The sequence below is a fragment of the Electrophorus electricus genome, chromosome 4 (genome assembly GCF_041902795.1).
Source record: "Electrophorus electricus isolate QZ-2024a chromosome 4, ASM4190279v1, whole genome shotgun sequence".
Taxonomy (NCBI): Eukaryota; Metazoa; Chordata; class Actinopteri; order Gymnotiformes; family Gymnotidae; genus Electrophorus; species Electrophorus electricus.
In genome coordinates this window covers 22,659,677-22,731,765 of record NC_137500.1, presented here as the reverse complement: position 1 = coordinate 22,731,765, position 72,089 = coordinate 22,659,677, and the positions used below count along the sequence as shown (strand labels likewise).

The window sequence follows — 72,089 nt, the reverse complement described above, 5'->3', positions numbered from 1 at the left end:
TTCATCAAAATATATACGTTATCAAAAACGTGTCTAAACAGCATTTTGCTATCCACCCAAAACGTCTAGTGCAGAAAATATCAATCTTATCAATGTCTGCTTAAAGGGGAGATTTCTTTTTATTTCATATGTCTTTGATCTGAGACTCAGCAGTAGACAAGTGTAAGATTTCCTGGATATGTATTTCGTGAGTCATGGTGTCAACATAATAAAACTGCATTAGTCTGCTTGAAACTTGGCCTTCTTCACAGCTAATTGGACAAGAACATACGTGTGGTTAGAGCCTGTTCGGGAGGTTTTGGAAAACTAGCCAACCCAGCCTTTAAATTGGGCAGCAGAGAAAAAAATCGTAGCCAAGAATGAAAAAAACAAACAAAAAAAAACCACATACGTCTCTCCCGTCGCGACCGTCCTCTCCTGGAGGGCCCTGAGGACCAGGAGCACCCTGAGGGCCCACTGGCCCCGGGATGGGTTTGGGGTCCGGCTAAGAATGAAAGATGCAGCAGAAAAATGAATATGAGAAAGACAGGAGTGTCAGGAGAGCGCAGTGATCTATGTTTCAAAGGACGACAAAGTAGACAGATAATGCTGAACTGTCTGCACTACAGGGATATGCTGGAGCTAATACACACCAACACTATCCTATACCTAAAACATTATCATATACCTAAAACATTATCCTATACCTAAAACACTATCCTATACCTAAAACATTATCCTATACCTAAAACACTATCCTATACCTAAAACATTATCCTATACGTAAAACATTATCATATACCTAAAACACTATCCTATACCTAAAACATTATCCTATACCTAAAACACTATCCTATACCTAAAACATTATCCTATACCTAAAACATTATCATATACCTAAAACATTATCCTATACCTAAAACACTATCCTATACCTAAAACATTATCCTATACCTAAAACATTATCCTATACCTAAAACACTATCCTATACGTAAAACACTATCCTATACCTAAAACACTATCCTATACCTAAAACATTATCCTATACGTAAAACATTATCATATACCTAAAACACTATCCTATACCTAAAACACTATCCTATACCTAAAACATTATCCTATACCTAAAACACTATCCTATACCTAAAACATTATCCTATACCTAAAACACTATCCTATACCTAAAACATTATCCTATACCTAAAACACTATCCTATACCTAAAACATTATCCTATACCTAAAACACTATCCTATACGTAAAACATTATCCTATACCTAAAACACTATCCTATACCTAAAACATTATCCTATACCTACAACACTATCCTATACCTAAAACATTATCCTATACCTAAAACACTATCCTATACCTAAAACATTATCCTATACCTAAAACACTATCCTATACGTAAAACATTATCCTATACCTAAATCACTATCCTATACCTAAAACATTATGCTATACCTAAAACACTATCCTATACCTAAAACATTATCCTGTACCTGAAACATTATCCTATACCTAAAACACTATCCTATACCAAAACACTATCCCATACCTAAAAGACTATCCTATACCTAAAACATTATCCTATACCTAAAACACTATCCTATACCTAAAGCAGGCTTTTCTCATTACTGTCACCAAGAGGAGGACCTAAAAGCCCATAGATCACTGTGCTGAATATAGTTTTTATATTTAAAACGTCAGTCTTTCGAAGCTAATATGCCCCACATACCCCCACATGCAATTACATGCTCCTGTCACGTTGTCCTGCACTAAGAGCTCAGGCAGCTTTACGGGACTCTAAATTTAATTCCCGTGTCATAAATATATAATTATCATCTCTGAAGCTGAAATTTGTACAATTATATATGCTAAAGAACAATGTTGTCTGTGTCCCAACGAAGCCAGGGGCTTTTCACCTACTTGGAAATGGTCTCCAAATCAATAAATAACTCCAAATCAATACAATTTGCTCAACCTAAGGGGTAGTACGAATGGAATGACCCATGACTTATTGAGGAATAAACCTCAAACTCTCCCCTGGAAAGTGTGGCCTTTTTTTTTTTTTGCTTGTTAGTGAATTTTCTATAAAAACATGCACTGCAAGAGAATATATCAGCCTTTAAACAAAAACAAATCAGTCTTAAATGATTAACGATCCCTCTAGAATAGCCCTTGCCTTTTTACTATCAGCCTGCTACTGAAGGCTAAAAGTGCTTGCTAATGCGAATAAATCATTTTGAGAATAAATCATTTTGAAAAAGAGGGTGGTAATGGGTGTTGAAACCTTCCTGGATTAGATCATCATCATTACCTGCCACACTCTGCTGATCGGAGTACACAGCGTGCACAGCAGAAAGCAACAAGGTCAATTAAGCAACAAAGCGCTGGAGTAGATTATTTGCTTAAAAATGAAAACATAAATGGAAAAAAAATTAAATACCTCAGCATTGGCATACATCTGAAGAAGCAAGGAGAGAGAATGAGAAATCATTTATAGAGTTAGTAAAAAACGCCACCTGCACCTCAACAGAAGAATCAGGGGAAAAAATGAACATACTTTCAAAATGAGAGCAGTGATTGGCCAGCAACAAAAGCGGAAACATAAACATGGTTACCAAGGCTAGGAAAGCCTCTAAAGAAACTAGCACAGCTAGCAGTAGCTAACGTTAAAGCTTGGAACGAGCAGTAATTATGGTGATGATTTGCAAAAATCCTAAGAGATTACTTTGATCATACATTGCATGTTAATAAAGGAAATTATTCACTTATGAATAATAGTAATAATTAGTTAATCATTACTGGCAGTCCTAATTTTTGTTCGGGAAGACCTCTTTAGTGTTTAGTCTAACACATCAGTTTTCACTAACTAATTGTAACTAATTTTTACATTTTAACTAATAACTAATTTTCAATCCGACTGTCAAAACCTATTTACTTAATTGAGCGTGTTAGGCAGAGAAAACAATAAATTATGCAAGAACCCCTGCACCATACAAGCCATTATATAACTATTAAAGAAATTAATCAGATAATATAACAAATCTCACATTTTTATCATTGCTATAGATACAGCGGACAACTGTGCTATGGTTTTCAGGACCAATCTATTGATTACGATGTAGAAATGATTAGTCTGTCAGTCTACGAATAAACTACAAATATACTTCTTCTGTTACTTCTGTTAATTTGATGTACATCATCTTGAGCCAGTAGAAATGGAGAAGCTGGCGTGATTACCTCGGCCTGGGGAAGCTCAGTGCAGCTCTCTCTCTGCGCTCTCTTTGGATCACAGTGAATCAGCATCCACTGCAGTTCAAACTGGGGTGAAAAAGACAAAGCCAGAGATAGACAGCCAAAACATTACATTTGAGCTAATCTGTAACCTCTAACCATATCACTGAAATCCGACACTGGGCATAATTCATTTTTGTTTTGCGATTATGCCTGCATCTGTGAATTTGGTACATGTATGTGTTAATGGCAAATACAATAAGCTAAAGCTATTAAAATATGAAATGTCACATCCTGTACGACTGATTACAACTGGTAATGCACTGAAGATCAGGCTCACTAGCAATACTTGACATCTCTGGTAGAACTGGCCAATTAGCTTTACGCTACGGATGCTAACTTTGCCTTATCGATTTTCATCTTAACCAGATAAGCGTTCTCGGCGCGAAGTGCTTGAGCTAAAACGTGGATCAGAGGCATTGGTTCATACCACCACGGAGGTGTTCGGGTCCGCATCCAGTCTACCGATCAGAGTGTCTCCATCTGTGCTGACGTAACCTTTGCTTTTGATGGGCTTCTGGTCGACGGGCTGGCAATCAACGTAGAGTGTGACCAGCTCGCTTTCCACACCGATCATCACTTTGTGCCACTTGGTATTGAAGAGCAGGGAGAGGCCCTGGAAGGTGACAGTCTGCAGGTCCCCGTCCATGGTGGTGAGGAAGAACTCCAGGGCCTGCTGATCTCCGTTCAGACGCATGCCAGCCTGCTTGACGCTGTCCTCGTCCACCACCTGCCACAGGTTCCACACCTTGTTCACCGTGTTCTTGATCATGCGGAATGTGGTCATGAAGGAGTACTCCTCCGGGAAGCCCCTCGGGAAGTTCAGCCTTGGGAGATGACACCATGGAAAAATGGAATGACACCATCATTTCTAACTGGGGTATGGGAATTATCAATGTAGACAGCTAATTTGGCTAAGGAACTCATTTACATTTAATGTCATTTAGCTGACAAAATCAACTTAGAATTATGTCTGAGTACAACTTGAGCAACTGAGGGTTAATGGCATTGCTCATGGGCCCAGTAGTTGAAATCTAGCAGTGGTGGGACTTGAACTGACAACCTTCTGATTACTACTCAAGTAACTTAAGCAGCTGCCACTACTAACTGGGGGAGGGGGCAATTCTGTTTAAATGTATTCACTGCAATTTCAGTTCTGCCTGGCCCGCCATTGAGTATAAATTCATCTTGCAGCAGGCACTGACAATCTATTTGTTATCAGAATGTTTATGCACGTGGCTTTGTAACTCAAACTCACGTGTTTGCTAAGTCGCACATTCTCCACAAGGGGGAGACCTCAAGCAAAGGGCATGATGAGTGGCGCTTCACATCACTGAATCTGTGTGTCCTTGTTGAATAATTAAGTTGATATTATGCGATGAATTTATCACTTAAGTGCCAGGATAAGTGATCTTGACACGAAAGAACTAAGCCCACTGTGGAACTGACCACAACCTTGCAGATGAAAATTTACAAAATAAAGCTCTAACATATGTCATCTTCTAGAATCAGAATCAGAACCACTATCAGGATTTATAGGCCATATATGCTCACACACACAATGAATTTGTCTATGGCTACAAAGCAGACCTTGCAATCACTAAATCACACCTGTTCCTAAATGTTCCATGCATACGCACACTCACACAGACATGAATAGCCACAGACATACAGGTATGCATACTCGCACAGGCAGGAATACACAAGAAACATGTTTATACATACACACACGCATGGACCATAAATACACATGGATACACAAGTACACACACACACTCTCATATGGATGTGCATAAAAACACTCATCAAGGCCTGAATCCACACATACAGACATGCATACACACAACTTTAGAAGCTCCTCACATACACAGCTGATAAAAGTCTTCTGAAGCTTCTAAATCCACATGTGCAAATGTAAGAAGAAGTGTTTTCTGTGTTAACATTTAACTGTGGTTACTGTGGCCATTCAAACTACTTCAGGGAACTACAACTTTTAATAATGGTGATACAGTGAATACACAATACACTGAAAACACACACACACACACACGCAAAGGCTGGTAATTTCATCACAGACACTGGCTTATTCCAAGAAAATGGACGATTACAGAGAATGAAGAACTGTCCCCTGATTACAAAGTGCTTCTTCCCTGCACCAACCCCGGTACGTGAAGCGATGGCAAACCCTACTTTCTCCATCCTCCTGGAACAAACTCACCAGGGGGAGATAAAACAGAACCAACGGGGCTTTAATCTTCAAAGCCTCACATCTCTGTATTTAGAAGATCAAATTGCCCACCTCTCGCTAGGCATCATTTCAAAGGACTGCGCTGCGAGCTTATCGGATGGTGGGTCAGGGGGTGGGGGAGGTCAGCTGATCGGAGAGTCCATTGCGCTCCGTCAGGACAGGGGCCCTAAGCACCGCTGTGTCAGAGATTTAGTCTGTCTCACGTGTATTTATAGACAGGGCTGGAGCCAGCTTCTTTTTTAGAGGCTCAGCTTGTAAATGGATCAAGGCGAAGCAATAAAAAGGGAGTTTCCTGTTGGCTAATAAAATAAACGAAGGCCATTTTCAAGAGCCTCATCACAAACCCACTTCCACTGACGCCAACTGGTGCGTGCTCTCTCTCTCTCTCTCTCTCTCTCTCTCTCTCTCTCTCTCTCTCTCTCTCTCTCTCTCTCTCTCTATCTCTTACTCTCTCCCAGAGGTGATGTAAATGGAAGAACCGGAGCAGTCACACTTCAAAGTTTAGGAAGCCTCGCAGGGTTTCTGTCCTTTAATGGCTTGACAGAGGTTTTGGTAACTCTCTTCTCAGTATGTCACATCATATGAACGGCTGCTGATGGAACGCTGGTCAGCTGTGGATTCAGAGGTTTCTTGACCTTATGTCATGAGTGCATTTACACTGGCGAAGTATTTTTACTTTGCAGAGGTCTCCAAACAGGCCAGCATGCAACAGCGAGTCCACCATAGCGATACAGCATTACATATTCAAATACACTTAATTATGCATGCACTAAAGTAGGAACATGCACCATCAGCAACACTACAGGGTTTAGTTTCCTGCTCCAGTATGACTGCTTGTTCAGTAACTAAGGGGAAGTTGGAGTTTTTAGATGAGGACATTAGCTTTACAGTAGGGTACACCAAGGTTGACCCTAGTTCCTTAAGAGCTTGAGTCTTGAGTAATTTCAGCATAGCCTTAATGTTGGCTTTTGGGATGTGTCCAAGAGTTAATTTGAGCATTAGTGAGGGATTAAAGGTTTAGCAGTAGTAACTAACCAAACCAGAGAGCAGAAAGGGCTCAACTTCAAACAGAAGATCGAAACATGTTTTCTGAAACAATACCCAACTATGTTGAGATAAATAACATAAATAACATAACATAAATAAAAATAGTTAGCCAGCCAGCCTATATATATATATATATATATATATATATATATATATATATATTTTTTTTTTTTGGTTTTGGTTTTTTTCTTGAATAAATATACATCTTGGGCTCCAGATGTTATGTTTTACTGTTTACTTGTTATGTGAGGAACTTTAAGGCATATGATATGTAGGCACACCTTAAGAAACACCTTAAATCCTGTTTTTTTAGGATGTAAATCCCTATCAGATTATCACACAGATTAAACCACAAATTTGAAAAAAATGGATTTTAAGATGCAAGTCCATTACATTCAGTGCATTTAAGACCAGCATTTGGCATAATCCAGGTCCTCTGCTGGGTCTGCCTTGTGTGAAATAAGTTTACATTATTTTGTGTGTGTTTTAATTTGCAGTAAGATGCATGGGGTGGCAGTAACACCTGTGTGTAAACTGTAATCATGCAACACCTGTAACAAAGCAATGGCTGGCTTTTCTTTGATGTCAGAATATATTAAAGAGTGCACTTCCTCACAAAAGTACTGCCACAGGGCTAAGTGCTTTAGTGTGTGTGTATATATATATATATATTTCACTCTTTCTCAATGTGGAAAGGTGGGCTCCACATTGACAGAAATGTAATGTCATTTTCATCATTCATTACTGCTGCTAACCCATTTCAATGTTCTGACTTCATCAGTTTAGAGAAGGATAGTAGTAACTAATAAGATAATTAAAGTAATCAGAATGGTAAAAATTAGGCTTCATTCTTAATCTTAAAACCTGGAGCGTCACACCTATCCTTCACAACATATGAGACTATGAATGAAGAAATATGTATTTGTAGCTTCCTGGGAGTGTTACTGAGACTAGGTCTCTCACCTGGTTGGGATCTGGAAGTTGGCGTCTCTGTCCAGCCGGTAGGCCACCTGGGTGTAAGTGGAGCCATCTACTTTTCTGACTCCTTTACGGGGAATCACATCCAACTGGAATTGTGTGATCAGGTCAAACCCTGTGACACACATGCACATATGGGTGTGTTTACACACACACACACACACACACATACACACACACGAAAACTTGTGAATGTGCTACACGTACATATTTGTATAAATGTGACTAAAAGACACACAATATAAATCACACATGCACAGAAAGAAATATACACACGACAGTATTTTCACAAAAAAAACACTGCTTTATGAGGCCTTTCATTAGCTTTAACGAACGCTAGCTCTAGAGACTTTTGCACTTAATGAGAAGCAGAGTTTTTGGAACTTTGGTTCCCAGATGGATCTGACAAAATTCCGCTTACACTTTTTCCACCTAACACGCTGCTGAACTAGAGCGATTTGTGGTCACGTGCGTTCGGTAAAACCAGGCTAGCAGCAAATAATTAAGCTCTCGCTGAGAACACGGCGTTCCCACTGCAGACACTAGCCAGCCGAAGGGGAAGGTTTCATTAGACTAACACCAGGGTGGCAGGTTTCATTAGACTCCCATTAGGGCTGAAGATAAAGACAGACTTTAAACAGACCCAATCACCATTTCTATGAAATAAAATATTTAATGCTGGAACACTTAGACAGCACACAGCAAAAGATATGACTTATCACTGTCAAAATGTCTTAGTTGATTATTAGTTTTGAATAATTTTACTAATATAAGATTAATGGTTCTTGTTAAAAATGGCTTTTTAGATAACATTTCAGCCAAAAGCCCATTAAAGCCAACCCCGATGAAATGTGACATACAGGAATCAGGGGCTGCAAGCCTGGACCATTAGCGCGCACAAATGTGTCACGTGTTTACTTTTACCTGGGAGGTCGTCTTGTCCATTTCTCATGGTGGGGCAGACAGTGTCGCCGTCTAATCTGTTGAGGTCCAGTTCTGGAAAAAGGAACAGACAGCTGAAGAAGAAGCGTGCTCTGTAGGATCACATCACTCTGGATGATTGTCAGATCATTTAGAAATGCAGTTTAAGCAGGAGGCATCGGGGGCAAGTTTCCATGGGGCATAATTCTGTAGAAGGACGAATCTACGAATCTCAAATAGAAAACGGCATGTTTAGCATCGTAGTACCAAACGACATTAATGCCAAGACGCTTTTCTTTAATTAAACATGTCGTTCTGTGAACACGTGAACATACCTAGCAATATACTGATTATATTCCTCAGTATTAGGGGAAGGTCAGAGGTCAGCACAGTTTGGTGATTTCTCTACTCTAACTCATCTGTTTCAATTCATCAGTTCATTATCAGGTGGATTATTGCAGGTAGATGACAAAACTGCATCTAGAACTCGGCACATCGCTGTTCCCCGCACAAGCCATCCAACATGAAATCTTGTGAGCAGATGTCACTCACAGGCCAGTGTGCAGATGCAGTTGTTACTGGCTGCTGGGAGATGTGTTTTGAGGAAGCGTGACTTGCAGCACATCCACGTGGAAAAGCTCTGAGAAGGTCAGCCAGAGCAGATGAGCTGTGAGGCTCTTTCCTCCGCATTACCCTGTCAGCTCACAGAAGGAAGTAAAGTGACACAGCGACTGGAGGTCAGACAGGGTGAGCTACTCCCTCAGAGCCAGCGGTGCCCACACTGATGAACATCGCTACCACGTGTGTGTGTAGCTCCTGTGTCTGTGCATTTCCAAACTGCTGAGAGTGAAATTACGACCAGATTGTTTTCTGCAATCCTGTGGCAGGCCCACACAGTGCTGTCAGACCACAGAAATCACACATGCACACACACACACACACACACACACACACACACACACACACACACACACACACACACATATATGCATTCACACATAAACACAAACACCAGGTCCATAGCTTCATGTGTGACAGCTCCCTGCCCCCAATGCTTTTAGGCTCATCATGCTGATGGATAATCAGGAGACGGGAGATTATCTGTTATGATAATCAGGAGACGGGAGATTATCTGTTGTGATAATCAGGAGACGGGAGATTATCTGTTGTGGTCCTACAGTAGGATGCAGGGTTATTTCTGTCCTGCTGGGCCATAACCATTACAGCCAATCAGGATCATCCACATGGCAATGTGCTGATTTAGAAGCTTGGAAACACAGTTTGTGTTTGTTCATTTGTTGAGGTTGAAAATGACTGTGAGCTCATGGCTTCTCAGTTCCTTCCACTTAAAAATGCTTTCCAGCGAAGCACTGGTCAGGAACGTGGTCCTTCTGGCCAGCAGGACTCCCGATCATGTTGTCACCATGCACTGACCAGCTGCTGGGAAGGACATCGTGCTGTAGCTCTGTAGAAGGTCCCCGCAGCAGGTGTGGCGAGTCGTGAGGAAAGAAAAGACAGAGTGCCGCTGCTTCTTCGGCGATAAGTTCCTCAGTGATTTGATCAGAGAGGCACCAACCTGATCCAGGGTCTGTGGGTTTGATTCCGTTATAGGTTGCAGTGGAAAGGACCGAGCTGCAGGAGTCGACCTCATGGATTCTACGTGCTTATGGTGCATTGTGGGTGATTTGTGCAGTGACTTATGGTGCATTGTGGGCAGTTTGGGCGGTGGCTTACGTGCGAGTGCAGGAGCATACATCGCCATGGTGACAGCCAGAAGGGTCACACACCTCGCCACTATCTGCTTCCAGGCCCACCTTCTGTGGAAAGGAGAGAAACAGAGAGAAAGACAGAGAAATGTGGGATAGAGAGAGAGAGAGTCAGAGAGAGAGAGAAAGAAAACCTAGGATTAATTAAATCTCATGACATCTTCTTAGGTGGCAGAGTGTTGAAAGATGCTTCAGCACATCTGAGAATAGATTACAGGTGATGAAGAGATTACTTCTTCAGGTGATGAAGAGATTACACCTTCAGGTGATGAAGAGATTATTTCTTCAGGTGATGAAGAGATTACACCTTCAGGTGATGAAGAGATTATACCTTCAGGTGATGAAGAGATTACACCTTCAGGTGATGAAGAGATTACCTCTTCAGGTGTCGATGGCTACATGCCAACATAAAAATTACATTCGCTTACCTGTTAAAAAGGCCCTGGCCCTAACCCTAATCCTAACCCTAACCCTAACCCTAACCCTAACCCTAATAGAGTTATTATTGGTAATGAAAACAAGAACAAAAAAGAGAGAGTTCACTTGACAGGTGTGATAAAAAGAAAAACCAGAGCGCATCTTATACAGGGAGGAGTGAACGGTCGCTTTTGAGCTATCTCACTGATCTCCTGAAAGATTCCTGTTGTTGACTGTGCACAGTTTGAGACAGCTTGTGCTTTCTCAGCACTGCTTCCAGAGAGCTGGCGCAGTGGGTCAGGGGCCCGGTGTGAACCAGACACACCCTCCCCTCACGCAGATGCCCCCTCGGGCATGCACCAGTCCATCCATCCACCCATCCATATGGCTTATGGTGCCCTCTTTCCATCTTCCTTATCCAGCATTTCATTCTCTCATCACTCCATTCACTCATTTTCCTCAATTTCTCGTCACTTCATTCCCTCATCATTAAATTTACTCCTCACGCCATTCACTCATCACTTTATTCACACAATTGTCTATTCATTCTTTTATCTCCTGTCAGTGTCAGGCTTCGTAGTACCTGGCAGCAGGCAGGTACTCCCGAGAGGTAAATGAATGTGTGTTTGGATGTGTGTGTAGGGCAAAGGCAGTATTTCAGAATTCATTTATTCAGATGATCCTTGGATAATTCAGATACTTAATCAGATATCTATTCGGATGCTTCATTCATCGTAGCTGTGGTGTCCTAAAGGGTGTTCAAGTGAATTATATATTTGAGTGATTCTTACACCTAGTATTATCTTCCTGTTACAGCTTGTTACGGAAAAGTTCAATATTTCTGGAGTGGCTGTTTCCATTATATAGGGTGTGTATGTGAGAAAGAGAGAGAGACAGAGAGAGAGAGAGAGAGAGAGAGAGAGAGGTGTGCATGCATGTAAGAGAGAGAGCGGGTGTGTGTCTGTGTGTTTCCAAAAGTCTGTTGAGGGTGTGCGCATGTGTGTGTGAGTATATGTGAGTGTGTGTGTGTGTGGACGAGAGAGAGATAGAGAAAGACTGGGTCTGTGTGTGTCACAGTGTTAGAATAAAAAAGAAAGTGTGTTCGCTCATTTATGTGCATATATATGTGTGTTTGTGTGTATGCATCTGTGTGTATATGCATGTGTGAGACATATGGCCTTTGTGAGCATGCGTCTGTGTGTGTGTTTGTGTTTATGCATCTGTGTGTATGTGTGTGTGTGAGACATATGGCCTTTGTGAGCATGCGTCTGTGTGTGTGTTTGTGTTTATGCATCTGTGTGTATGTGTGTGTGTGAGACATATGGCCTTTGTGTGCATGCGTCTGTGTGTGTGCATCTGAGTGTACATACTTGTGTGAGAAATACGTGTGTGTGTGTGTGTGTGCGTGTGTGTGTATGTATATGTGTCTCTATGAGTGTGCGCGTGTATTTGTGTGTATGCCTGTTTGTGTGTATGCATCTGTGTGTGTGTGTGTATATGTGTGTGTGTGAGAGACATATGGCCTTTGGCAGCAGATTCACTGGCAATTCTTCATCCTCCTCATTTGTCTTAATTACATGAATGAGAGCTGTGTTCTGCCTCCCCCACCCCCTCACACACACACACACACACACACACACACACACACACACACACACACACACACACACACACACACACACATACATATGGCCCCTTGTCTACTGTAATATTATTTCACTCAAGCATCAGTGTCACTTGTTGGTTGTACAGGCCTACAAAGGACACACAGGGAGCATCTCCTTTAAATCTGTGACTGTGTGTGTGTGTGTGTGTGTGTGTGTGTGTTTAGAAAATAGAAACATTGCATTCTTGGTGTAGTAGTAGTCATACCTTTTGTACAAGCCTATTTTAGAAGGCACAGGTCTCAATTAGACTGCACAGGTTGGATAAAATAACAGCTAAAATAAGACAACTAATTCAGAGCACTATTGGAGGCTTCTGAAGAACAGCAACAGCTTTTCAAACCCTCCCATACACAACAATCACACTCATTTCCTCTGTCACAAACTCACTTTTTTCTCTCATCTTTGTGATTCACACACCCTCTCTCTCTCTCTCTCTCTCTCTCTCTCTCTCTCTCTCTCTCTTGCTCTCTCTCTTAGTCTATTCAGGGAGGGAAAGGCCAGATTATCACTCCTTTGCTCTTGAAATGTTTAATGTAACAGTAATCCATGACGTGCACTATGGGCCTGCTCTTGCCCAATCAGAGAGCAGCACGCCCTCGACACCATAACCCAGACCAGAGCAGTACAGACCTGAGTATCATCAGCCATAGTGCTGAAGATGCAGGCCATTCAACCATTCTGTGACATTTGACATCACACACACACACACACACACACACAGAACATGCTATTATGCAAATAAATCCATACACTATAACATATTTTTTAAATGTGAATGAATATTAAAATAAATAAAGAAATAAAAATGAAATAATATAGGAGAATATTGTAGTAAATCAGTAAATGAATGATTACATCTGATTATATGGTTTATATGTATGAATATATACAACTACTGAGAGAACTTTATGCCTATAGTTGCAAAAAAGTAACCACATCAGAAAACAGACAATATATTTGAGTCAGGACCCTTAATTACGTTGGAGATTACATAAGAAAACAAGTTAATCTTACAAGAGTCGTTCTTAGACACAATCTGCCATCACAGAACTTCAAAGGTGCCCTGACTTTGGACATCAAGACTATAAACACTTGCAATTACTGTAACCAGTACAGTATACTACATAACTATACTATTCAGTATACCATACAACTATACTATACAACTTGTGTGCGTTTGTGTGTGTGCGTGTGTGTGTGTGTGTGTGTGTGGGTGTTATTGATCAATATCATTACTCTTGCATCATGTAACCTAATCAAAGATTCTCTTTTAAGACAGAGGAAAAAGCTAATTGTACAGATCTAAGTCATGCAGTATTAGAACCAAAGATTAAATGGATAGCTTGGGTGGGATATTATGCAGCTGTATTTGAGTGATTATAGACTTGTTTGTCCTTGTAAAACACATACGTGCACACACACACACACACACACACACACACACACACACACACACACACACACACACACACACACACACACACACACAGACCAACTGCTTCCATCAGTCCAGGTGTTATGACTGAGGGGGGGCTTTCATGTGCAGTAACACATACTTCAGATATAATTACAGAGCTGGATACAGAAAAAATGATAAGTGTATGTTCGACATGGGAGAGGTGTACTTCAGCTGGGCCCCGACGCAGGTCATGAGCCAACCTGAGCACCTAATTCTAGACAATCTCACTACTAAAGGTACTTATGAAAGGATGGAGGTTGGTTGGGCAAACATAAAACACACATACATACATACATACATACATACATACATACATACATATATATATATATATATATATATATATATATATATATAGTACTAAAATGACTAATTAACAAGTTTTCTTCAATTTCCTCAAGGTGCAAAATATATAGTAGAGATCCTATTCAGGCCTCAGAGAGACAAGCACAATCCAATCAAAGAAAGCAAGTTAAAGCTGGCAGCAGACATGGCTCTCTTTGTCGCGCCAGCTGGGGACAGGAGCTTCAGTGAGCAGCTCTTACCGTGGGGTGGTGAAGCAGTGCAGAGACATGACCTTTGTCCTCCCCAGCAAAACGCGGGTGCCGTCTGGTTTGTCAGAGCGAGACCGGTACCTTCTCGAGTAACAGGTGGAACCAAAGACGTGCCACTTCCTCCGCGTGTGTCTCCGGTGCCTGCTGTCCCCCTCACTGGCTCTGGTAGCCCGTGCGCAGGGCCTCGAACGCACGGCTCACGTTAAAGTGCCTCCGCCGGGAACGACCGGCCCGCTTTCCTGGGTTGCCATTGGCTGGGAGGGTGCCGAGGGGTGGTGGCACGCGTTTATGAGTGGTACTTAAAGGAGCTGCTGCCCTGGGGTGCTGTTCTTCACGGCCACACTCTCATTGGTTCCCCGGTGTGCTAGGTAATAACACATGCCCAACAGCAGTAACTCTGCTAATGGTTAGCTGCTCTGTGGGGAGGCCTTGAAACAGACGTGAGGGAGTTAGCACACACGTTCAGATCTGCGCGCATAATTTCCTATTAAAGAGTGCTGAAGAATTGCTGAATGTGCACTGAACGAGGACGTGAAGTCTGTTTTAGAGCTGCAGAAATCAGTTATTGTTGATGATTTGTTCACGCTAAACCTCAGTAAGATTTGGATAGCCCTTGTGTGCATTTAGATCTGAAGCTGAGTGAACATATCCATACACTGCTGCGAAAACCACATTTCACCTGGTTTCCTTCCTGCACTGTTTAGTTGCATTTCTGGAAAAAGGATACATCAACAATAGCATCAATATCAATGAATTTTGGTTGTGACCATAAACTAACAATGTTAGAACTGCACCCGTATAGTCAGTAGGAATTTAGTCTGGGGTCTTGAGCAAAGTCCCACTCCCTCTCCTGTCTGCTTGCCTCTCCTCTACATCTTTCTACCCCACCACCCCTTACACTGTTTCATATACCTTGGTGCTTTTATCCTGAAGCTGTGCTTCAAAAAAACAAAACAAAAGAAAACAAAAGAAAACTAAAGAAAACAAAACAAAAAGAAAGGTTCATAGCTGGAGAAAAACGGGCTTCTTGATGCTTGGAAGCTCAGGACATTTACCAGGAGATTTATGGCCAAACTCCAGCAGTCCCCCTGCCTGCCCTGGAGCCTTGTCTTCTCTTAGATATCCTCTTGGAGCCATGTCTTCTTTCATATAATATAATTGATGTCTTATGACAGGATTTAGGACACACCTGTATTAAGACTTGTAAAAACACAGTCAGTTGCATTTTCATTTGCATAAATATGCAATTCCAGACATCTTTAATACAGGAAAGATATCTCAATAGACATCTTTAATCCAGGAATGATATCTCAACAGAGATCTTTAATCCAGGGACGATATCTCAACAGACATCTTTAATCCAGGGATGATATCTCAACAGACATCTTTAATCCAGGAATTATATCTCAACAGAGATCTTTAATCCAGGAATTATATCTCAACAGAGTTCTTTAATCCAGGGATGATGTCTCAACAGATATCTTTAATCCAGGGATGATGTCTCAACAGAGAGCTTTAATCCAGGGACGATATCTCAACAGATTTATTTAATCCAGGGATGATATCTCAACAGACATCTTTAATCCAGGGATGATATCTCAACAGACAACTCTGGAACACTTTACCTCAATCTCTCCTCTCTGCTCCTCACTTTCCTCCTTCAAATCTCATTTTAAAACACATGTCTTCCCAACACTATTCATAATTTATCTGTGTTTGTTAATTATTGTGATGTTTGTGTCAATTGTTTTTTTTCTCCTCCATCTCTGTAGTTGTAAAGTGACCTTGTGTCTTTGAAAGGTGCTATATAAATTGAAATTACTACTATTATTATTATTATTATTATTATTATTATATTTAATCCTGGAACGATATCTCAACAGACATCTTTAATCCAGGAAAGATATCTCAACAGTCAAATTTTTTGACATTCTGTTAACCCATGATAATGAAACCTAGTCCTCTACTGTCAACATGAAAGTGAAAAACATCCGAGCACATCACATATAAAATCTTTATAACAAACCTTAGAACACACCACACACTTTACATACTTTAAATGCTTATTAAACCTTCAAACCAACTTAAAATTTAGATTCACCCATGAGATCTGCTGATGAAGCTAAAATTACATGACTCAGAAACATTAAAATCTCAGTATGTCCTGACAATCACCTTGTTATTGGATGAGTTCAATACTGGCAAGCGATAACGTTAAGTGAAAATTGAAACAGCTATTAACCCAACTATTTGAACAATTTAAGGTGGAGGAGGGGGGTGTTGATGTGTGAGAAAACAACTCGTGATTGTAGGTCCCATGATTTCAGTACTCAAGACTTGTGAGGGGTGGGTGAGTGGTAAGAAAACACCTCATTTATTGTAGGTCTCATGATTTCAATGCTCAAGACATATTCTCTCCTCCCTTCCCTAAACACACGTATGAACACACACACACACACACACACACACACACACACTCACGCACTAATTAAAATGTGTGGATGTGATACTTATGAACAAGACCAGGCATGAGCTACAGACAATACTGAAGTCTTACTTTAAAAAAAATAGCTTTATAGGCGAAACACGTGATAATCTTTCCACTCTAAATTATTATTGTTATTTAGTTGTTAAAAAACTGTCTTTCAGTAACTACTATGAATAACAACAACAACAACAACAACAATAATAATAATCATCATCCTCATCATCATCATCCTCCTCCTCCTCATCATCATCATCCTCATCATCATTTCAAGTTAATTTTGACTATTTCTATTGATACATTTGACATGCCAAAAATTAACTTCGTGAGCTGGTGGTATCAAAATGTGTTAAAATAAATAAATAACAAAAACGAACAAAAATTGAGCTGCAAGTTATTTTTAGGACAACAATATTTTCTTGAAATTTTGTAGAATTTGTCTTTGCCGGATAAATATGTTCAAACTTCTTTTACATATCCATTAAAATTGTAAATAAGAACACACAAAAACACAGAGAAACAGACTGAGAGAGAGAGAGAGAGAGAGAGAGAGAGAGAGAGAGAGAGAGAGAGAGAGAGAGAGAGAGAGAGAGAGAGAGAGAGAGAGAGAGAGAGAGAGATCTGAACAGTATTGCGGGTTTTGATTCGCCTGCAGTGGATCTCTGTGATTATAACGGGCAATTCCAAAAAATTAAGAGGACACCGTGACCAGCTACAGCAAGACGCACGCGCTTTGATGGGCTCAGCAGAGGGTATAGCGAGATCATGCGCGCGGTGCGGAAATTTGCACGAGTTAAAGATCTTCGACAAATTAAAGAATCACGTCAGCCTTAAACACCCCCCCCCCCCCCCCCAAAAAAAATACTACGTTCATAAAGATCTTCTGGATCATTAATTTTTAGATGTAGGCTACCCCTTTAACAACATTTATTTGTTAATATCATAGCACTCTTAATAACACCTTAAAAAAAAACGACTTTTACATGAAACCTTTCATCCAAGAAGTAACGGCATCAAACTTTCCTCGCGACTCTAGCGAGCCGGGTGACGTAAACACGTCATTTAGGCAGTACACTCGGTGCGACACGCAATACCAAGGACAGATTTATCCGGACCTGCAAAATGATTATTCCCTCTCACCGTCAAAGGACAGAGAGGGAGGGGGAGGACCAAGCGAGTGGTGCAGCACTTAGGAGAATTGAACATCTCTAGACATGGCACAACGTGAGCGCGTTACTGGAGCTGGCCCGTGCGCCGCAGACCGTACAAGAGCTGAATGATAACCATGGCAACAGCAGCAGTAGCAGCAGCACCTCGAGCGGTGATCCGTTCATGAGCGTATAAACGGTGAAAGAGCTCCAGTCATACCGCGGCGCGTCGTTAAATAACGCTTTCTTGGCTTGGACGGGAGTGGGATTGTGATCTTAATGACATAGGACCAAAGCGGGAGAAGGGGATTTGATCACAGGGTCGCACGGCGTCCTTGTGACAGGTAAGAAGCCCGAGATTGCCTTATCGTCACGGTTCGTCCGTGAAACGGTGAGTCGCTTGGCTGCGTCCCTCGACTATTGTGAAACACGAGACCGTTGGCGAACCCACAATGTGTTCTGCGTCCGGATCGGAAGTGGTGATGTTGTAAATTCATTAAACGATTGAAGCACCGACGCCACACAGATTTTGGAATTGTGGTTTTATTGTAGTTGTTTATTTATTTGTTTGTTTAGTGCTGCAGTACTCTTAAAGACAAGTAACACTATGTTGTGCGGCTTTCTGGCCTTTGCCAGCAGAGAGAGTAGCCTTACATATCTAATATGAACGTATGGAATGCGCATTATGTTAGTATAAAGGACGGACCATCTTTCTAGTTTAAGAGCCATGTTTTTTTCTATCTTATACAGTCATTACTGACGATTAGTAAGTCATAACTGTAGGTCGCAGTAACACTTGCGACTAACTCGGGTTTATGCGTTTTGGACAGCTTTAAGGGTTTTGTGGTGCGCACTGTTATACGCTGGGAAAGCAGCGTGAAGAAAATATTTATTGCATGTTTTAAGTCCCATTTGGTCCAGTATACACCAGACGTTCAAAACAGATATGTCATAAACTCACATAGAGGGCAACATGAACTCTGACATGGAAATCAATGAAAATTCGTTAAGGGGGAAAATTTTCTTATTTAATTATACATTGATTTGAAGTGGAGATTGTAGGTCTATGACTGTTTCGCATGTGTCCAATTGGGGCTCCTCAAAAGTGATTTCTTTTTGTTTTGTAATCATCTCCAGGCATCAGCTGCTCTTACGTAAGTGTCTGTCATCAGGGCTGATCTTCTGTCTGCTTTTATCTGTATGGAGTGAGAACTTACTGAGGTTTCTGAAGTGGGTGATACTGTGAGTTATGGACAGTCAGAAAGTTGTGTTTAAAAGATGTAAGCAGAGGGGATCTAGTCCCCTCTGCAAGGTTTCCAGCTGGAAATGCTGTATATCGATGAGTAGTGTTTCCCTAACTCAAGGCTGCAGAAGGAATCACATGTCACCTTTTCATATGGACTAAAGTGAGCTCACCTCTAATGGCCAGGACAGTTAATATGCATAGTTTAAAACATAGGGCTTAAAACATAGGACTGTTTCTTCTTCAGAGATGGGTTTAGAGTATTTAAGATGATTTTTTTTTTTTCAATATCTAAACCTTATTTTCAGTAAGCCCACCAGAGAATATAGCATGCAGAGAAATAAGGTGAAGGAGAAACCATTTGGTTAATCTTTAGATCTGCCTGAGGCTAGTGTAAAATCTGTGGTTAAGTCTTTGGTTAGCATGATTTATTTTAGGTTTAATCCTGCATGTGGTTAGTATAAAACTATGTGGTTTGGGTAAAAGAAAATGTCTGTTATGAGGGTAAAACTTGTCTGTACTTAGTCTGGAACCTGTCTGGCACAAAGATAGCTGCAAAAACACTTTATGTGAACACAGAATTGAGGGGATCACAACTTCCATGGGATGTTGCTTTAAATGAGAATGTGTGTTCTAGAATGTCCCCACACACACGCGCGCACACACACACGCACACACACACACACACACACACACACACACACACACACACACACACACACACACACACACACACACACACAAAATCACAAAACATCAAGGGGATATTGCTTTAAATGAGAATGTGTGCTGTAGAATGTCCTCTGTTTAGAACTGTTGTCCTGCTGCACTATGTAGGTTATCAAATATGTATGCACACATACATGCGTGCATACACACAAGGATGCACAGCCGCAAACACACACACACACACACACACACACACACACACACACACACACACACACATCTGCTTTCAAGTCATGTCTCAGAGAGTACCAGAAACAGCAGAAAAATTCAGCCTGTGACATTTGACTTGTGTCTGTGGCATTTAAGCCCTGGCATAACAAACCTGAACTAGTTTGGGATGCAGACAGCCACCCTGAATAATGCCATGATGGGGGGGTGTGTGACTGGATTACTACTGACATCCCCATTAAACACTGCGTATCCCAGGAGAGTGGTACACCACTGAGTTACATGCTGGCAGCATCTGCAAACAGACGCAGGTCACATGTGCTGGCAGGGCGCAGACCGCTGATGTCAGAGAGGCAGTTCTGGCATGGAGAAACTGCAGGGCTTCCGGGTGACTCAGGATTGGCTAGGCTCCAATCTTCAGACAAATCACAATCCAATGGGCTGCACACTGGGAATAACAGTAACGCGTGGTTTTAATGTTGACCCACACTGACACCCCTCTGACTGAAACCGGCGAGGGCTTCGTGGCTAGGCTGACCCAGCTGTGGGGTAGGACAGAGAAGCCTACCTTCTGGGAACCTGTGGTGCCTCAGACTCGAAGGGGAGTCAGGGAGTCAGGGGAGAAGGTGATGGAGTTCCTGTGACTTTGCTTCTCACAATAAATCTAAATTCAGACAGAGTTCTGGAATTCTCAGATCAGGTCTCAAAATGTGAAACTTTTGTGCTATATCAAGTTATTAACTCCAAACAGGTGTGACAGTTATCATATGGAGAATGTAATGATCACCCAGACTGGCAGTTAGTTGACAGTTAGTTATCTCCTGTGCAGTAGTGTTGGGCAAGACATGGCAAATGGGAGCAACACTTCTAAATAATCTTCTAATACAGAAGACAAGGCACCAGAAGCTTCTGATATGGCTATAGCAACTGCATTTATTGATTATTATAGTAGAGTCACGGAACACTTATACCTATGGTAGCTCGTAGAAGACAAACAGGACAATCATTTATTCAAATGACCTACAAGTAGGACTCATAATCTGAGCTGTTAGGGCTAGTGTGTATGAGTTGGACTCATGATCTGAGCTGTTAGGGCTAGTGTGTGTGCGTAGGACTCATAATATGAGCTGTTAAGTCTATTCTGTGTGAGTAGGACTCATAATCTGAGTTGTTAGGCTTAGTGTGTATGAGTTGGACTCATGATCTGAGCTGTTAGGGCTAGTGTGTGTGCGTAGGACTCATAATCTGAGCTGTTAGGTCTAGTCTGTGTGAATAGGACTCATAATCTGAGCTGTTAGGGTTAGTGGGTGTGAGTAGTACTCATAATCTGAGCTGTTAGGGCTAGTGGGTGTTCTTAGGAATCAAGGGGCTAGTGTGTGTGAGTAGGACTCATGATCTGAGCAGTTAGGGCTAGTGGGTGTGCGTAGGACTCATGATCTGAGCAGTTAGGGCTAGTGGGTGTGCGTAGGACTCATGATCTGAGCTGTTAGGGCTAGTGGGTGTGCGTAGGACTCATAATCTGAGCTGTTAGGGCTAGTGGGTGTGCGTAAAACTCATGATCTGAGTTGCAGTGAGATCGTGCATCTAGAGGGCCAGACCCTCTCGTGTGATCTCTATAATTGCCTCCCAAAATACACCAGTGCACTAGGGTCGAGTGCATGCCGTATGAATCAAGCAGTGGGTCTGAGTCTGGTCTAATGATGTGATGATGCTCCCTGCATGCCATTTCATTCAGTGCAGTGCATGCATACCTGTAATGAAGGCAAGATTTACACTCTGGAAACCTGGAAAATGGAAAGCAATTTTCGGGGTGAGGTGAAGTTGATAAATAGAATTTAGGGCATGGCGAGGTTTATAAATAGAATTTAGAGGTGAGGTAAGGCTGATAAGAATCCATTTATTCCAACAGGGAACTTATAAAGTGCATTAGTAATTTGAACTTTGTGTAGATGTGTGTGTGTGTGTGTGTGTGTGTGTGTGTGTGTGTGTGTGTGTGTGTGTGTGTGTGTGTTTTAGAGCAAAAGACTGCATGAAGGGGGATAAAACTACGTCCATGGCCACGTCCATGTTCCCATTGGATTAATCTCACGTACCAGACAGCTTCAACTCATGCGCCGACAGTACAAGCCAACGCCAAGATGTCTGCATACAAAGATGATCGTTTTTATGCACTGTTGTGGAGAGGCCTGTAAGAGTGACATCGGCAGGATTTTTGAGTCTCGTCTTATACTTTTGAACCCTATAAGACACAGACGCTATTCCAGTCATGCAGGACAGAGGAAAAGCATCAAACACCTCACTGGGCTCTGAATAAACAAACAGTGGTAATGAAAAAGGGTTAGAAAGGCAACAAATGATTAGATGGCAGAGATAGGAATACTTCTCAGCACAGTGCTGCAGCAGCACTATGAAGCTTTGTCTGTTGCCTGTGACATTTCACAGATTCCATGGTCCTAAACCCAAATCCTATGTTCTATAATGTAGAATTCTGGCCAGCAAGGTTAGTAACTGATGTAGAGAACCATCTCTTATGTTTTCTTCCTTTGCAATGTATGCATGTTTACAATACCACTTTATATACATAACTGAGCAATTTATTGGTGACTAAGCTACAGTACATTCTGTTTTGCCTTTCTAAGCTCAAGATGGGATGTGTCATGCAATGTTGCAGCTATGACCTCTTCATTTCCCCTGTAAAAGCATTCTGGAAGTGATCTGGGTATTCGACAGTTAACCCTTTTGGAGGTCAAGGCAGTTAACCTTTCAGGGGTCAAGATAAAAGCCTTCTGCGTTTTGGAGTGATTAGTGGTTGATGGGTTTAGCTCCATTTGAGGTGGAATAGAAATGATGTGGGCACAGACAAGCTTTCACATGTGCATTCTCACAAGCGTTCGCTTGGGCATTCTCACAAGCTTATGCACACACACACAGGGACACAGCCATAAACACCCATATGCATGTGCAAAGACATGCCAGCATGTCCACATACCCAGGTATGAAGATGAGTATATAAATGAACACTCATGCAAAACCACAGGGACATATGCACACATAGCCTGAGTATAAACACACACAAACACACACACACACACACACTCACACACACACACACACACACACTCACACACACACACACACACACACACACACACACACACACACACACACACACACACACACACACCTATACCTATTTTCAGTCTTTATAGATACTGGAAATCCCTTCATTAAAAAAGATTCACATTCATTTAGCACATGCACTCTTCTACAGTGAATATCAATTACAGCGAGGTTGCCCAAGGACTCACAGGACAAGGGCCCGGTGCCTGTGGAAACCTACACACTCTTAATCCCTGTAATAAGGACCAGTGTGTTTACTGCGTCCCATAAGTGAGGGCTCTGCATCAGATGTAACAACAGCCTTTGTTCCAATAACTGTTTACTACATTCTGAAACTATAACATGCGTTTGGATTGCTTCACTTGTTCCCTTGCTACTATTCCCCATATAGAAAAATCTATTTAGTTCTCTGCTTAGGGAACTGGCAAGCAAAACAACGCTGCAGTTTTGGACACCATGTTCCAAGATGAGTTATGTTGGCAACACCATTGAAGTTTTGGACACTATGTTTCAAAAAGCGTTTGGTTGGCAACCTAGCAACAGTTATTATCCGATTCATGGACATAGTGAGAATTCTAGCACCACATATTCTAAAAAAACCTCACTGCCTCAAATTGCCAGATGTCTAATTCCCCCCAAAACGTGTCCTGGCACTGTATTAGACAGAAGCCCCACCTCCATGCAGCAGTGGGATCAAGCCCAGGGTTCAGTCCTGGAGGACAGCAGCAGGGTCAGCAGCTTTTGAAAAGAGCCCATATATATATATATATATATATATATATATATATATATATATATATATATATATATATATCGCCTGCTCTGTCACTGTGGGAGCAAGGATATTTCTGGAGTTATGTACCGTGACTTTTCAGAATGTCAACAAAATGGAAAGGCATTCACCTCGTCTGTCGCCAACCAGTACATTTCATAAGCCATTTTGTGTTCAAGCGAATGAAGTGTGTATTTTGGTGCCAGTAATTCACTGCCAATTATAAATGAGCGTGTCAGAGTACTGGAAAGCCGAGCTCCGTAATAAATCTGACAGACATGCTTGGCGAAAAATGGAAAAAGGTTCATTTAAGAGCCGAATTTAACAAAAATATGTCATGGGTCTGCATTGTTGAGTTGTTATAGTGTTTTAGGGAAAAAACATTATCTAAGACAAAATGATGCAAGTCAATAATCGTAATATAGCAAAAAAGTCTGCGTTATGCAGTGCTGCTGATGTAGTGTGGATTCTGCACAGCTGTATCGTGCTCTTCGAGTGGAGATGGCCACGGAGTTACACACACAGACACCATCCAAGGTCGAGGGTTAAACAACAACAACAACAACAAAAATGTCACACACAATCTGAACAAAATGAAACCATGTTACTGAGTGCTACTCCATTAGCCGAGCACGTCGCTGACGGATCACGAAACCAGAACAAAGTGTTTGACATCCAAACACATTTTATTACACCATTCATCTGCACTCTCGTTCCCTCTCTGTCTCTCTTTGTCTGTCTCTCTCTTGCCTCTTTCTCTCTATGTCTCTCTTGCTCACCACTCTTTCTGTTTCCGTCTCTTTCTCAAAACACCAGAGGAGGCATGAAGACATGAAGGCCGTTGCGAATCCGAAGACGTTCAGGTCACACTGGAACATTAGTTTCCTCTCTACTGTTTTTTTTTTCTCTTTCTATCTTTCGTGGGTTAAATCAAAAGTACAACACTGAGATAAGCAGTCTGGGATTCTGACTGACCTAGACTAGGTCTGGGATGTCCTTGTACAGTACTTTGACTATTTAATAAGGAACACAATATTGTAAAATATTGTAAAATGTAAAATAGGTCCAGTGTTAGCAAACATGGTCATAAGTCTTTGTAATGATTTTGATAAATAATAGTTGCAGCAGCAAAATCACAAAATCAATAAAAATCACAAAATCTCGCTAAATACACTCGCTAACAAACTCCAGTCATAAGTTTTAGGTCTAAAGTGCTTATATAGCACCCTTTTCTCATTCATTGGATTTTGCAAGTTGACAATCTCTTCACCTCATTGGCCACATGACTTAAACACCTTTGAAGCAGAACTAAGTGCTTACTGCTAACAGCTAATGTGCTTATAGCTGTTGTACGCGATGTTGCTTTGCTATCGTCCATCGCCACTAAAGGAGTCCAACTCTGGCCTTCAGTGCCAGACCCTCCATCCAAACCTTTTTCTAAAGCCCCTTCCTTTGATGGCATGCACGCTTAGCAACTTACCTACCCTTCTCCATGCGCAGGGTAAATAACGGACAGGTAGAGAGCACCGCCACCTTATAGAAACGTTTCCTTATTGCTTATTACAGCTGGATTGTGTTGGTTACAGAGCCCAGGACAGTCCCAGAGGCTTTCTTTAGAGCAACAATTTTTCCTGATGACTCTCAGGATATAAAGACATTTTAGCGTCCTTAAAGGAGATTGCTCACATCAGCTAAAACTCAAATCTTATGTGGAAATTTTATTTTATTTTTTACCTCAGGCTAAGAAACTGGAAGGGTTATCTATGACAGATAATATTGCGAACATCCATAAAGACCAGAGGCCACCTCTTCAATAGGAGATGTCAGATTGCAATATAAATCACTGTAATCACTTTAATCTGATTATGTGTAAGCAATATAATTGCCTTACAAAAACCCATAAAGATTTAAAGACTGTTTTGTCACCTTTAATAATTTAAGCAGTACACAATGTTTTAGCACTTTAAATGTAGTTTACAGCAATTATTACAATAAGAGGCTGCTACACAGAGGAAACCACCAGATAGAACCACCCCAAACAGAATTACTTATAGCATTAAAACAAGTTCAATTACTTTAAAGGTGCAGTTACTAAAATTTTCTAAGGATCTCTATGGACCGGAAGCTCTCGTATATGGTTTAAACGTCACAACTCGTAAATAATTCAATGAGAGTCAGTAGGCTGCATTCATCACTGTAGCTCAGTAGCTTGTTCACTCTTTTGCTGCGAGACCTGTTGTGTGATCTGAATGAGTTTGGGCAAAAGAATGAGCTTTGCATTTCTCCATGTACACAGCTCCGGTTTAACCCCTGACTTGGTGCAGTGGCGCTGTCACGTGTTCCTGCTGTGTTTGTTCAGTTTGATATCCGCTCACCGGTGAGACGTCGTGATTACACAGACAGGCCAACAAACTGAATAGACATTTTAAATTCAGATCACCAAGTTTTAATGTCTTTTTCTCACTCTCCATTGCACTCAGTCTGAATCAATGTCTCTCGCTCTTAGAGGACAAAATGTCCACTCAGGTGCCAACTGCCCCCCCGGCCCCCAGACCAAATGTCCCGGTGCCTCTGGCGGATAGCAGGCTGGACTGCAGCCAACTGAGCAATATCGTGATTGCAAACAATCATAGAGAAGGGGAAGGAGACTCCTGGGGTGACCCTGGGAGTATGGGCTCAGGAAGGAGCCTTAAGAGGGAGCTGTCACACCCTGGACCACTGACCCTGTAGAGAGAGCTGTTATACACTGAACCACTGACCCTGTAGAGAGAGCTATGTCACACCCTGGACCACTGACCCTGTAGAGACAGCTATTTTACACACTGAACCACTGACCCTGTAGAGACAGCTATTTTACACACTGAACCACTGACCCTGTAGAGAGAGCTATGTGACACACTGAACCACTGACCCTGTAGAGAGAGCTGTCACACCCTGAACCACTGACCCTGTAGAGAGAGCTGTTACACACTAAACCACTGACCCTGTAGACAGAGCTATGTTACACACTGAACCACTGACCCTGTAGAGAGAGCTATTATACACTGAACCACTGACCCTGTAGAGAGAGCTGTTACACACTGAACCACTGACCCTGTAGAGAGAGCTGTCACACCCTGAACCACTGACCCTGTAGAGAGAGCTGTTATACACTGAACCACTGACCCTGTAGAGAGAGCTGTTACACACTAAACCACTGACCCTGTAGAGAGAGCTATGTTACACACTGAACCACTGACCCTGTAGAGAGAGCTATTATACACTGAACCACTGACCCTGTAGAGAGAGCTATGTGACACACTGAACCACTGACCCTGTAGAGAGAGCTGTCACACCCTGAACCACTGACCCTGTAGAGAGAGCTGTTATACACTGAACCACTGACCCTGTAGAGAGAGCTGTTACACACTAAACCACTGACCCTGTAGAGAGAGCTGTTACACACTGAACCACTGACCCTGTAGAGAGAGCTGTCACACTCTGAACCACTGACCCTGTAGAGAGAGCTGTTATACACTGAACCACTGACCCTGTAGAGAGAGCTGTTACACACTAAACCACTGACCCTGTAGAGAGAGCTGTTACACACTGAACCACTGACACTGTAGAGAGAGCTGTCACACTCTGAACCACTGACCCTGTAGAGAGAGCTATGTGACACTCTGAACCACTGACCCTGTAGAGAGAGCTGTTACACACTGAACCACTGACCCTGTAGAGAGAGCTGTTACACACTGAACCACTGACCCTGTAGAGAGAGCTGTTACACTCTGAACCACTGACCCTGTAGAGAGAGCTATGTGACACACTGAACCACTGACACTGTAGAGAGAGCTGTCACACCCTGAACCACTGACCCTGTAGAGAGAGCTGTTACACACTGAACCACTGACCCTGTAGAGAGAGCTGTTACACACTGAACCACTGACCCTGTAGAGAGAGCTGTTACACACTGAACCACTGACCCTGTAGAGAGAGCTGTTACACACTGAACCACTGACCCTGTAGAGAGAGCTATTATACACTGAACCACTGACCCTGTAGAGAGAGCTATGTGACACACTGAACCACTGACCCTGTAGACAGAGCTGTTACACACTGAACCACTGACCCTGTAGACAGAGCTGTTACACACTGAACCACTGACCCTGTAGAGAGAGCTGTTACACACTGAACCACTGACCCTGTAGAGAGAGCTGTTACACACTGAACCACTGACCCTGTAGAGAGAGCTGTTACACACTGAACCACTGACCCTGTAGAGAGAGCTGTTACACACTAAACCACTGACCCTGTAGAGAGAGCTGTTACACACTGAACCACTGACACTGTAGAGAGAGCTGTCACACTCTGAACCACTGACCCTGTAGAGAGAGCTATGTGACACTCTGAACCACTGACCCTGTAGACAGAGCTGTTACACACTGAACCACTGACCCTGTAGAGAGAGCTGTGTCATGTTATTGATTAAGTGTGAGTACAGAAATGTCACTTATGGAGAGATGGAGGTAGAGAAAAAAAGTGAGGAAGGGAATGAGAGAAAGAAATTCATGCACAAGAGCAAGAGAAAAATAGTTTTAGTGTGTGTGTGTGTGTGTGTGTGGTTATGTGATCACATATGAACACTAAACTGCCTACTTTAGCTGACAGAAATGTACATTATTTAATTACCTCCTGTGTACAACATATGCACAATATGTGTCTTCTCTCTGAAGGGTGGTGTAAAGCTTTTGCAAGCCAGAGTCCTCGCTCCAGAACCCAGGACTAGCTCTTTAATTCAAGCCTGCAATTCAAGCCTGCAGGTAGAATCAATTAATGAAAACAACTGAGAATGATATAAAATCATGATAGCGCTTTTGTGTCTCGAACCTGAATGTTTATTGTCGAGCCTGGCTTCGTTGGGCTGACCTGGAGACAGTATCTAAATGGAGTGGGCCACCCCGAGCTGCTCAATGCTACCAGCACAGTGGGTTTCGCTTTTTTGCTATGGAGTAGGGCTCCTGGGACAGGAAAACTTGGCCTTCTGGGACTCACTGTTTGAATAACTGGAGATAGAGGCTGCTCTGGCTCGAGGTTACCCACAGGGCTAGGGGGCCAGGAGCAGTCCTGCTATGGTTCACAACCAAAGTATAGATTTTTTTTTCTTTCCTTTAAAAAGCTAAATCACTGATGATGAAAGCAGAGGGGGGGCAGATGTCTGCTCTGAGGGAAAGTGCCGTGGGTTTGAGGAAACAGAATTTCCCAGTTCTCCTAGTGCCACTTTCAGGGACCCTCTTGGACTGGCCCCCTCTTTCTCATTAAAATAACACAGTGCAGGGGTGATGATACATACCTTTCTGCTTCCGCTCTGACAGAATATATTGAGATTTGTGTAAACTCTGATTCGGGAGCTGCTAAATATTTAGCCTTGTATTAACGCCAAGGAATTCATGCAGTCATTTTTCTTACTCCTCTGTGAACATTCATGAGAGCATGATCTTCTCAGTTAAGGAGCTTTTGTGCTGAGAGCTGTACAGGCCTGTACATGCACCTCACCCTCTCTGTGTCTCTCACCTTAAAAAAGTGCATCTCTAATTTGTTAGGTTCTGACTCATCTGTAACATCTAATACCACATTTTCCACCTTGAACTTGAATTACTTTAGAGGCTAGTTTTAGACAGTAGAAGTACTGTTCTAGAAGTATTTATTTCTTTCAGATGTCAGTGCTTGATTCCAAAGAGATTTTGATTCTCAACATTCAGAAATCCAATTCAGAAATCCAGTAACCCAGAGTGGGATGGCAATGCAACGTTTGAGGCACTTTGATATCTACTACTAGATATTAGGCTTGTACATGGTCATGCACCTTCTACACTCTGCACTTCTCTCCACAAACATCCCTGTGTGAAGTCTGCTATGCCCATGCATTACCAAGCCATACATTTAGTTTTTTTGCCTTTCTTTTTATCTCACTGTGTCTTTTGCCTACACTTGCTGATCCTGTCTACTCCTGTGGTGATATTTGACTGTTATTTGCCTTTTTGGCTTGTTCATCCTGTTTGCCCCTGTATGATATTGGACTGTTTGATTATTCTCCTCTCCTCTTTTTGCGGATGTTCGATAAATCTGTTTTTATACTTGCACATGGTTCTTCTCGTCCACCCGAAACATCACAGAAGACTTTGCCACCAGCATGGACACAGCAAGCCAACACCGCACACCAGAAGCCTTGATTTCGGAACTCATCCAGGACATCTCAGAACAAGGGAGATTGTTAGGAGACCTTCACAGTGAGCAGAAATCTGGCACATTATAGTAGCAATATAGTATAGTTCCAGTTGCCCAGCGGCACTGCACGCCTGCTTCCACCTCCAAATCAGCAACCACTCTCGTCTCTCCCAGCCCGGCCCAGTCCGAATTCAAGGTGGCACTGCCCGACAAGTTCAGTGGTAACTGTTCAAAGTGTAACAGTTTCCTGCCTCAGTGTTCACTGTATGTTGTACTTTCACCGTCTGGGACCGATTCATCCAAAGCAGCTAATGTTGTAGATCTGTTCATGAGCAAAGCCTTGGACTGATCCAAGGCAGTTTGGAAAGGAGAACAAATTCAGTTCATGTCTTACAAGAAACTCATTGAGCATTTTAAAGCCATCTTTGATCACCCAGCAAAGGGCAAGGATGCAGGAGAAAGACTTCTCCAGCTGACACAAGGCACGACAACAGCAGCAAAGTACGTCCTCGTTTTCCACACCTGATCTGTGGAGAGCAGATGGAATGAATCTGCACTCTGTGCTGTCTTCTTTAAGTGGCTCAATGACAAAGTACAAACAGAGCTTGTAAGCAGGGATGGTCGTTTGTCCTTAGAGAAGCTCATGAAAATATGTTTGGATATGTTGCTAAAAGAGCAGAAGAAAAAATCCAAAGCTGGATCGAGCAAAAAAAAAGAAAAGAACAGACCTTTGAACTTACCGGGCTGTACAGAGGTGTGGATTCTGGTCTGTGGCAGCCCATCTTACTTCCCTCTTAAAGCGAGGAAAACCAAGCTCAACTGGACAAGTGACGCTGACAAGGTCATGTCAATTCACCACTGCACCTTTGCTGAAACACCCTGATCCCATCCAACAGTTCGTCGTGAATGGATATTAAGACAGGTGCCATTCTTTCCTGAACATATGGGTCTCCTGCAAAAGTGTATCTTCGTGTATATTTTCACAGGACATGGCCTTGCAGAAAGAAATGATCACATCAGAGACGAGGGACTTACGCTGACGGAGAAGCAACACGGGCTAGAAGGGGCAGCAGTTTGTTGTCTGGTACTCACAGACCATCAACACCTGGAATACCTCTGAAGAGCAAAGGGACTGAACCCCTGGCAAGCAGTGTGGGGATTCCAATATCTCATATCCTCCTGGTACCAAAAACACCAAAGTTGATGCACTCTCCAGGGTTCACCCTAATGACTGCAATCTCATAGAAATAATCTCTATTTTGCTCCCCTGACTTGTCCAGCTGCATTATAGGTAAGAGAGACTCATGGCATTGGTCATTCAGGTATTAGAAGCACAGCAAATCCTGAATGACAAATACTGTCAGCAATACTCAAGCCAGATGTCGAAAGGATTGTAAAGTCATGTTCTATCTCTGCTATTTCCATCCTTGTTCACCCCTTGCAGTAGAATGTGCACCACCCTTAAGGCTAGTTTACCAGATGTATTTCATGTCAATGAACCTATTGAACTCAACTCAGGTACTTTGGCATCGTAGATGATATTGTGTGAACAGAGCACCTCAGTTTACCTGGTGTATGTGAAGAGCTTTAATGAACTGAAACTGAACGTGATGGCAAGTCTCTCGTCTGGATATCACCCCCGGTCTAACTGAAAGCTTACAAGCTCAGAGGTTTTCTCCACAGCTACCAAAAGCTTCACTCAGCCATCTACTGGTCTAACCTCTAAGGTGATCAGCCCCCAGTATTACCCTTGCCAGATGCCAGATCCACAGAAATGCCAGCAGAAAGAGTGGTTCTAAAATGCCAAAAACATATAGAACAAACAAATGTCCAAATAAACAAGGCCATTTGATGACAGAAAGAACACGTTGACCATCATCACAGCAAAAACCCCACTTAAAGACCAGGCGACAGGTAATGGTCTACCACTAGAGACAAGAGTCAGGCTCCCCCATCATAAGATGGGCCAAATGTTGTGGGAAATCATGGTGAAATCCTGGATGAAATCAACAAGGTTACTGTAACATGTGAACAGACAAGAATGAAGCAGGATACGAATGTGAGGTGGCTTTACCGAGGACCATGGTGGACAAAGAATGAACCAGGAAACAAAAACACTGAAACTAGAAACAGAAATGCATAAAAAAGAGAACCTCAAACCAAAGACACAAACTAATGCAAGACCCCAGACTAAAGCGAACTCAAGGGCCTATATACACTGAACACACACCTGGGGCAGAGTAGACATGGGCGGAGTAACAGAACAGACACAGGTGAAAGGTGTGGCTAAGGGGCGGAGCAAGGGCAGGGACAGAATCAAAACAAAATAGGCACATGGCAGGGAAACAAGGAGCACGAGGACAGGGAAACAAGGAGCACGAGGACAGGGAAACAAGGAGCACGAGGACAGAGAAACAAGCACGAGGACAGGGAAACAAGGAGCACGAGGACAGGGAAACAAGGAGCACGAGGACAGGGAAACAAGGAGCACGAGGACAGGGAAACAAGCACGAGGACAGGGAAACAAGGAGCACGAGGACAGGGAAACAAGGAGCACGAGGACAGAGAAACAAGGAGCACGAGGACAGGGAAACAAGGAGCACGAGGACAGGGAAACAAGCACGAGGACACGGAAACAAGGAGCACGAGGACAGGGAAACAAGGAGCACGAGGACAGGGAAACAAGGAGCACGAGGACAGGGAAACAAGGAGCACGAGGACAGGGAAACAAGCACGAGGACAGGGAAACAAGGAGCACGAGGACAGGGAAACAAGGAGCACGAGGACAGAGAAACAAGGAGCACGAGGACAGGGAAACAAGGAGCACGAGGACAGGGAAACAAGGAGCACGAGGACAGGGAAACAAGGAGCACGAGGACAGGGAAACAAGGAGCAGGAGGACAGAGAAACAAGGAGCACGAGGACAGGGAAACAAGGAGCACGAGGACAGGGAAACAAGGAGCACGAGGACAGGGAAACAAGGAGCACGAGGACAGAGAAACAAGGAGCACGAGGACAGGGAAACAAGGAGCACGAGGACAGGGAAACAAGGAGCACGAGGACAGGGAAACAAGGAGCAGGAGGACAGAGAAACAAGGAGCACGAGGACAGGGAAACAAGGAGCACGAGGACAGGGAAACAAGGAGCACGAGGACAGGGAAACAAGGAGCACGAGGACAGGGAAACAAGGAGCACGAGGACAGAGAAACAAGGAGCACGAGGACAGGGAAACAAGCACGAGGACAGGGAAACAAGGAGCACGAGGACAGGGAAACAAGGAGCACGAGGACAGAGAAACAAGGAGCACGAGGACAGGGAAACAAGGAGCACGAGGACAGGGAAACAAGCACGAGGACAGGGAAACAAGGAGCACGAGGACAGGGAAACAAGGAGCACGAGGACAGAGAAACAAGCACGAGGACAGGGAAACAAGGAGCACGAGGACAGGGAAACAAGGAGCACGAGGACAGGGAAACAAGCACGAGGACAGGGAAACAAGGAGCACGAGGACAGGGAAACAAGGAGCATGAGGACAGGGAAAACACATGATAAGGGAAAGTATATAAGGGAAACAGATCCTTTGAACAAGGCAGGGCAAATTGTAATTTGTAATTTGTAGATATTGTTATATACGATACCCCAGCATTCTTTGCCAGACTGAAAACAAAACAATATTTACTTAATATTGTTACTAACTTAAACTATTGCAATATTTCATACTACAATTTATTGGCCAATGGCTAGTTGATATCGCCCCCCCCCCCCCCGTGTCTCTCTGTCTCTCTCTATCTCTCTCTCTCTCTCTCTGTCTATTTCTGTGTGCCTGTCTGTCTTTCTAGGTGATGGAATAGGTGATGTCTGAAGTACAGGGCACTGTGGAGTTTTCTGTGGAACTGCATAAATTTCACAATGTGGATCTCTTCCAGAGAGGGTAAGTTTGTCTGCACACTGTTACACTATGCCTTCAGAACATCTTATACTAAACACTACCTTCAGTTAACCCTATAATAAACACTGCTTCCTGACCACACAAGACTTCACATACCACATACTGCACGCTGCATCTGGCAGATGAGTTACATATATTTATCAAAATGACAAAGTGTGTGTTTGCTCCCTGGTTATTCCACTGTATTTACTTACCCTTACCTACATCCAAGATGGAAGTAGGTGTGGGTAATGGTTTAATGTAAAACGTAATACACTTATCTGAGTTAAAATGATAACAACAACAACAACAACAATAATAATAATGCAACCCAATTATTATGCATTATACTTGTTTAGATATTGTAATGAGGCAATACATATGATATTATAAGTTGCAGAAATGCAGCATAAGAAATACTTTATTAATCAGTTACAGTTGGCCCGGCTGGCTCGTTAAGAATGCAACAAATGGGAGACAACAACAACTTAGTGAATAAATGTATACATTTTATTTTAGCAAAAGTGGTTAACAGTTCCTACAGTCTACATAGCACACTCGGTTCACACATGAGAGTACAGGTACATATGAGAGTACAGGTACACATGGGAGTACAGGTACATATGGGAGTACAGGTACACATGAGAGTACAGGTACACATGGGAGTACAGGTACACATGAGAGTACAGGTACATATGAGAGTACAGGTACATATGACTACAGGTACACATGGGAGTACAGGTACACATGAGTACAGGTACACATGAGAGTACAGGTACACATGAGAGTACAGGTACATATGAGAGTACAGGTACACATGAGAGTACAGGTACATATGAGAGTACAGGTACACATGGGAGTACAGGTACACATGAGTACAGGTACACATGAGAGTACAGGTACATATGAGAGTACAGGTACATATGACTACAGGTACACATGGGAGTACAGGTACACATGAGTACAGGTACACATGAGAGTACAGGTACATATGGGAGTACAGGTACACATGAGAGTACAGGTACACATGAGAGTACAGGTACACATGGGAGTACAGGTACATATGAGAGTACAGGTACACATGACTACAGGTACACATGGGAGTACAGGTACACATGAGTACAGGTACACATGAGAGTACAGGTACATATGGGAGTACAGGTACACATGAGAGTACAGGTACACATGAGAGTACAGGTACACATGGGAGTACAGGTACATATGAGAGTACAGGTACATATGACTACAGGTACACATGGGAGTACAGGTACACATGAGTACAGGTACACATGAGAGTACAGGTACATATGGGAGTACAGGTACATATGAGAGTACAGGTACATATGGGAGTACAGGTACACATGGGAGTACAGGTACACATGGGATTACAGGTACATATGAGAGTACAGGTAGCCTATGAAGAGAGAAAAACTCTGTCTAGAGTGCTCTTGGTCCCTTTATAAGCCATTTTACCTAAATACTCTTGGGTGTGTTTCATAAAAAGAACCCCACCCCAGTCCTGCAATACCCAAACCAGGCAGAAGAGGACATGGGGGTCATCACACAATATACAAACACACAACATACAAAAACACATTACAACTACAAAAAGAGAAAGGAAATTTAACTCACAAAATCCCAGGCCCTTACTTTTCACAGAGCACAAAACATCATTGTAACCCCAAATATTTTCAAAAGTAGTCAGCTCATACACAACAGAATAAATTCTAAAATCTAACACTTCGTCAATCTTTTAAACACAATTACAATACTGCTGCCAGTCTGACCCTCGAACAAATCCACACTTCCATCTTAGATTGCCCTAGAAAAAAATTCAAGAGTTGACATTGTGCTTTCTTCTGTGTGTAATTGTACCCAAAAATAAGGAGTGTCCTTGTAAAACAACCCAAAACTGATAAAAAATATTTGCTAAAAGACTAAACAAAGACATCAACCTCAGGGAAATACCATATTACTGTGAAAAACTGCTTCCCTCATGCCACAATGCGGTCAGTGCAAATCTCCATTTCCCTAGATGTGGTGACACAAGGCGCCAAGACTTTCCATTCAAGTGGGCAGCTACTCTGTCCACATCGCACAGCTCAGGACCCACTGGTGTTACCAAAGAGAGGCAATCTTTCAATATCCACTCAGACAAAGACAGGTTCACGTCACACCCCCCAAGTCTCTGAAGCACCACATAGGTTAAAGGTCTCCACACCAGGTTTGCAGGCCCGGTGAGAAGTCTCTGCAAAAACCGAGGATAAAAGGCTGCAACCCTGCGGGCAAACTGTACAAGCCCCCGACTGCCATCTTCTTTAGATAAAAACAACACACTCTGAGAGATCCAGTGTAGCTTGTCCCAAAAGAAGTGCACTGACGCGGCTTGGAGATCGTGTGAGAGAGTTTGCCACAACTGACCAATCAAAAGTGACTACATACTGGTATCAACACCCCCTTAGGCCAAGGTTCAGTTATCACAGCTGTAGGAAATCACAGCTGGTAGGACAGTGACCTACAGTCTTGAATCTATTGACCATTTGTGATGTGCAGGGCCAACATGACCACTGTGAGATGATCTCTGTGAGAGAACACAGCTATGCACAGCAGTGGGAGTAGATGAGAACAAGACTCTGTAGACCAGAGCTTGGCCTACAAAACTCATGACCTTGGAGTTGTTAGCACTTTGCTCTACCTGCTCTAAGACGGGAGCTGCAGGAAGAGCCAGTGCCTACCCTGTGGCTTGCGTTTCCTATCATGCTTACAAGGGCTGTTGTGGGCCAGACTATGGTACAGCCATTAAAGCATTTTATGTATTCCAGCCCTAATGTACATACATAAAAGGCCAATGTGAATTAGAATAGGGCAAACTCTTATAATTACAATGGTGCAAAAGCCCTATTTTAAGTAGCTCTAACATAGAAGGTTTGTAAGTGTAAATGAATTATTGACTGTAGTTTATCTTGTTTCTTCTGTTAATAACTCTAGTATAAATTACTCTCTAAAATATGTAGCTAAACAGATCTACAATTACCCTACAGACACTTGGTTCAGCCGTGATAGCACAAAACCAGCTGCTTTCGCCCGATCCTTAAACATCAACTACACTCATTTTCTCTTGGATCATTTCTAATTATAAATTGACCCAGTAGAGTTCTATATAAGACAGCAGCAGTGTCAGAGAAGGAGAGTAAAGTTCTAGCGCACACACCACTGTGCTCACTTCCTCCTCTGAGCTGTCAGCCTTCTCCTGAGAGAGCGGGGCCCTCCTCCTGTGCCAGTCCCATAGAATAATCACGGCACTGATGCAAAGGAAAGATCACCCATAATGCCATACAATATGTAGGATGTGTGTGTGTGTGTGTGTGTGTGTGTGTGTGTGTGTGTGTGTGTGTGCACGGATTTGTGCTTATGCGTTTCTGTTCTGATTAATAACTGACATCTGGTTATAGCTCGGCTCAAACACCCATTTGGGACAGATTAAAAATTATTTCTTTTATCTTATCTATCTCTTTCTCTTTCTCTGTCCCTCCCTCTGTTATTTGGAAAAGCTCAATTATTTTCATATTAAAATAGCCTTTATTAAAAAGACAGAGCACTATTATTTACTTGGGTATCCTGATTTGCATCTTGGTTTTTTAGGTACCGGCCGCTGTGTAGCGCTACAGAGGTGGTATAATTGTATATCATATAAGAAGATGTCAGTGGAATGCCCAGAAGCATCACATGTGAGCAGATCTTTGATGAATCAGAGTGCAGTTAGTTCTACAGAGAAGCGTGTCGCACCAGTACAGTCTGTGTGGTAGGCTGAGACTGCAGTAAATCTCTGGTTTGAGTGCTTCTAGTGTCTATCACTGTAGTCTGAATCACTGTAAGTTTAAATCACCACTGTGTCTTGTCTTGTAATTAAATGGTGGTGTAAATCCTTCGCTGGCTTTAGTGTAATCTAACATAAAAAGACGAGTCTAAATTCCAATTTGATAAATCACTAAATGGCTTTGAAATACAAAACAGAAGATTTCGTAAAAATGTTTTTAGAATTATAGACTACTAGTATAAATGTGTAAATGGCCCTAAATTAGAAGACGTGAATAATTGTAGCGTAAATTATCAGTGCCGATAAGTAATCTAAATGAATCTAATAATCATTAAATGCCCCTACGAGTGTGACTGAGTGTAATGCAAAGCACTGTGGTTTAAATGATGGTACTGGGAAATCATCGCGTTTCAGGTGTATGGTGGTGTTAACATCTTATTGTCCTTTGTTTCTGAGATGTTTATTGTCATTTATAGTATATCCTGTCCTTGTGTTCAGCACTTTGGTCAACTCTTGTTTTAAATGTGCTTTATACATAAAATTTACTTACGAAATGGCAAAATCAGTGCACTGCAGGTCCATGGCAGCATAAATGACAGCACAAGGGAATCCAGCACAATGCAAGCCCATTCACTGATGCCTAACGGGCTGTTTGTGCTCAGCCCCTGAGGTCTGTGGAGCAGTACAATGTGATGAAAGTGATGAAACAAACAAACAGAAATCAAAGCAGAGCCACCATGATGGTTGCAGGACAGTCCCAGTTAGGCTGTAGGAAGTACTTCTGGAGAGGGAGAGCGATGAACCATACCATCCAACCAGAGGAGAACGTGCCATCAGCTGTGCTGAGTTGACGTCATCTGTCTGCAAACTTCTATGGGAGAATTACTTTTTATTCTTTAAACTGATAGTTGAAAGAAAGCGAGGAAAACTGATTTATTGTCACTTAACAACAAATAAAGACCAAATGCTGGAGTGAGGGTTTCATTATCTGGATTATTTACTTACATTTGTAGCGCTGTAATTGCCAACCAGATATGACAGTAGTGCAGTTGGAGACAGAGTTCTATAAGGGGAAAAATGCATTCAAATACATGACGGAAACTGTAATATGCAGAGTCATTAATGTAATGTATGTTAGTGAATTCACATTGCTGTCTTACAGCGCTACACAGCTTAGTGTGTTTCTCCTCTGCAATGAAGTTAGTTCACTTTATGAAAGCACTGAACTGTGCAGTGGTGTGGCTCACCCAAATTCTTTTTTTGTTTTATTGGTTTGATAACCATCAGATCAGATGTCCTTTAAAACCCATCATCACGAGATGACCTTAAATCTAATCTTCATGGACCACAAGATGGTCTTTAAAACCCACCTCTGTGGACCACAAGATGGCCTTAAACTCATATTCATGGACCAGCCAGTGGTCTTTTAAGACCATCTCTATGGACTACAAATGGCCTTAAAGCCCATCTCCATAGACCACAAGATGACCTTTAAATCCCATCTACATGGACCACAAGATGGCCTTAAAGTTTCATAGACCACCAGACAGTCTTTAAAGCCCATCTCTGTGAACCACCAAATGACCTTTAAAGCCCATTTCCATGGATCTCAAGATGGCCTTTATGCACTCAGAGCAGTTCACCACAGTCCGTATACAGTGTGGGTGAGTCAGATGTTTGCAGTTGTGTACTTAAGCCAGACGAACCAGGATCGGGTTGGCGCTGACCTGTCTGGGCTTTGATACAAGCCAGTGGACATGGAAGACAAGATGGCCTTAAGGCTAATTTTCATGGACCACCAGATGGAGAACCACCTAGCTAGTACTAGGGCCATCTGTATGTGTCAGTAATGTGTCATTTATTATTCATGGCCTGTAGGCGTTAATGGTTGCTCATTTGGACAGTGCTTGGCTGTTGTGCTGTGCAGTGAAGTGGTCAGTGAGGTGTACTAAGACTGCAGACAAGGGATTTTACACTGAGCACCAGCTCAGACTCAGCCATATCTAACAAGTGAACAAGCCCTGCCACGTCTTGTTTCACAGCAGGTATGTGTCCAATTAGGGAGATGATGTAAACCAGTGCCCTGCATCCCAAAAATATAGGTATCACTTCTTCATTAAGCACACCTTCTTAATAATTAATTATTAAGCACTAATTATGGCCAGCTTTGATATACTCTAACAGCTGGAAACCAACTATGGCATCAAGAACATGTTAAAGAGATGGATTAAATTGGGAAGCTCACTGAAGATGGATGAAAACTGCTTTTCCATGCCCAACCTGGGGTGTCTTGCACTGCATGTTAATAGGCATTTATAAAGGCTTCCAGGAGCAGAACCAGGTGTCATTAGAAGCCTACACACTCGCATACACACAAAAAGAAACCCCATAAAACAGCAATGGATCTCAGGCCTGGACTTGGAAAGCCCTGCTTACGACAGTGTACAGATGTACTAACCCCTCACCTTTCTGTGATTGGCTACAGGTTCTATCAAGTGAGGGCGGGTCTCAAGGTGTCCCCACGTGTGCCACACAGGTTAATTGCAACGATACCTGGCTACACAGGTAACAGCATAATGGTCTGTCTGTCTATCTATCTATCTATCTATCTATCTATCTATCTATCTATCTATCTATCTATCTATCTATCTATCTATCTATCTATCTATCTATCTATCTATCTATCTATCTATCTATCTAACACAAAGTCTTTCTTTTACAGTATCTAACTTTATTGTTGCTTGACAATATTTGTGACCCTGATGTAAGTGAGTGTGTGAGTGTATTTCTGTTCACTGTGTCCACCGGGTGCAGTGCCAGTGCACTGCTCAGCCCTGTGGTAAAGACACAGAGCCAGGCTAGTGCATGTACCAGTCACCCACACGAGGGAGCAGGAGCCTTCAGACAGATGCCAAGCACAGTCCTTCCCACAGACCTGCACCTGTGCTGTGTCCAGGTCTTTTGCCGTATAAACAAGACAGACGTTGTTTGTTGACTGTGACATTGTGACATCATAACCAGAGCTGTGGCTGATGTTAGATTCCACTCGCCCTGGAGAATAAGCCTGCCCACGGCAAGGCTGAACTGCCCTTGCTTTCTCAGCCAAACATAAATTAAATATGTATGTACAATATGTGCAATCTAATGACCATCTACCATTCTACGAGTGTTAACACTGTAATATATTTTTTAATACTTTGTGCTACCTTCTAAAATAATCTCCCATCTGAAGATTATTTTAGAATATTGTCAGATACTCTACTTGCTGTTAATATGAGCATCTGAGAAATTAATGATATTCTTAGTAGACATGAGCAAAAAGTACAATACAATGATACAAAACCTGATACAACTTGAGGGTTAGTACTTCAGGTGGTTGTTCTCTACCCAGAAGACAATGAGAGGGGAGTTAGTGCTTGCGATGGATTGTGATACACCTGTGGCCTTTGTTGCCGATTAAAATATACTCCTGTTCTACTGCACTGAGAAAGATGAGCTAGTCACAGGGAAAGCAGTGGAGCAACAGAGGATAAAGGCCCTGAGTGTGGAACAAAATGTGATCAGTGACCGCTATCTTACTTAAACTGCCATCAACTCAAAGACCAACAGGTTCTCAATAGACCAACTTAATTTCAGTCTTTGTCAAACATACACGGTGTAGAAATTCGCACAATCCAGCTCAAAGTTAACAACGGTCAAGGTCAGTTTGTAAAGTGTTTATAGCACCATTACGACATCAACAGCACGCTCTTATAGATGTTATTCCCCCTGAGAACCTTTGTTTTCTGTGACAACCAACACTGCTGTTTGTCTCAATTGCATAGTACTAACATCTAAATACACAGTGCCTAAAATGCTTCTGGGTCAAGCTTTCATTGGAAGTGCAGACTGCACCTGCAGCTGTTAGTGCTAGCCAATGCCTGCTGGGTCCCACCCTTACACACAAAGAGCCACGGGGAACCGGGGCTGGCTAAAGCCGGATGAATTGTAGCCTAAATGTTGTCCCTCATTTTGCAAGTTTGTACGAAAACACTTTGTCTGTTTTTTCTTTGTGAAAATAAAATTCATCATTCAGAAAGGTCTAATTGCTCAATAGACTGAAAGCAAGAATTCACAGAAGACAACACTCTAAGACATTCAAACATATACTAAGACTGGATAAAAAATATTCCAGTAATAAATTAAAGAAACAAAAATGGAATTATGTAAAATAATCATATAAAGTGTATTATATGCTATAATATTAATGTCATCTGCTTGTCTAGATTATGGTATTTGCTTATAACAGTATAACCAAAGATAAGACTATACATCAACTCTCTCCTGTTCCATTTCTTCATTCTTTAATTATATTCTCTCATTTTTCCTGCTAATGCATTCTTTCTGTCATTCTCTCTCTCTCTCTCTCTCTCTCTCTCTCTCTCTCTCTCTCTCTTTTTTTTTCTCACTTATCTTCTTGTTTCCTACAGCCCAAGGTTAGGCTGTGAACTCTGGGCAAGAGCCAGCTTGAAACAACCACAGGAGCATTCTCTCTCTCTCTCTCTCTCTCTCTCTCTCTCTCTCTCTCTCTCTCTCTCTCTCTCTCTCCCTCTCTCTCTCTCTCTCTCTCTCTCTCTCTCTCTCTCTCTCTCTCTCTCTCTCCCCCTCTCTCTTTCTGTCTCTGACTCTGTTTTTCTCTGTCTCTCTATCTATCTCTCCCTGTCTCTTGCTGTCACTCTCTCTCTCTCTCTCTCTCTCTCTCTCTCTCTCTCTCTCTCTCTGTCTGTGTCTCTCTTCCATGCTCCCTCATGTTCTGTGTAGATTGTTACAGATTCATAAAGATTTGTACACACACCCCGCAGTTTATCTCTGGAGGTGTGGGAAGCCTCTTGCTACTTAGCTGACTTCCCGGGCTGTGCTGTATCTTAGTAATCTGTTTGGACCATTGCCTGTTTGTACACGGCAGCTGAGCATGCCCTATCTGCTTGACCTTGAACAGATATACCGGGCTTGTCTGTGCATCGATGCAAGCTGCTTCTTGAATGGGTTACGAGCTCCAGGTCAGTTGATCCGGTCAGACCAGGAAGCTAGTCCCTCTCAGGCCTTGCACAGAAACGCAGTTTCCTCCAATACTCCATGTCACAGTAATCACGGGACAAAGTCATGTAATTGGCCACAACTGCTATTTCACACATTATTCATCTTTGTCATGTTTTAATTGGTAGTGTTTGTAGTACAAGTATGGCAGTGATTAAGCCTATCCGACAGAGGGAGAGAGGGTGTTTGGGGGCCAGTGAAAGTATGCTTTCACCCTCTCTAGTTCAAGGTAGCTTTACTGGTGTGACTGTGTCAATTCTGCCAAAGAATTCTGTCTCTCTCCCACACACACACACCCCAACTCTCACAGGCTTGTAATATTACCTTCAGCGAGGTTTTAATGATTTGGCACATCCCTCTTGTTGATGTCAGCAAACAAGAAAGAAGTAAAAAGAGTCTAAAAGGACAAGGATGTGCCAAATCATCAGCGTGTATACACACACACACACACACACACACACACACACACACACACACACACACACACACATACACACACATACACACACGCACACACGCGCGCACACGCACGCGCACGCACGCGCACGCACACGCACGCACACACACGCACACACGCTCACACACACACACACACATATACACACACACCAAAACTATCTTTCCTAAACTAACTTCTTGCTCTTTGGAAAAAGTAATGAATTCCTTCCTCACTTTTTCTGCCTTCTGTCCTTCCGCACCTCCATCTCTCCATAGGCGAGTGTGGCTTCAGCAGTGCAGGGGTGCACGATGGCGTGGTGTTCAGTCGGATATTTCAGATCCTCTACAGGAATGAGGAAGTCACACTGGAGGACCGCGTGACATTCAGGGTCCACCTGCTGCTGGATGGAGACCGGGTCAGTCTCATTAAGATGTTCAGTCTCAGACACTGATTTGCTCTCCTAACACCAGCCTTCTTGAACTGAGACCAGCTGCACAGTTTATGACAGCTGTTCTCAGACCTGGTCCTGCCCAGCAAAAACTCCAGCTCTAAATTAACAGCTAAACCACTAGACGAATTCTTAACCATGCGGTTGTGTACAGACGGACTTCTAAGTGTTAACTTTAGCTCTGAGGCTTTGACTATGTGAACACAGATGCAGAGTCGACTAGCAAATCGATGTGCTGGTACCATGAAATTCAGTCATGTGCTTTGGGTCAGAAGAGGAATCTTGGTATCACAGTCAAATTTTGTAGGAATGGGTACGGATTGATGGAGGGATGGAAGAAAGGATGGAAGAGTAAGGCGGAATATGTGCGTTGGGTCATAACGCGAATCTTTTTTTACTACGTTTACCAGCTCTATCCTGGAAGTTCAAGCAGTTTCAAAATCAGATTTCCACGAGGTGAGCGAAATGAGAAGAGCTGAAAACGGTTCGCCTGGCGAGCCAAAGGAGATGCATCAGAGTGAAATGCAGTCAAACATGCTGGATTAAGAGCTGAATCCTTCCGTAGGGTCGGTGGCACTGACCTCAACGAGAATGTGAAGCAACGGATTTCTGTGGAATGAGGTAGAGATTAAAAGACCGACAAAGACCAACAAAGGTGCAAGTCCTTAAGTTGTTAATTAACAAGGACGGCCACGTCGATGGCTTCGGGTCAGCCGCCAAATGCGCGCCTGGTTGCGCCGCCTCCACAGTAGCATCACAAAGCAAAGTTCACCGCGACTCTTATTTTTAGATCTCATTACTGGGAGAAAACCGCAGACGCCTGGCGAAAAAGGGCCCTCATGACACGCCACCTAATTTTAAACATGTCAGTCGTGCTCCCTTTCTTCTCTGAGAGTGGGAACAGGCCAAGGAGGGAATAATGAGAAATGTGATGGTTCAAATCTGAGAAGACTTCCTGTCTCTTTCTCACTGTTTCTTTGTCCCTCTCTCTCTCTCTTTCTCTCTCTCTCTTTCTCTCTCTCTCTCTTTTTCTCTCTCTCTCTCTCTCTTTCTCTCTCTTTCTCTCTATCACGTGTATATATGTCAGCTCACTACGAACTCACCAGCACTGCTGGATTTCTGCTGGACGTCTTTTTGTTCTTGCGGTATGTTTATTAAATCTGATTACCATCTGGACACGGCCCTCTGTTCTCTGTGCACTTTAAGCAATCCGTTACAGTCTCAGACAATCGCAAAGACCAGTGCGCCTGGACTCTCATCTACGACCCTGTCACATGCTTTCGATTGGATGTTTGATTAAAAGCTACAGCCTTCTTGTGGTTGAACCCTTAATTGTAAAATATTGATTATGTAGGCGATGTATTGTGTCCTGTCCATGGGATGCAATAATAGTAAAGTGGCTGTGATTGTCATTGCCTTAACGACCCACTGACATTCTCTGGGGGTAGTTATGGTGATTTTGGACTGCTGACTACAACGTCAGAGTCTTGTCAGTTTGATTGGTAGTTGTCAGTCGCTCTGATGGATGATGGCTTGCTTGTCAGCTTTTTGTTTGATTGACGTCTGGCTGCTTCTGTCCGCTCAGGTGGAGGAGGTGTTGAACGAGGTGAACTTCCAGCTCAGGATTGACCTGCACTTCACCGATGTGGAACAGCAGTAAGTACTGCTCCCCTTAGCACTTTGGACATGGCAACATCTGCTGAGCTCTGCACTTCTGACCGCAAACTGATTTTATATCTGTTCAAGCTTTCTCTTTCTCTCTCTCTCTCTCTCTCGCTCTATATCTCTTTCTTGCTGAATTCTTGTGAATTGAGGGTTGAGGTCATGTGTTGGGGCCTGGGGCAGGAACTGAATGCATCAAACACACATGTGTGTGAGGAAGAATAAGTTTTCAGTGAAGAGGAAGGTTTAGTGTTCAGTGAAGATGAAGGTTTTATTTGAAGTGGCACAGCATGTGGTATAAAATTGATATGAGGCATAATTGGGCTATTTTCCGACATACATTTACTAAACGTTATGCTATGGTGCACAAAAAGAGACAAAAATGGCACCAGAGGGATACTCCGTTCTCTCTTACCTTAGCTTGCCTTCCTTTTATCATCCTTAATCATTTTTACGTAACTTGCATAGGTTTATCAATTTTAGTCCTTTGTTGATGCTGAAAACCCCGCTAGTTGTAGGGATTCTTGACCCCAGGAAAGTGGTTTAAAATGTAGAGCAGTCAGAATGCACAATCCTCAACCTGAATGTCTCTTTCCAGTACATCTCAGACTGACACTGAGTTTCAGCTGTCAAGAACTTCATAGTAATGTTGGTGTTCGCTACCAATATGGTGTGATGATACGGAGAGGTGGTGACATAATGCTGTTTGGAAATCGATTCCCTGTTTCATGTTGCTGTTTGGAAATGACTGACTTTGATTTGAAGCACAAATCCCTTTCCACCATCAGGTTTTCACTGCAGAAATCTTGATCCATAACATCTTTGTGTGTGTGTGTGTGTGTGTGTGTGTGTGTGTGTGTGTGTGTGTGTGTGCGTGCGCGCATTTGTGTGTGCATGCCTGTGTGTGTGTGTGTGTATGTGTGTGTGTGTGTGTCTGTGTGTGTGTGTGTGTGTGTGTGTGTCTGTGTGTGTGTGTGTGTGTGTGTGTGAGTGTGTGTGTGTGTGTGTGTGTGTGTGTGTGTGCATGCCTGTGTGTGTGTGTGTGTGTATATATGTGTGTGTGTGTGTGTGTGTGTGTGTGTGTGTGTGTGTGTTTCAGACTGGCTGATATCTCCTCTGTGCCTGTGATCAGCAGTAGGACGCTGGGTCTTCATCTCCACCCACAGACAGGCCTCCATCACCACCTTCCTGTCATGTTTGACTACTTCCACCTGTCCGTCATCTCCATCACTGTTCATGCCTCCCTAGTTGCTCTGCACCAGCCGCTGATGAGGTAAGCGCACCTAACTCCAACCTGATTTTCTCCCAACCTATCATGGACCAATCGAAGCTGCTCTCTGCAGCAACCAGGGATTGGACACCTGCACTCAGTTGTGCTCTACCTGCTCACCCAAAGCAACACTTAAGCTTTGAACTTGAGACAACGCAAACCAAGGCTAGCTACTTAAATCACATTTTAAATTAAATATGATGTCAGTTATACGATAAAGTATGGAACTATCATTCCAAAATCCAGCAGCCACTGACCGTCTTCATAACTGGTGAATATATGAAAGAAAATGGCTACAGTATAATGTTTATTTGTAGCCAGTTAACATTTTTTTAAATGTAGGTGTGCCTGTGATAGATTTGAAAGCAAAGTCTTCCAACTCAGACTTTATTAAAACAAATGTTTCTCATTATTTAAAATTTCCTCTGATTTCTACGAAGCTTAAACATAGCCTAATACAGTGGCCATTTTAGCCTTTTACAAAATAATCAATTAGGATGCATTTAAGCCCAGGCAGAAACTGCAGCACTAAAACTATCAGCCAGGCCCTGACGGGTACAGTAATGAATGATGGCGAATAACATATTAATATGGCACACATTGGAACTGAGCAAAGCTCTCCTTTAGTACAGAGTTCAGAGCCCTTTCAGCTTGACAGGTGTTTTTCCAACTGGCTGGAATGAAACCTGTCATATCCTAGCTATGGAAAAAGCACTTTGGAGCAAAGTGCTCTACTGGAGTTTCAGACTAATCAGACGTTTGTGTTTTTCATCTGAGCACCGCCACACATTTCTCTGTTTTTTTTTTTGTGTTTGTTTGTTTTTTTCTGAAAGTAATCACTCACGGAGCTTGTGCAAACTGGGAATGATCGGGCTCGCGTGTCCTGGCCCGATGCTCTCAATGAAGCGCGCTGACACCCATCTACCTCGAGACAAGAGCATCAATCAAGCTGAAGGGGAAGAACTTTGTAATCTGGGAATTTTTTTCTCCCCTCTCTCCAGTTTTGCACGCAGCACTAAAGGGGTGTGGCTGGGAAAGGGCTCTCCAGAGAGTGAGACTCCGCCCTCTGTGATGTCTGTGGAGAACCTGATGTTCGGGGCGGGATACTGTCGACCCGTTCTCACCGAGGTAATTTCCTCTTCCTGCTTAATTCATTCTAAGCATAGCTTACAAAATACCGGTGACATAACGGTGAAACACTGCAGCGCTGGGATGTTTTCGGATGGCTGAAGTCTTTCCATCTTTTTTTTTTTCTTTTTAAGTGGTTTGAGTGGCTAAGTGGTGGTACCACAGTTTTCATTCATCAGGGATATGAGATGTTCCCGGGCCACGGAAGCCTTTCATATCCCTGACTCACACAAGTGGGGAGTGTAAATGGAGAGATTTGTCTTTTGACTCCTAAAAGAGACAATTAAGGGCAGCTGAAGCAACCATTTCCACTGGGACACTAAGCTGTGCACGTGTCTTATTAAGGTCCAATTAACCTTCAGAAGCCGAATTTCCCACTTCATTGCCGGATCTAGAATCCTGACCCTGTTTATGTGTGTGTGTGTGTGAGTAAGTGACTGCCACACACTGTCCTGTGTGTGAGAGCTCAGGAGTGGTGGCTTTTGGCCCTTGTTCTACTACAGACATTTAGCTGTTAGAGATGCATTGCTAAAGAACCCAGGTGGGGCTGGTTTTGATATAGAGCGAACAGCAACCCTGCACCTGAGAAACAGATGACCATGAATGTTGCAATGTTGCAGCTGTGCTTCATGTTTCTACATTTTCATGTTTCAAGAGATTGTTTTAATATAATCATAATCTTTTTATAGCACAGTTGGGTGATTTTCCATTTTAAAAATGAAAAAAGTTTTTTCATCATTCTCGTCATTGTTTGGTTTTGCACATCATGTGGGAGAAAGGGTATCATTGTGAAATTACTTAATTTGCGCCCTCTTATCCTTTGATTAGATGAGACCCCTACTCACACCTCACTCCTGATTGGCTGGTGTTTGCCTACTGTTTCCTTGCAGATGGTTCCTAGGGCCATAAATATGAATATGGCCCCTTTCTGCACAGTGTGGGTCCTGTGTTAACACCCCCCCTGCAGGGTGCTTTAATAAGCCCAGAGTAGGCGTTGGGGGGGGGGGGGGGGCATTTGATTACAGTAATGAGCATAACCTTAACCGGCTTAAACTGGCAGGAGAAACTCTCTCTCTCTCTTTCTCTCTCTCTCTCTTTCTCCCCCTCTCTCTTTTTCTATTTCTCTCGCTCTGTCACTGCCTCCCTCTGTCCATCCATTTCCCCATGCTGTTCTCACCCTCTCTCTCTCAATCTGTCTCTTTCTTGTTCTCTTTCATTTTCTCCTTTTTCCTTCTTGCAGAAGTTTATAATGTAAAATTGTTTGCTTTGTCTGAATTGTAAACAGGGTATGTCATCATTATAACCAAACATTTATTGCTCAGTAAAAAAAAATCGATATATTTTTTGCAAATATAAATGTTCCATGACTGTGATCATTCATGTTACAACATGATTGTTCTGATTGTTCGGTCGGAGTACAGTACAGCCTTTTGTCCCAGTCAGCCCACCATAGGCTTTCCTGACAAAGAACGCAGAAAACCAAAAAAGCACTTCTCATTTGGTCAAATTCGCTCTGTCCCTCTCTGCTTTCTGTAGTCGGGGAGTGCAGATCAGCGCAGCTCACCCGTGTGCAATTATGTTCGACTCGTGCTTCCTTTTGCCATGCTGTGAGAGGCCAGCGTGAACTGCGCTGTGGTGAGCAGATGGTTACACCACGCTCCCTGGTGCACTGCAGTATCGTCTACCTTCTGGGCTACCACTTAATGTCTTGAATTACAGCTTCATCTCCGTCTTCGGTCCTGCTTGCAGGTGCATTGTGGGAGATTCCTCATTAACATGTCAGCAAAAAGATGCAGCCACTTAATATGCTTATTACATGTAAAAAGGGAACCGATTTTGTGAATGTCATGACATTTTGATATGAATTGTGTGTTTCCATATATGGGTGTGTGTGTGTGTGTGTCAAAGAGCAGCAGAGAGAGAGAGAGAGAGAGAGAGAGAGAGAGAGAGAGAGAATTATCAGTATTCAGGCAGCTGTTTGAGGTTCTAACAGAGCTTAAAATTACTGGGCTATCTCAGGTATGATGAGAGAGCTTTCTGCTGTCAGTAAATTACAAAACACACATCACACATGTATGGAAACAAAAATATGTTTGTAAGCTTGCAGTTACATGCCCACATATGCATCTGCACGCTTGCACACACACACACACACACACACACACACACACACACACACACACACACACACACACACACACATATACATAAACATAAAGTAGCCCTAAGTAGAATTGTGTGTCATCTGGAAGTCAGATCAGCTATAATAGGCAAATTCCATATTGTACTGAGAGTATGATCAACTATAGGTACAATAAATTGAGACTGTTGAGGCTGTTAGGGGTGCAGTGCACTTGCTACAGAGCCCCCGGCTGGCTGAGAAGGGAAACAAACATTGTCCCCTGGCATCAAAGTCGGAATTGATAGTAGTGTGCAGGTTTGGGAGCCTCATACTCTCAAATAATCATTTAATGTAAACAAATAAGCAAACAATCTAGGTGAATGAAATAATAAGTAAGAAGATATAGCTTGTAAGCATGTAGTTTCAACTTAATGAATGTCATCTTTTATGTAGAATAAGCTGTTCTAAGCTGCCTGTGGTACTGGTTCAGAGAGGATACTCGGGACTTGAAAAGCATGTCAAACCCTTCTGCAAACTCAACCTCACAATCCTAGTGAGATGTTATGCTAGCAGTTCTGAGTGTGAGCTGACTGTTCCCAGTGCAGCGCTGCTGACACCCTAGATCAGGCCAGACCAGCTCTGAGCGTGAGCTGACTGTTCCCAGTGCAGCGCTGCTGACACCCTAGATCAGGCCAGGCCAGCTCTGAGCGTGAGCTGACTGTTCCCAGTGCAGCGCTGCTGACACCCTAGATCAGGCCAGACCAGCTCTGAGCGTGAGCTGACTGTTCCCAGTACAGCGCTGCTGACACCCTAGATCAGGCCAGGCCAGCTCTGAGCGTGAGCTGACTGTTCCCAGTGCAGCGCTGCTGACACCCTAGATCAGGCCAGGCCAGCTCTGAGCGTGAGCTGACTGTTCCCAGTGCAGCGCTGCTGACACCCTAGATCAGGCCAGGCCAGCTCTGAGCGTGAGCTGACTACGCGAGCTCTAGTCTGTGCCATGTTCACATACATTTGTGTGTGTGTCTGTGTATCTGTGTGCATCTGTGTGTGTGTATGTGTGTGTGTGTGTGTGTGTGTGTGTGTGTGTGTGTGTGTGTGTATGTGTGTAAGCGTCTTCATGTGTGGACAGGTACGTGTATTGACTTGGCAAAGTCATTTAGTCATTTATTTAACATTTTAAAAGAAGCCAAACGAGGTAGCTGCCTAAATCAGATCTTGAAACAGTAATACCTAAATTAAAATTAGTTTCCTGCTGACGCAGGTGACCACGTCCAGGGCTCCATGTCACAAGGGCTGGGCCACGGACATTCCTGTCACTGGTGGTGCTCTTTGGTGCTTTGCCTTTCCAATAACACAGTGACCGTGCACGATCCTCCCTCTTGCACCGAGCGCCATGTTGGTCCGTCATTTTGGAGAAAGCTTTTATTAACTGTAACAACCCCAATCAGGCTGTGTGGAAGAAGCCCATAAGAAGCTCCCGGCGCTCTCGCATGCGTATGCTCCCTACCAGTGTGGAAGTCGTAAAGAGTTTTTCCCTCAAGCTACTGCAGTTTGTACGTGGGGTGTAGTTCCTGTCACTGGGACATCTGGAGGTCACACTCCTTTGTAAGCAAGTGCCACGTACTCCTCTTTCCACATGCGTGTGCACGTACGCACACACACACAAACACACACACACACACACACACACACACACACACACACACACACACACACACACACACACACACATACATACACAATCTGTTTTATTGCTGCAAGCTTGCTGAGTTTAGAGCTTTGCTTGCCATTTGATCTCCATGTAATTATGGAGCTTGAGAGCCAACTGGAGTCAGTCAAAGCCACTGTGGGGTGCATCTGTATGTGCTGCTGTGCAGCGAGCAGCATGTGGCTTTACGTATCTAACATCGCCTGGGGTGACATTACTGTCTGACATTACCGTGTGACTTTACTGTGTGACATTACCATGTGACATTACCATATGACATTACCTGCTGCACTGCAAGAGTGTGAGGCAGTGTGTGTGATCTCCAACTGATTAATTTCTAAAGTGTGGCAGCTTTGCTTGTTAACCTGTTAACAGGAAATATCTCCCTATTCAAGTCTAATGCACTTTTTGTTGTATATTCATATATATCTTGTCTACAGACTCTGTCTGGCCTGTCAGCCTCTGTAAACTGTCCTCTAGCTCAGCAGTACCTGACCCCTCTGAGTGTTGCCTAGGTCATTTTGGGTGGCACAGTAGCATTGATGATGACACATATCAAAGCCCCTGCAACTCCGTTGGGCGTAGTAGACTCAGCCCTGCTCAACTCGCACAACCTTATGAGTGCAAGTAGGAAAAGGCATGCTAGACAAATTAGCATCTACTGAAAATCTATTGAGCATCCACTGGAATTAGCATCTACTGAATATGCAAATTAACAACCCTTGTTTTGAACGCCTTAAATGAATATTTCATAGTACTAAATTAATATTTGATTATATTAATATTTGAACTTCCACAGATGCAAATGTGTGAGGCACTGTTAAAGCTGAGGAAGTCTTGCGGCGCTTTGCCTTTTTGGCGTCTTCGTTGGGCAGTGGGCCCGTGGCGAGAAAGTGACCCACGCCAGCACGTGGCCCAGAGCCGGGTACCCCACACTTGTGAAGTCTCGCACAGGCCTGCATAATAAAGGAGACAGCGAACGTAGGCTTCTAATGTGTAGCAGCGTGCGCACGGTCGTGTTCTCTCTGTGCTATCCTTGTTTTCTCTGATCCTGTGCTGCAGTACTGTGAAGAAAAGCCAAATCCTTTGAGCCTTGTTCCCTGTACAGCACACACTCGCATGCCGAGATCTTTCCCATTCTGCACGGAACATGCTCCGTTACGAGTGGAACGAGTTCCGCTCCCATTTGAATGGCACTCCGTAACGGAGACGGTCAATTAATTCTGCTGCCCTCTCAGCATGTTCACCAGAGATATGTGTCTACTTAACCCGAGAAGACCCACATTTGTTCAGCATTTTATGAGTGCCTGCACCTCTCTGCTCTGAAGGAAATGACAGGGCAGAATTTTAACAGGAGACAGTTAAACGCAGAGCCAGTTTGCTGACTGTGTATGTGTGTGCATGTGTGCACATGTGTGTTGTGCGTGTGCATGTGTGTGTACGTGTGATTATGCGAGAACAGGGCAGTTTTTACGTGCCTTCGGAGAACTGCCTGCAGAGAGCTCACACGTGGCACCGGATTCTCTGTCGCCTCCTGCTGGCCGCATACAAGGCACTGCGCTTCTATTACATGGCCCTGATGAATGACATCCCACAACTTCAGCCTATAGAAATAGGTATATCATGCAACGTTCACAGAACGCACACACAGCGCTCACACAACGCTCACACAACAGGGCATCCCATGGTTGCACTACTCACATCATAGCTTACAGACTACCATATCCTGTTAGTTGTGATGAACATGCATTTTTGTAGGTTTACGTTAAGTCATAAACATGAAAGCATATATAAGTATGTACTGTAATAAGTACTTAACATTAAACACAGTTTCAGATAATACTTATGCTGTGTAGAGAGCACCTAGCATGTTATAACATGTTAACTGTAAACACCTGTATTATAGCACACCAGCACCATACTGCTGTATGTATAGCTGAACACTGTGCATTTAAAGTTGTATCAGGTCACACAACATTAAGTACATTAACCCTGCTTAGTGTACTTGATAAATTTGGAACTGAACCATGTCTTTCTTCCTACAGAGAACTTACCGATTGAAGAGACACTGAACAAGCTCACCGGTGAAGTCCAGGTTCGTAAGACTCCCTTTCAAAGGCGCGGTCAGAGCTGGCCAATCAGGTGCCAGCTCTCCAATGAGAGAAGCTGTCCAATAGCAGGCCTCTGACACGCGCCACATGCGAACGGAAAGTGCTGTAGTAAATATGTCACTGCAGCAGAAAGCTCCTTGGAGAACTGGCCGCTCTGTCAGCAGTTTCATGATGGAGCCTGGAGGTAACTTCAAACTGAACCAGTCACTCTTAGGACAGGTTTCGTGCGTTCTCAGCAACTCCTGGCACGGACCGTATGTCTTTCTATCTCTGTCTCTCTCGCCTCTGTTCGGTTTGCTTTCCTCTATCGCTTGCACCCACTTCATTGTCTTTGTCTTCTTTTTCTTTCCTTCTTTCAGGTCTTCCTTTTTCTGGTCTTTTCCTTTGTTCTCTCTATCTTTTTTTTTTTTTTTAATTTTGGCCTTCTCTCTTTTCTTTGTCTTCCCTCTTTCCTTCTCACTCTCTCGCCTCTTTTTACATTCGTCTCTCTTCTTCACACACTCTCTCTCTTCCTCCCATTTATATTTACATTTACATTTACGACATTTAGCAGACTCTCTTTTCCAGAGCGACATACAAAAGTGCTTTGTCATTTCCTCATAGAACACACCCTAGCCAGTTCAGTAGGTTAGAGTCCAGGATACCAATAAACCAGAATACTGAAATGCGGGGATGACTGCTGATGCCTAGAAGTGCAAAATATACAAGGTCATAATCTCAGTCAACATCAGTGCAATAAACAATACCCTCTAATAAGTACTCGTTTCAGTTAGTCAACATAGGAGCAGGGTCAGTGGTCATTTAAATATTAAACAAATAGATGGGTCTTCAGTCTGCATTTGAAGACAGCATGGGTTTCTGCTGTCCAGACAGCAAGTGGAAGTTTGTTCCACCATCTAGGAGCCAGGACAGAGAATAGTCTCAATGCTTGTCTTCCACGAGACTTGAAGCATGGTATTTCAAAACGAGCCATAATTAAGGTTCAAAGTAATTGAGGTACGGATATGGAAGGGGCTGGACCATTTTTTTGCCTTTGTAGGCAAGCATCACGGTTTTAAACTTGATGCAGACAGCTACTAGAAGCCAATGAAGGGAGTGCAGCAGTGGCGTGACACGTGTGAACTTCAGAAGATACAAGACGACTCATGCTTCTGCATTCTGGACATGTTTTAGAGGCCTGATTGCTCTTAGAGGAAGACCAGCAAGTAGCGAGGTGCAGTGCTCTAGCTGTGAGATTACAAGAGACTGTACAAGCACCTGTGCAGCTTTCTGGGAGAGGAAGGAAGCTGCGCAGGTACCAGCCGCCCAGTTGTTCCTCCCATCCTCTCCCATTCTGTTTCTTTTTCTCTTTCTCCAACTTCTCAGCGTATACTCACACTCCTCCCCCCTCCTGTGTCTGCAGCTTCAGACTGCTCATGAGAAGGTCGTGGAGCAGATCTCCAGAGACCTGACCCAGCTGTGTGCCAAGCTGTCAGCACTTTGGGCTCAGTTTGTGGAGGCTGTGGTCCCCAACCCACACATCTGCAGCTACCTGGCCCAGGAGCACCACCACCTCAGGGTGGGAGAGCCTTACTTGCACGCATCATGCTGTAATACAGGTGTTATAATTATGTAATAAATATGTTTTACATTTTTAATAAGCACACCGTGCCACAATTCTAGTAGCTGAGCAGGTTGTGGCTGGCTGCTGGAACAGACCTGTAGCATTGGGCATGGGTGTTGACTACAATGCAAAGCCAAAGTATATAAAAACAAGAACATAAACAATGTGTGTGCAGACGACATGGATGAGAAATAGTATGAACTCATAGATGTGTGTAATGTACTCAACCTGCACACATTATCACAGCAGATGGATATGAATCGGTTTTCTAGCTTGAGTGTTAAAATTGCACCCCTAATCTGAATGTCAGTCGTTCCATTTTATTACCACTGGCATGCTCACCTCACTTCCTGTCTCTGCTCTTAAGGTAATGAGTGTAGAACATGTGTGTTAGATTACCAGTGGTTAGGCATCTAAAGGCTTACATAATATGTCCACCCACAGGAAACAATCGATTTCCATTAGCAACTATAATAAAGGACAAGAGCCTCACTGAACAGGGCTTTGTGCTGTATTCCTCCAGTTCATGGGAGGAAAATGTGTAACTCCTTTCTGTTCAAACCCATAAAGATTATGCATACGATCAAAGCAGAAAATGAGCTACTGCTGTGAAAGGGAACAGCAGAACCTGGTGTGGTCGGCATGGTTGTGAGTAAAGGTGATCTTCTTCACAGGTCAGGAGATTCTCGGAGGGCTACTTCTTCACTGAACATCCCAAAGAGTCCTCGCTCACTTTCCAAGAGGAGCTGTGAGCATCCTGATTGATCTTTCTATAGCTGGACTGTGCTCACTGAACCTCTGTGTGGTTAGGGTTTGTCTCTGCTTTGTACCTCTGACAGTAAGAGGATACTCTGCTAATTCATACTCTGTTTAGGGACCGATAACAGTCTAATTTACTTTGAGTTGTAGTTTCTTAGTTCCAGTGTTCCAAAATTTATTTTTTTTTTACTTTGCTTTATTTTTTACTTTGCTTAATGATATTTACTTTTTGATCTAGTGGTAAAACAGTGCTGGTAAGAATCTGGTTTGTGTTAGCAGTTGTTAGTGAGAGTAAGTGAGCCTCAGAACAAGCTGTTTATGAAGACTCTTTTCTGGGTTCAGTTCTTCTCACTCACTCTGACTCTCTCTCTATCTATCTATCTATCTATCTATCTATCTATCTATCTATCTATCTATCTATCTATCTATCTATCTATCTATCTATCTATCTATCTATCTATCTATCTATCTATCTATCTATCTATCTATCTATCTATCTATCTATCTATCCAGTATCAATAGGCATGCTCAGGTGGCTGTAGAGTTGAGGAGCTCAGACTATCTGAGCCAAATGCCCCCTCTGCCAATCGAGTGCCTCGACATTGATGGTGACTGGAGCAGCCTTCCAATCATCTTTGAGGATAGATATGTGGACACGCCCTGCTTAGGTAAAATCTCCTACAGGTACTCTTTTGCATTACAAGGAAACTAGTGAAATTAGTACAGGTAATTCAACACCAGTGGCTAAAGTGTGTACAGCTATCCATTAATAACCGATAAAACCCAAACAAAATATAAAGGTTTCTTCTAAGGCTGAATACATGTTTTTTTCTGCTTTTCAGATGATAATTCACATGTGCCAACCCAGCCTATCTCAACCACCAAGCAATTAACAGGTCCTGATGAGACAGTGGACCATACCATTACACCAGCAGGGGGAAGTTCACACTGTTACTCACCAGCAATAACCTTTGAGGAGCCTCCTGCTGAGGACTACATGGACCTACCCACCTACATGGCTCTCATTGGTCAGGAGAGGGAAATCATCATAGACAGAGAGGGGAATATGGCCGAACTGGAAAATCTGATTGGCAGAGTTGATGGTTCTGTTAGTGTAGACAGTCCTGAAACTGAGTTTGGATCTGTCGACGAATCCGAGGGTGTGTCGAGGGATGGACTTAAACAGGAAGCTAGTGGTCCTCCCAGGAACATAGAAAGAACAGAATCAGACTCAGAATTACTAACAAGAGAATCAGACAGAATTAACTGTCAGACAGAAAAATCTATCCGTCAGCAGTGTACTACGGACAGGACAGGCACTCAGGCGGTAACTTACAGGAAAACCGACACTGAAATGCAGACCGATTCCTCAGATGGGTTTCAGGTGTGTGAAAAAGCTGCAGTATGCGTTCCAGAAGAAAGCTGCCTGTTGGAGCATCCCTCCAGCACCAGTCTGGAGTGCATGGATGGAAGAGCCAATGAATTAATCCCACACAGGGGAAAACCAGGGCTGCTCATCCAATCAAACGTTCCGGATTTCAGTGACCAATTTAATACTGGTGGTCCAAAGATCTCTCATATGGATCAGCGTGACAGCCATTCAGAAACCCAAGCCTGTTCAAACAGCCATGCAGTACTGCATGATGTGCACACAGAAGCACCTTCTTTGATGCAAGCAAAGGATGATGGGCACGTGGAAGCGATTGTGAGTGCTTCATCCATCTCGCATAACCCTCCAAACTATCAATCAGTCACTCTCCCACAAAGCAACAGCAATCTGCTACCAGACCGCCCACCTTTTGAGACTCCTCCCAGAGGCGGGGTTCTGGGCAGGTCCAAGGTAATGAAGCGCTCATCCTCTGTGATATCCGATTCTGGCATTGAGAGCGAACCCAGCTCCGTGGCCTGGCCTCCGGATGGGCGCAGCGGGGTCACGGGAGGTCGTGACCACCTGCAACAGCACCCGTGTCGCCGTCGAGCACCCCACCGGAGCTCCCTGGAGGGCCTTCAGACGGAGAGCCATGGAAGTCTGCCCAGTGCCACACAGGCCTCGCTGACCTCCATCAGCTCCCTGCCTTACGAAGATGAGGAGGAAGAACGGGAGAGGCAACTCAACACGCTGACCAAATCCGCCTCTGCGCCCCACATCAGCAGCCCTGACAACAACGCTGAGGACCAGGACCCGGCCTATAACCAGAGATGGAACACTGAGAAGACCAGTGAGGGGAAGGTGGTCCCGGAAGCAGCCATTCACACGAGACGGAATCTGGGAGGGGACAGTGTTACAGAAGTGACAGAAGAGACAGAAGTGTTACTTTTTCAACAGTTTGCAACCGAAACAAATGTTGATGCATTGTCAGACCAGCACGGCAATGTGGAAGGCAGCAGAAATAGTGGAATGCGTGCAGAAGATCCAGGTTTGCTCGGTGACAATGCTGGACTATGTGCCTGTGGAACCAAATGCTGTGAACACAAGGGGCCTCTGAAGTTGAACACTGATCCTGGTAGCCTCAAGTACCATGAGATTAGCCTCCAGCACCTCCATTTGGACAAGCCCGAGGATGGCGATCCGTGGAATGACACAGACAAATTAACCAACGTATATGAAAAGAGCCATAACGTCGCCAGTCTAAGTACCAATGAGAAGGAGAGGTCCTGTGACCTCAGTGAGCTTTCAGCCAATGAGAGCGAGCAAAGGGAGCTCGAGGGGCAGGGCAGATTCAGTAAAATGCCGAGTTCAGGCTTGGCATTTGTGAATAAGAAGGTTGTGGAGGTGGTGAAGCTGTCCGTGTCGTGTGCTCCGACCTGCCTGCCCTTCTCCTCTGTCCTCCGCGACTCACCTTCCCTCAGTGGAATGGCAGCCTGTCAGGCCCCCTCCCCTATTACCCATCAGCCTGTGGGATCCTTCGGAATCATCTCCTCATCTTCCAGTTTCCTGCGTGGCGAGCAGGAAATCAGTGAGAGGATGTTGAAGTGAGTGGCAGTAGCCCTATATTCTTACAGACAGAAATGATGTTAGAGTGATATTTGAAATGTGAGGTTTGAGTTGAAGTAAGACTACTTCAGTTAGGGCAATGCGACACTGACCAAGGTAGCAGAGGGTAGTTAGCAGGATAAAAACACGATCCCCTGTAAGTTTCATTCTGTTTTAGCATTTCGGGTAACATAATATTTGTTTAACTAAGGCTTTGTAGCAGAAAGGTGTCTGTTTACCAACAACTCATAATCATAACTCATAATCTGTGAGAATAAAGAGGTTGTGACATTGGTCATGATTGTTATTTTTTTTAAATAGAATAACCAGCAGTGCTGTTGGTGTGCTTTTGGTACGACAGAAAAAAAAAAAAAAACTTTTAAGAACTTGTCCTTTTTTTCTGCTAGAAAATTCTGAGCTTGATCTTTGAAAAAAAATCCCATTTAATATCTTAGAATATAAAACAAAGCTAACATTTCTCTCTCTCTCTCTCTCTCTCTCTCTCTCTCTCTCTCTCTCTCTCTCTCTCTCTCACTCTTTCTCTCTACCTCTCCCTCTATCTCTACATCTCTCTCCCTCTCCTTCTCTCTCTTTCTCCTCTACCCCTTCCTCGCTCTTCCTGTATCTTCCTATCCCACTCTCTCTCTCTCCCTCCCTCTCTAACCCTTTTTTAGGTTTTTTGAAGCTAAGGAGGATTTTCTGAGAGAGACACCCTTTAGAGCAACACTTTACAGCCATCTTCCTCTCTTGGCATCTGATCACCCATATTTCCCTCCAGAGGAGGAAGAGGAGGAGTTTGAAGATGGGATCCACCTGGTAGTGTGTGTCCACGGTTTGGACGGCAAGTGTCTGTAAAGCATGAGAACACTCGTGAACACTCTTTTCAAAGAATGAGAAAAATTCTGGAAGGTTCTTAGAGGCAGATTTGTTTATTTATAGAGTGTGTGTGTGTGTGTGTGTGTGTGTGTGTGTGTGTGTGTGTGTGTGTGTGTGTGTGTGTGTGTGTGGCTTGTTTGTGCTACACTGGAAAGGCCTAACGCATTTGAACGTCTGAGTTTTTCAGCCTTATGATTTCCTCATTTCAATCTGATCCCACACACACCCACATGCACTCATGCACACATACAGACATACAAAGCACTGAGGGGGGGTTGTAGGATGAGACAGCTTCAGACCTCTTGATTCCAGGATTAGTGATAATCTTAAACTGACACTGGAGTCCACAGAGTAAGGAACAAATGTTAACATGGATGACAGTAGACATAAGCCAGTTATTCCAGAAAAACACAGTCTTATTTGTTTAATGATAAATTCCATATGCTTAAGTAAATGAAGTGCCTTCCTAAATGTGGCATTTCTTTTATCACACACACACACACACACACACACACACACACACACACACACACACACACACACACATTCCCACCAGTCACAGGTGACCACATGGGTAGGAATTTTCAGAGTTGTGCATAGGTGTAGTTTTGGAGCAACAAATTCATATGATAAATAAACATTTGTTATTCATACTGTGATAACTCAAGTACAGCTATCATCGGAATATGTTTTTTCCTCAATCATATTAGCTCACTACATCTCCCATTACATCTGTCCATTAAATGAATATGGAAATTTGAACAGAACAGTTCATACCTCTTGTTTTTCAGTTGTCTAGTCTCCATAAACTGATTTAAGACCTAATGCCAAGCCCTGGTTTGAATAGCATCAAACCAAAGCTCTTTGCCCCTAAATGAAAAGCTATAACCAGCTTTTCTAACCTTATATTCTTTATTAAGCTCCCTTTTTTTTCTGAGCTGTTATAGATGCTTCACATATTTCTTTTGTTTAACATCTGCTGTTTTTGTAACTTGCCTGGTTCTTCATGTTGACTTGCATGCAGGTAACAGTGCTGACCTGCGTTTAGTGAAGACCTTCATTGAACTTGGCCTGCCAGGGTCCAGGCTTGACTTCTTGATGTCTGAACACAACCAGGTAACCAAGATCAAAGCTTGCTTTGGTTTTATCATTAGTTTTTAGAAAATAACTAATGCAAATAATCTTATGTAGATTTGCACGGGTGTATTTTTAAGTATTTTCATATAACTGGCCTCTCTCACTTACACACTCTTCCTGCCCCTATCCCCACTCCCAAGACAGACACATTTGCAGATTTTGACACCATGACAGACCGCCTGCTGGATGAGATCATTCAGCACATTCAGCTCTACAACCTCACAGTGGGCAGAATCAGGTTTTGGCACACACCCGCCCTGCACTTATCACACCTGCACTAAACACACCCACAGTAACCACACATTCACTAATCACACCCACAGTAACCACACATTCACTAACCACACATGCACAAATCTTACAACAATCACACATTTACTAATCACATCTGCATTAAACACACCCACACTAACCACACATACATTAATCATACCTGCACTAACATCCACACTAGCCACACATACATTAATCACACCTGCACTAATCACACCCACACTAACCACAACTGCACTAAACATACACACAATAACCACACATTCACTAATCACATCTGTAGTAATCACACCCACACTAACCACACATTCACTAATCATACCTGCAGTAATCATACAACAATCACACATTTGCTAATCACATTTGCAGTAAATATACCCACACTAACCACATATGCAATAATTACACCTGTGCTAAACACACCCATACTAATCAACATTTAATAATCACATATGCACATACACACATACTACCGAAACATTCACTAATCACACCTGCACTAAACACACCCACACTAACCATACATACATTAATCACACCTGTGCTAAGCACACACATACACTAATCAACATTTAATAATCACATATGCAAATAACACACCCACACTCTCCACATGTTCAATAATCACACCTGCACTAATCACACCCACACTAACCACACATTCACTAATCACACCCACACTAACCACACATTCACTAATCACACCTGTAGTGATCTTACAACAATCAATCACACATTCACTAATCACACCTGCACTAAACACACCCACACTAACCACACATTCACTAATCACACCTGCACTAACCACACATTCATTAATCACACATGCACAAATCTTGTAACAATCAATCACGCATTTACCAATCACATTTGCAGTAAACACACCCACAGTATTGCCTGGACTACTCACACTATTCACACTACCACTTATATTTTCACTTCATTCACTTTGTTTACATTTCAAGTCAAGATTTGTCAAGTCAATTTATGGTCATATGCACAGGGATCTGAACTGCACTATACATCGAAATGATTCCTTTTCACTTCCTCTGAGCCTTCGGTACAAACCACTATTTCTAAACACTAGATTACATCAATACTAGATACTATTGATTATATCAATACTAGAAATACTGAAGTTGCGTAAAACAAAATAACAGAAAAGATTAAAAAGTAACAAAAACATTTATGAGTTTCTGTGGTACAAAAAGGTAGTAAGTTGTACTTTCTTTAAGGATAGACTGTAGGCAGGGTTTGTGTGTGGAGGTGGTTGTTGTGAGTTTTTGAGAGTCTTCACGTACATTGTATGAATAAAAATGACGTTGTCGTGGGGTTACAAAGCTCCTCCATATCACTAGACAGGTGGTTGTATCAGCAGGGCAGGAGGGTGTTGAGGCAGCTGGGGCAGAGGGGGAGTCATTTACAAGCCCGATGGCCTGGAGGTAGAAGCTGTTTTGAAGTGTGGTAGTCCTTGATTTCACTCTCCAGTAGCGTCTGCCAGATGGCAGGAGTGTGCTGAGGCTGTGCAGGGGATTGGTTAGTGCCTGGGTGATGACGCGAGCCCTTCTTATGACCCTGGTCCAGTACATGTCCTCCAGTACTTTTAGGGCCATCCCTGAGATGATCTGTGCTACCCTCGCCACCTGCTGAAGATATGTGTAGCCCTGAGCAGGGCAGCTTCCAAACCAGACGGAGACGGAGCTGCTGGTGAGAATGCTTCTCAGCGGTACGCCCGGAAATGTTCTTAACATGCTGGCTCACATGCAGCATTTGTTCGGAAGACATACAGCTTTTGTTGAACCGTCCCGATCAGGTTTTTTGTGAGACTAGGTGGTCCTCACTGATGGAGATGCTGAGGACTCGCTCTACCTCTGCTCGGTTCTCGTTCAGTGGTCCACGGTGATGAGCTTCTCTGTTTTGCTGACTTGTGGGGGCAGGCTGGCGATGCCACCTGTGTGCATGCCACCTGCGCTGTAGCATTTCAACTTACATTTGGCAGAAGCAGGTCTTTTTATACACCTGGAATAGTGGCACCTGTCCCATTCATACCTGTGATGTTCATATTCCTCCACTGTTGAGTCAGGCTGGATTTTTCATGAATGCAGAGTTCAGCCCTATACCATTCACACACACACACACACACACACACACACACACACACACATACCAGGAGAATTCTAGTTTAATCAAAACATATAACATCCCTGTGCAGTCCTTTATCAGTCCTGTTTCTCTAGAAACTTTGTGTTCTTTACTACAATTTAGAGTAACTCTATACCTCTTACTACAGTACATTGCAGTTACGTACTTGGAATCATCACATGCTAAGAGTAGACATAAATGATGTCTTTCTCCAAATAAACATGTAGCATGTATTGTTGAGGTTAGTGTGTGTGTGTGTGTGTAAAAACAAACAAACAAACAAACAAACAAACAAATAAATAATAATAATAAAATATATATATATATATATATATATATATATATATATATATATATATATATATATATATATATATATATATATATATATATATATATATATATATATATATATGGCCACAAGGTGGCAGTGTTGTATAAGAGCACAGCTCATAAATGTATATAACGTCATTACTTTCTTGGCATTGCATATAAACTGCATGTCTGCGGCTGCCATTGTGCGGCACAGGCAGTATTAGGATATAATTTTTGGATGTGAAAACCTATATCTGTCATACACCATAACTGTATACTAGTGATGCCTTTTGCTCCGGAACACATCAGAATTAGTTCTGGAACTCACAAGCCCCTTCCAGCAGGAATTTGTGTCAGAGTTGAATTAGAACTGCTATTGTTAAAGGGATTTGTATACATTAATGTTTCTTCCAGCTTCATCGGTCATTCCCTGGGTAATGTCATCATTCGCTCAGTGCTGACGAGACCGAGATTCCGCTACTACCTGAACAGACTGCACACCTTTCTGTCTCTGTCTGGACCTCACCTGGGAATGCTGTTTAACAGCAGCACACTGGTCAGCACAGGTATGCACGAGGTCCCACTGATCAGGAGGATCAGTGTTCAGAACTCACTAGATCAGGAATTCTAGTTGTTCAGTACTGACCAGATTGGGAATTACAGTGTTCAGTACAGACTGATTAGGAATTCTATTGTTTTAGTTGTGATTAGCTTGGGAATTCTAATTTACACTTACACAGGATTAAATCAAAACGGAATATACACATAAAAATGCATCCAAGATGCATTTAAATCTGACTCCTAAAACCACTTCAGGAGATATATTTAGGCCAGTGGTTATACAAATGTAACTGCATGTGTCTGTCTAAGCCACATTTGAAAACAAGGACCCCTTCTCCAATATCATGATGTCACATGATGTAACCATCCTGAAACTACCTCAAAGTAAAAAAGCACATATACACTGTCTGTGTATATAGACTGTCATGTATACATGTCTCTCTCTGTGTGTGTGTGTGTGTGTGTGTGTGTGTGTGTGTGTGTGTGTGTGTGTGTGTGTGTGTGTGTGTGTGTGTGTGTGTGTGCTCTGCAGGTTTGTGGCTGATGCAGAAGTTGAAGAAGTCTGGCTCCCTGCTGCAGCTCACCTTCCGAGACCATCATGACCCTCGCCAGACCTTCCTCTATACTCTCAGCCGTAAACCAGGTACACACACACGCACACACACTCTGCTGGATGACCTTTCTATACACAATTAACAACTACACAAAATCTTACAAAACTTACCAACACACATGCACTCAACCTCAAACCAAACATTCACTGTCAGATAAAAAAAAAAAAAAAGATACTTTACACAGTCTAACATCTCATGTGCATGTTCCAGGTCTGCAGTATTTTAAAAACGTGGTGTTGGTGGCGTCTCCTCAGGACCGCTACGTCCCCTTTCACTCTGCTCGGATCGAAATGTGCCGGACCGCCCTGAGAGACAGAACGACAGGTTAGTGGCTCCTGGAGCACAGATCAGCTCAGACAGGTGGTGCCGTCCAGCAGACCTCTGCCCTGCTAGACTGCCCGAGGTTTGGCACTCGAGAGGCTCTAAGAGATTATTAATACATTAATAAGTTTTAATTTGGCAAATGTAATGGTCTATCAGAGAGAAAGCACTAAAGAGTGAGACAGAGAGAGAGAAAGTTGAAGAGTACGAGACAGAACATGAGAAAATGAAGATGAGAGAGCAAGAGGATGAGAGAGAGTGAGAAAGAGGGAAAGACAGAGCATAGAGAGAGACAGAGCAGAGAGAGAGAGAGAGAGAGAGAGAGAGAGAGAGAGATTCTACAGTGATCAGAGTTAAAAGGTTTCTGTGCATTGTGTTGGTGCCTTTGGGATTGTCACGCTCCCTTTGACAGCTTTTCTTCACAAAGGCTTAAGGAGCACAAGAGAGAATTTAGTCACAGTATGTCAGTGTATCAGAGCTGAGATGTTTTAAAAGCTGTCAGCATGTGCACACAAACACACACACACAGTGTGTGAAAGAAACAGAAAGAAAGGAGTAAGGACTTAAATCACCTCTAATAAAGAAATAAATAATGGAAAATTAGGTTGCTAGTTAGAGTGTGTTTGTGTATCAGCAGTGGTGAATGCTTTGACCTTTAGTGTGTGTTTGTGTGTGAGCGTGTATGTAATTTATTTATTTATTTATTTTGTATTATAAATCTCTTAATATTTCCCAAAGGAAGGGTCCACCTGACACTGGTCTGAGTGTATAGTGTAGTTGCTCCGTGGTACAGTGTTGAAACGGTGTGTGTGTTCTGTGGCAGGTCCCGTGTACACAGAGATGATAAATAACTTGCTGCAGCCATTGCTGAACTCTCCGAACTGCCGTCTGATCCGACAGAACGTGTTCCACGCTCTCCCGAACACGGCCAACACTCTGATCGGCCGTGCTGCTCATATCGCCGTGCTGGACTCTGAGCTCTTCCTCGAGAAGTTTCTTCTCGTGGCAGGCCTCAACTACTTCAAATAGCCAACCAGGCCGCCCTTCGCCAACGCAGGAAATCAAATGGAAAACTTCCAGGTTGCAGATCGCAGCAGGTTGCAAATGGCCAATCAGATCTCACCTCGGAGGCCACCCTCAGATTAAACACGAGAGATCGCAGTTCAGTAGCTGGGAAGCAGCAGTCAGACTACTCGTCAAGCCAATGAAATTAAGTGTAACATGATACATCAGGACTCATCTTCATGGCCAACGAGACTGCACCACAAAAGTTACATCGACTGTCAACTACTTAAAAGCAGCTAATAAGCTCGTGTTGGCAGTAAAAGAACATGCTAGTCAGTAAGTATACACACACGTGTGTGTATGTGTGTGTGTGTATGCATAGTAATTATATAATGAAAAGAACGTAGAGATGAATATCATATCAGGAGGCTCAAAGTAGCCTTATGTAACCACTGACATGGTATAACAGAGCTTTGAGAACTAGCTTAAAGAATGTTCTGTTTTAAACTGGTGTTGTTTGCGTTCCATATCAAATGTCTAATGTACTAACAGATAGATGTGTCAAATCCTCAAAATATATTTAAGGTTAGAGCTGTTCCTCATTGCTGTTCATGGCTTGAAGTGGTTGTCAAAGCAGCTGGACTCAACACGTGAAGACTGAATGGAAGAAAGACACACCTCACTAGCAGGAGTTTCCACACTTCTCCATTTGTTTTGGGTTACGTTTGCTTACGCCATCACTTATGACCCGCGCTATTACTTTATGATGAGTTTCTACACGTGAATTAAAAAAGTATTTTTGTAAAATTAATTTTTAAACTGTTTGTTTTAGCGATTACAGTGAGTTAGGAATGTGATCGGGCAGGAAGCTAAACTGACAGTGTTATTTGTACAGTGCTGTGATGGGTGTTCTGTTAACATACCGATATCTGTCAGTTTATGTCCATTTAGAAATCAGAAATTTGGTGAGAAAGAGTTGAAATGATATTGCCTTAATTTATCCAAAAAGGCGTGTATTTATCAGCACTGTCTCCTGTCATTGCCTGCCTATCAACTGTTTAGTTTTAGTTGACACAGACTCTAAGCTCACACTGTTGCTACTACTGACATTATCATACCAGCAGCGCCCAATTTAATGTGTCAAATATTTCATGTATTTATTTTATGATGTGTGTGAGTTGTTTAATCATCAAAATGTGATTACTGACCGTGCTTTGTTCAATATCATACCACAGTGGACAATCACCTTGGTGTCACTGATTCAGTAGAATGGACATAATATGAAACATACTTCTATTCGAATCAAATCAGCAGCCTGCAGTGGGTTCGATTTCTGGTAGTTTGATGTACAGTAATACTGAAATACTGTTCAGATTAGCAGGTTAACATTGCTATTATCAAAATGGATAAACACCTTCACATTCCATCAAGCTAGCCATACATTCTAAGCACCTCAAACTGTGCTCTTGCCAATTGAGACTCAGTAACTGAAATATGTGCTGAGTTGATTTAAACTGTTTTGTGTGTTTGTTATGCTGCATATTCATAATCACGTCCCATAATTCTTTGGGTCCTCTGCACTTCTGTGGTATTAGGATATGGTCTAGGTCTGCTCTTCCCATTCTGATTCTGTGGTTATCGTGGTAATTTTGCAGATGCAGAGGTCTCGAGACAGCGCATTTGCACAGTACACTCAATTAATGCAGTTCTGACACGTCTGTAACACAAGACGTGCGTTTGTAAAACCACACTGGCAGAATTCATGGTTGCATAGAGGCGTAAGAGGTACCCAGAATGTTTCGATCACTCGGAGGTGTGTTTTCTGCACTAGTGGCCTGGACGAGGGCTTTTACCGCATGAAGGGAATATGGGGAAAATCAGGTTCTCTTTCATTTCTTGTGTTTCTTTCTTTTTCTTGTTTCCTTTTGGATGGAACAGTGCAGCTCGTCTTGGGGCCGTGAAGCCTGTACAAACTTACACCCTTCAGAAGGAGCATCACAACCCAGTCAGTCTGACAGCCTGCAGCACCCAACACTTTAACACCACCTCTTTCTATCTAGCAAACAAAATAGCTGCACCTAGAGCTGACAGCAGTCAAACACTTACGGTGAGCCAGTCCTGAGAGACTGTGCTGATGGCAGAGTGAATACACTGCAGGCCTGACCCTCTCCTCTCCTCTCCTCCCCCTCCTCTCCTCTCCTCTCCTCTCCTCTCCTCCCCTCTCTTCCCCCTCCTCTCCCCTCCTCCCCTCCCCTCCTTTCCTCCCCTCTCCTCTCCTCTCCTCCCCTCCTCTCCTCTCCTCCCCTCTCTTCCCCCTCCTCTCCCCTCCTCCCCTCTCCTCTCCCCCTCCCCCTCCTCTCCTCTCCTCTCCTCTCCTCCCCTCTCCTCTCCTCTCCTCCCCCTCCTCTCCTCTCCTCTCCTCTCCTCTCCTCTCCTTCCCCTCCTCTCCTCCCCTCTCCTCTCCTCTCCTCTCCTCTCCTCCCCTCTCCTCCCCTCTCCTCTCCTCCCCTCTCCTCTCCTCTCCTCTCCTCTCCTCTTTTCCTGTGCCCTTGTCCAGAGTATCAGTTATGGCTGTCAACATGGAAAGCAGCTCTTTTGTCCCACTTGATCCTCTTTGTGCTTTTGTGTTTGCACTGACGGACACTGATTGGCTGGCAAACAGGGAGCCATGGTGACTGAAGAGCATCGATGAGCGGCAGAGGTCAAGTGACTGCTATGTCAGCACTAAGAGAGATGCTTCACGAAATGCTTTAATTCCCAGAATGCAAAGCTGGAGGCTAAGCGTGAGTGTGCGGTTTGTGTGTGTGTGTGTGTGTGTGTGTGTGTGTGTGTGTGTGTGTGTGTGTGTGTGTGTGTTGGTTGCTAACAGGGGCTGATGGCTATAGTTTCCCTCACAAGTCTTTTCTCTCTTAACACTCATAAACTGTGTTAGTCTATATCCCAAAACACTCATTTAGAAACATGCAGTGAGTCCGTTATCTGTTAGATAAAACCAGACACCAAAAACAGATAAAAAGCACTCAAGACACAAATAAGCTCTATAGACACCCTTAGTTATTACCTTAAAAATAAATGATCAAATAAATGACACTAATTGAGGGTTGGTGGATTGGTGGGGGCGGGGGGGGGGGGGGGGGTCCCTGATCTTTGTGCTTCAAATCAGTGTTAATTTACTTTTTTTCTGCCACCAAAGGAGACTGATTTCAGCTGTTCTGGTGTCATTCACATTTTAGGAATCATCAAAAGTCCAATCACCTCACTCAACCCTTAAAGAGCATAACTACTATGAGTGATTAGTCAGCTTTATCCCCCTGTGTTGTGTGTTGTGTGTGTTTGTGTGTGTATCCTCTGAGAGGCAGCTAGGTTTCATGTTAACAATACGCTGCTCGTGATGCAACTTAACCGGTCTTTCATCTGAAAGCAGACTTTTCTCCACACCTTGCCCTGTGTGTTCTCGTCAGACAGTATGGTCATGAATGCCGAGAGGATTTGAAGAATGTATTCACTGTGAGAATGTGTGTGATCTCTCTGATCTACTGTGCTAGAGATGCTATTTACCAGATCATCCGTGCCAATGATAGTCTGATATTTTTCTATGTTTGCTCAATGTGTTCCTTGTAGCTTTTGCCCAAATGTATAAATATAAATATCATATGAATTCATATATATAAACATGTATTACTATATATATATATATATATATATATATATATATATATATATATATATATATATATATATATATATATATATATATGATTAGATAACATAAAATAAATATTCTTCTTCTTTTAAAGTGTGGCTTCTTGGTGTTTCTGATAGAAACCATGAACTAGAAGAAGAAAATGCCCCTTTCACTTGGAACTCTTAACTTGTCTGTTATTACATTTAGCTGATGCATTTATCCAAAGCAACTTACAATTATGACTGAAGCACAGCTGAAGCTCAGGGGCCCAGTAATGGCAACCTGGCAGTGGTGGGGCTTGAAACAGCAACCTTCTGATTACTATCAAGTACCTTAAGCACTCAGCTACCACTGCCCTTAATAGGCTGTTCAGGACATCTCTCAGGACACCAATCAGTGTGTTCGGTTCAGTTCTGAGGATAATGACAACTGGAGGCAATAATACTAGAGCAGAAGAAGCGGGATTGACTGAAGCTCATTCCATCACTCTGCTTGTCTGAATGAGATGAATAGGTCACACCACTGGATCACAAGGTCCAGGGCTGTCATTCAACATTACTGACCTTGCAAGCATCATAAGACGAACAAACGTGTTTACTGAGAGGAATCTTTAAGGGAACTGTTAAAACGCAGAACGAGGGTCCATGTGACTGGGCTGGGGAAAGCACTAATTTCAGTATAACATAAGTTATACATTTACAACAGTTATACATATACAACATTTAAATTGACGTTTAATACAACCAAAATATGGAAATAACATTTCAGAGTGATGTTTATATTCTGAAATCTGTATACAAATGTGTTTTGAAAAATATTTTAAACCTATATTTATAGGTTAACATGTAAACACAATGATTTCACTCTTCACTTTACTGCATGACATTATTAAAGAATACCCTTTCTCCTTTATAAGAAACCTCAATTTCCTCTAAATTCAGTTGAAACTGACAGAAGTGCATCGTAACCATTATTATAATTTAGAATAGAATAGAACAGAAACTTTACATCTGATTTACAAGAGAATATATTACTTAAAATACTGAGGAAAAAAAAAACCTTTAATATTTTATCGAAAAGCCTATGTGCAGGCAGGCTTTTCTGTACTTCAGAGATCTCTGAATTAAAAGAATTCAGCAAGTTTCCTCAGGATCAATAAAGTGTTTTCATATCTTATCCTATTCAGATGAGGACTCATAGCAGGGCCCTTCAGAAAGGACCAATATTTTATTCTCTCCTGCACTTCAGTGCATGATCGGAAAAGCTCTAGAACTCTAGATTTTCAATAATAATCCAGAAGTGCGAACCAAATCCAAAATGAGAGCTTTGATATGAGTAAATGCGACTTATCGAGCAAGATCCAGACGGGCAACCATCTCAGAGGAACGCGCTGCAAAGTCACATGTGCGATGGCTTGCATGTACGTTACAATCAGTCAGAAGCGGGACTGAGCAGGTAGGGGCTAAGGGCGTTAAGCTCCATGGAGATATAGACGAGCACTGCTAGTTTCAGGAGCCATTCCTGACCCACCCAGGTAAGCACTGATGGCACTCAGAAACCAATGTTCCCTTTGCCTGGAGAGTCTGCAGATACTCTTTCTCCTGACTGCATTGGACACCTCTCACCTTTAAACGGAATCCGTGTTGGGAAGCATTCAATTGTTTTGACAGGTGTGCCACCTGGATACCGTTTCCTTTATATTATTGTTTTGGCTGCCAGGACTAGACTAACTTCTAACAGTCATATTACTCTTCACTATTCCTCAGTGTTTGCAAAAGATTATGTCTCAGTGTACAATGATAGGTGTTCTTTGACTTGCTCGGAACCAGTCTGGCAAGAAAGTGACCGGTTTATGGCTTTTACAATTATTTTAAGAATTTTTCAAATGTAACAGGGAAGCCAGG

General features: G+C 43.0%; 2 protein-coding genes across 7 annotated transcripts in view; one reads left to right on the top strand and one right to left on the bottom strand.

The window, feature by feature from the left end:
• col9a1c (collagen, type IX, alpha 1c) overlaps window positions 1–14,554 on the bottom strand; it is a 35,897-nt gene extending 21,343 nt beyond the window's left edge. For 4 of the 6 annotated variants that reach the window (XM_081712787.1, XM_035534860.2, XM_035534871.2 and 1 more), the window contains exons 1-8: window positions 14,331–14,554; window positions 10,211–10,293; window positions 8,480–8,551; window positions 7,541–7,670; window positions 3,713–4,109; window positions 3,229–3,309; window positions 2,432–2,449; window positions 392–484 (exon numbers count right to left, since the gene is read on the bottom strand). In XM_081712787.1, the coding sequence (XP_081568913.1) occupies window positions 392–484; window positions 2,432–2,449; window positions 3,229–3,309; window positions 3,713–4,109; window positions 7,541–7,670; window positions 8,480–8,551; window positions 10,211–10,293; window positions 14,331–14,359 (903 nt within the window). In that variant the 5' untranslated portion in view covers window positions 14,360–14,554. The remainder of the gene's footprint in view (window positions 1–391; window positions 485–2,431; window positions 2,450–3,228; window positions 3,310–3,712; window positions 4,110–7,540; window positions 7,671–8,479; window positions 8,552–10,210; window positions 10,294–14,330) is intronic. The other 2 variants (XM_081712788.1, XM_081712789.1) reach the window with 2 other exon arrangements.
• Window positions 14,555–17,917: 3,363 nt separating this feature from the next.
• fam135b (family with sequence similarity 135 member B) lies at window positions 17,918–67,745 on the top strand. The gene is made up of 20 exons (XM_027016250.3): window positions 17,918–18,316; window positions 34,051–34,142; window positions 40,442–40,521; window positions 43,747–43,886; window positions 45,505–45,575; window positions 46,681–46,854; window positions 47,853–47,979; window positions 53,272–53,425; window positions 53,855–53,904; window positions 55,323–55,478; window positions 56,198–56,271; window positions 56,796–56,950; window positions 57,125–59,255; window positions 59,931–60,097; window positions 61,157–61,248; window positions 61,410–61,507; window positions 64,414–64,565; window positions 65,093–65,203; window positions 65,385–65,498; window positions 66,319–67,745. Exons 2-20 carry the CDS (start codon window positions 34,066–34,068, stop codon window positions 66,522–66,524), a joined length of 4,329 nt encoding a protein of 1,442 aa, XP_026872051.2. The 5' UTR covers window positions 17,918–18,316; window positions 34,051–34,065; the 3' UTR covers window positions 66,525–67,745.
• The last annotated feature ends 4,344 nt before the right edge of the window (window positions 67,746–72,089 follow it).

Excerpts from the sequence above, each read along its gene's own strand:
- fam135b (XM_027016250.3), top strand. The coding sequence starts at position 34,066 with ATGTCTGAAGTACAGGGCACTGTGGAGTTTTCTGTGGAACTGCATAAA. Across the intron at positions 34,143-40,441 it reads GTGGATCTCTTCCAGAGAGG|GTTCTATCAAGTGAGGGCGG; the intron begins GTAAGTTTGTCT and ends GATTGGCTACAG. Across the intron at positions 53,905-55,322 it reads AGCTCACCGGTGAAGTCCAG|CTTCAGACTGCTCATGAGAA; the intron begins GTTCGTAAGACT and ends CTGTGTCTGCAG.